This window comes from Lutjanus erythropterus, chromosome 8 (genome assembly GCF_056507025.1).
Source record: "Lutjanus erythropterus isolate fLutEry1 chromosome 8, fLutEry1.hap2, whole genome shotgun sequence".
Lineage (NCBI taxonomy): Eukaryota > Metazoa > Chordata > Actinopteri > Lutjaniformes > Lutjanidae > Lutjanus > Lutjanus erythropterus.
Window position 1 is genome coordinate 32,672,371 of NC_139324.1, and position 69,765 is coordinate 32,742,135.

Here is a 69,765-nt window from a genome sequence, read left to right on the forward strand (position 1 = left end):
AAACAATTACACGACATTGTTTAACAAACACCCATACCTTCATGAAAAATACTCTCCAATATTTAGTAAGTCTAGCTGGGGTTTTAGGTTTTAAATTGATAAAGTATCCATATAAACTGCCTGAAGCAGTATTTCCCTATCCTAGTCCTTGGGGCCCCCAGCTCTGCATGTTTTAGATGTTTTAGATCAGCTCATCATGAGGCCCCTGCAGAAGCCTGATAACAACCTGTTCATTTGAAAAAGGTGTGTTGCAGCAGTGAAACATCTAAAACATACAGAGCAGTGGGCCCTGAGGACCAGGATTGGGAAATGCTGGCTTGAGGTAAAGTAGTGCTATAGTGTCCTGTAGGAGCACGAAATAAAGGCTAGAATGCATCACACTGAAAGGTTCATTTATTTAAGGCAACTGGCAAAAAGCTATAAAAGCAACGAGTGCTGGGTGTTAACAGAATATCCACCTCCTGCAATGTTAATGTTTGCTATGCAAGTTAAATCGTATGTGCATAATGCTAGCTCCAACACGGATTGCTTACCTGTCAAAATATGCCAACTCTGCATCGGTGTTATTTACATTTTTAATAAGTCTAAAGCTCTCTCATCCTTTGAAATGCTGCACCGACGTTCATGCAAAATGATATGCACAGAGCACAGCGGGTAGCTCGCTGGGCCGGGGTGATTAGAGCAATCACAACAAAAACAGAACCGGACTGCCTTTGCCTGTTTAGGAATTCTCAGCAGTCACTGAGTAAATAGAGGATTGGCCGGCCATGATCAGCAACAATATCACTGGTTGCATCTTTAAGCACCGTCATAAAATATTGCGTGCGGGCAGCTTGAATAACCGCCCACCTTCCACCTACACACATATGCACACACACGCGCAAACGCTGCCCCCTCATCACGATCACCACCACACACTCCCACGCACTCCCACACACTGTATTTTGAAAGCGTCCCTTATGATCCTATCAGTGTTGATTCCTGTTTAATGATCTGATTTGTAGCAAAAGCACGCCGCAAACATGCTGAGTGCTTTCCCATCCAAAATGATCATCTATTGCTTTGAGATACAAGGCTTTGAACTAAAGTCACTTTTATGTTCCGTAAACCAGCATCAGATTTTGGCACATCATCCGTCTGAAAAAACATTCAGAACACGCTGCACTCGCGCTACAAGCCTAAATAAAGACACACTTAGCTTTCGGCGTTCCTTTGTATATTCCACAATCAAGCGAAGATGGTTAATGTGCTTGCATTACTGTTAGAGTGCTTTATATTACAGGTTCTTGAGTGTACTTTTGGATTGTTATTACAGCTGTCAGGACAAGATCTTTATAAGTTCTGCACAGTTCCACTGCCTTTTGTGTAGAATATTTGATGGACCACTAGTGCCCTCTGCCAGCCTCAACAAGGATATCACATTTCTGATGTTTTTCTTCTGTAGATTGTTTTGGCTTCATTGTGCTTTGGCAGAAATTCTACTCTAAAGTTTATTGAGTTTCAAGATATAGGTGAAACCTTGTAGTTCCTTTGTTTGTTTTGCTTTTTTATTTCTTGGCTATTTAAGTTTAAGTGTAATAAAATTAAAAATCAGATGTTATTTATTATCCAGTAAAATGACTGTTATGAACGGTGCCTCTTGTGCACTTGGTGTCTGGTTTTTGTTTCAGGAGGCTCCCAATCAGCCGACTCCTTCTTCTAATCAGCTGCACCTGATCTATGCACTACAAAAGGCCCTTCTTCCTCTGCCTCCCACACTCTCTCTCAGCCAGCAGACTCTGCAGGAGCAGAGTCCTTCCACACCACTTCATCTATCCTTATTCTGTTATTGACTTAATACACATGAAATCTGGTTAATACTGCTGAAACCACACATAACAGGATTCAGGAATTCAGTTAATATGTGTATTCAAATTATGTTGTTTAAAAGATAAATATTTCTTGCAGCAGAATTTGCAGTTGTAGATTCAAGGATATAAGAAGTTACCACAGAGCCATGTGAGAGCAAAACCTGTGGTTGTCTAGGCAATAGGCTCATTTTGAGGTGAGAGGGTCCTGAGGCAGCTATTAGTGTTTGTTCACGTGTGTGAAACTGAAAATTGATTGCGGGAAAGAAACCAAGCGCCCTGCTTCAGACTTGGTGATATCTTCATCTACTGTAGACCACACTAGACATTTTCCAGTCTGGTTCTGTCTGTTATTTTTTTTTTTATTCTTTCCAATACATGAAAAGAAAGAAAGAAAGATCAGCTTTGTAGTCTAGTGTGAGCTGTAGCACATTTCTAACTGCCACACCCACATTTTATACCAAGGAAAGTTTTTATCACTTGAAAAAGTGTCACCTCTATCTGTAAGTTTCGAATAAAAAAAGTACAAATGAAACCGACCGAGCTTTGTCTCAGGCCGTGGCTGCATCTTTCATTAAAGTATGAATGGGTATGAATAAGAATTTGTTCTTTCTTTGAGCTGTTCCACTATTTCTTAAAAAGAACTGAAAAATAAAACTTGATCAAATAATTATTCTGGTCTGAAACAGTAGTCTTTTGTATAAAAATGGAGTGGATGACTTGACAGAGATAATTGTCAGTTGTTTTATGGTATAATACTGCAACAAAAGCTTGTAAGTCACATGGGAAATGCTGGCGAAGCATTTAAAAACATGCACCGTCTGTTGCTGGTGAAATATTTAGATTACTCTGTCTTCAAATAGATCTTTTTCATGGTGGACATTTTGGCTGGTCAAACGTGTAACTCGTAACACTAGTGATGGCTGCATTTCACTCAGTTTTTCCAGTGCCAGCGGATTATCGCATTATGGAATAGAGCCATCATTAATGTCGCTAACGTGCTTTTCCTTCACTATTCCTATAAACTAGAAAAGTCCCTTTAATGGAATTTTAGGGTGAAGGGTGTTTTCTGCTTGATCACACCGAGGGACTGTGTGGATTAGTTCTGTCACTTGTGAATGCCATCCGATTCCTGAACGACTAACATCATCTCTCTCTCATCGCTGTGCTGTACATAAATGCTCAGACGAGTTTCCTGCGAAATGTAACATGCTGATAGCTATCAGAGCTCTGACAACTGATGTTAGAGAACCCAATTAAAGAACCGGGAGGAAAAAAACCTGCTGAAAAGTGCAAGAATTTTCACTACAAGGTGGCAGATCTGTTTTATAATTTAGGTTTTTCAAGCTGGGCTTAAGAAGTTAGAAATTTCATTTCCATTCAGCGTTGATCAAAGAAGGAATTTTGTGTGAATGTTAACTTATTATTTAATTTTGAAGTTGTGAGACGGTTTAAGAAAATGTGCGGGATGTAACAGCTGTTTGCAGTGTCGGTATCGGTGGCCTGTGTGGGCGTGTGTAGGTGGGTATGAGAGAGAAAAGGGAGCATAATTAGAGAACTTTTAGCTCTTGCTTTGCCTTAAATAAAAAGAAAAACTGAACTCGTCAAATCTCCAGTGCTGTGAATGTTTTAAACAGAGTAACGGAGTCACAGTTACTTCACGAGTCTCACACCGTCAAGGTGTTCTGTTCAAGATGGCAGAAAACCATCAGTGTCAGCATCCACAGATGAACTCTATAATGTGTTTACTTCATTTGCTCATGGTTGTGCACCCATGTATCTTTGAAGGAGAAACTGTCAGTCCACTTTATGCTTTGCAGTTACCAGAGATTCAACATGTTTGTCAGCACACTGACACCAGGGGGAGCCATCCAGCTACGTAATGGTATCTGATCAATGGCATTTGGTTGGGGTTACACAGAGGAGATGAAAAAAAAAAGTCAAAAAAAAAAAAAAAAAAAGTATGAACACATCTTAGAGGTGTCAGGGGCTCCTCACAGTCACAGACTCTCCACCACAATCATGACTGATTGGCACTACGTCAGAAAATTTAAACTTTAAAGGTTACATAAGATATGATTATAGGAAATGTCAATGCTTATAACAAGGTGCAACGCTTGACATGATGGAACACTGGAAAAATTATTCTTTTCATAAGAAAAGATGAACATGGTAGCTGTTGGAAACAATAATAGGTTGATTCTTACTGTTCAGGTGAATTAAAAAAAAATGCAGTGTTAACTGAATTGATAGTCTTCCATCCTTCAACCAGCACTTCTAATGATACTGCAGCTCTATACTGCTCTTAGTTAAAGTTCTGTGTCTGCTTCTACGAGTACTACTATCCTCTTTCTACAGGTTTACTGCTACAAATCAAGTATTTTAAATATGAAAGCTACTAATACAGTTCTCTAAATGTCACTTAAGTAAAAGTCTTGGAAAGAAAATGTACTTAAAGTAATTAAAGTAAAAGTATTCATTATGTAGACTGGCTCTCTGTTATATTTGTCAAAAGTCAAAATCAGCTTTAATAAGTTTTTTGCCAATTCTGCCATATGTACAGTACATATAGAGGATCGAAATGTTGTTTCTCTCAGACCCCCAGTGTAAACATGTAGTAGTCAAACAACAGTTAAACAACAGTTAAAAAAAATATACTGGGATAGAAACAACATACTTAGAAAGTAGAAAAGAGGAAAAATACTAGAAAAGTACAAAGAATTTGAATACTTACAAGTTAAGCAATAGCAAAGCACAGATAAAAAACTTTAAAAAAACAGACAAACTAAAGATAAAGCAGATATAAAGAATGAGAACTGTAATGCGCAAATAGAACAAGTAGTGCAAATACAGACGTAACAGATGTACATGTAATATTTCATCCACAGGAAGAGCAATTAACAGCGACTCGTACTGTTCTTTTATCATAGACTGTTCTATTATTCTTATCATTAACACCTCACTTAAGAGTTCATAAATGCTAAGTCCATTTTAACTTGTCATACCACTGCATCATATAATACATACCATATGTTGTTTTATGTAAATAAATGTAGTGGAGTACAATATTTTCCTCTGAATTGTAAAGGATTTGACATCAAAATTGTGTGATAGTACTTGAGTGAATGTACTCAGTGTAATGGTCATGACTTCTAAACACGCACTGGTCAAATGTAATCTCTGAAAGTATATATTGACAGGCGATAAACACACAATCTATGTAATACATTTGTGTATATTTGAGGGCAGAAATTATCCCAAAAGGACCAAGTTTGTTTTGACTTTGACTCTGACCGTCTGCCTACGGTTAATTGAAGCTATCCCCATTCCAAAATCCTCCGAGAATGGCCTGAATGTGCGGCAATAAACTATTCTGGAAATGTGTTTACTTACAATGTCCAGCTCACTAAGTGTGTTCACCCTTGTTGCAGCAGTAAGGGTAAGCAAGGTCATTGTAGCGGCGAGAAAACCTCAAAGTGACTAGTCACAGTCAGATAGCTGAAACCAGAGTAAGAGGAACCGATGAAAAAAGCTGATATTTTGCCTCTTGTTCTCTATGCAGCAAGATAAAACAATACAGATAAAAAAGAGGTAAGATATGGTGAAGTCTTCTGTCTATAAACTTCTATTCATTTGATTTGATTTTTTACTTCATCCATTTGTTTTTTAAAATATAAAATGTGACCTTTATAAATGTTTGTAGGTTCTGTGAGCAGGACTCTGGGGGGCTTTTGACAAAATTAAAAATACACTCAGAAGCTGTTGCCATAGTTAAAACAGTTCACAAAGATTTAAAACCTTTATTAAGTTTGGTGGAAATGAATGATGAGTATTTAGAAGAGAAAAACAAGAAAAAAAAAGGGTTTTTTTCTTTTTTTCAAACAACACTCTGGTGAAAATTAAATTTACTAAGTATATGTATAATATATATTGTATATTAACATATGATATGTTATTATTTTTGCATTCTTGAGTGAACTTCCAGTCTGACTAATCAGTATACTTCTAGTGTGTTAATTATTAATTAACTTGCGTTCTTGTACTTATACTTTTGTACAAAGTATATTTTCATTGTAATTAAATTGTAGAGAAGAAAAATATTTTGTGTTTTTTGTGTATTTTTATGTGCAAAAGTGACTTTTCAACTACACTGAGTACACTTCAAGTGTGTACTGTGTGTAATGTATACGCTTGACAAATTAAATTAACGTTTACCTTGTTTGTGCTACTTTTTCAAACTACACTCAAGTACAGCTTAAAAAATAAAAATAATTAAATACCTTTCTAAAGTGGTGAAATTAAAGTACACTTTAATAGTGTATTACAACGGACTTGAAAATAATTGTGCTTTTTAAAAGTAAATTAATTTACCACTATAAGTATTAGGAATTTTGTATATTTTTTAAAAGTACACTAATGTACAATCTACACTTCATTTACAATAAAGTGTATTCACCTAAGTAAACATAATACCACTTTAAGATTCACAGAATTAGTATATTTATTTTAGTACACTGAAGCTGAACTTAAAGATATCTGTTTTCAAGTACACTTATTAAAAAAATCTCTTAAAATTAAGCAAAAAAAAGTATGAATATTACTTGTATACTTTCTCTTAATACACTAAAGTACAGAGCTTGTTTTCACCTGAGCAGGCTGGCATATATTTTTGTTATTTTTTTGGTCAGTTAATGGGCAACAGAGATGCAGATCCATCTCAGCAAAGCATTCAAATAAACATGAGGTAGCCTCTGCCGTGTTAATTATAGCCCCCATAGCTCTGTCATACAGTACGCTTTTTCAGACTATATAGTGGGTGGTATTAACAAAGAGGAAATGCTGTCTGTACTGTGATGATGTGAAGAAGTTGTTCAGTTCTTCTTCTCCTATTTGTCCTCTGTATAGGAGGTTCTTACAGAGACAAACTGTGGTTATTTTGGGCTTACAGTGGGACTTTTCAAACCTGGCAGCGCCTCACAGTTTTCACTTTGCTCAGTGAGGTCTGGCGGGACCACGGATGAATTGGCTTGGCAAAGACATCATTTGAATATGATACTTGATACTCATTTGGTAGTAGTTATGTTTCAGATGAATATTTTATATTAAAAAAGGAGCTCATAAAATAGATTACATTAGTAAAGATTAAATTAGAGGCTTTAACCTTGATGAGCCTTTATTTAAAAAAAAAAAAATGCTGTGTATATTTTGGGCCTCTACAGGTAGTTTCTTTTAAATAACTGTCAGAGTCAAAGAAGTAAAAAGGATAAATTAACCTTACTTGTGTACCCACTGGGGTACCCACACACTCCTGGGGTATATTTTTCATATACATCATATTATTGTTTTCTATTTTTGTTTTAATTAGTGCTTTTTAAAAAACAAATACCAGCATATTTCAGACAGTCGCAAGCACCCAATTCCACAAACAGTTTGAATAGATGGAACCATTTATTTATCATTTTGCTGTGATGGTTGTTTCTTGCAGGAGCTTATTCTTGGGGTCCCCGGTCGGTAGTCCTTGTATATTAAATATGTTGTTAAGACGAGGATTACACAACCCTGTACATAAAGTAGTTAAAGCTAGGTCTCCTGCAGCCAGCGACATCAGTAAAACACTACGTATACATTGATGCATGATACAGTGAAGAAAATCTAATAAAGTAAAGCTTAATGTAGCATTACTAGTAGTAATTCTATTGCACAAAATCGATGAGGGATTTTAATGTGGCTGTCTGGCACTGGAGGAAGGTAAACAAATATGTTGAATTGAATTTGTGCAAAAAGGGATGTGATCTTATAAACGAAAAAATAAACAGAACAGAGGAGGGAAAACAACCAGGAAAATGAGCAGGGAGCAAATAAGCCATAAAAATAACTTAAATAAGCTGCGACCGACACTGACTCTTCCACAATCAACCCTGAGTCTGACTCTATGTACCGCTCCTGGACCCATCGCAAACCACTGCATAGGAGGGTAACAATCATGATCCCCCTATACTTGATCCTATCATCAGGAACATTGCATAGAACATAGAACATAGAACATTTGAATGCAATAATATCACACTGGTAAACCACAGAGAGAAAACATCCCCAAGGTTGATGACACACTGCACAAATAAGCACATAACCTGGTTAAGGAAAATATGTTTCATATCATACCTTATTGATTAAATTAGCAACAAACCAACTAATTGATGCTTCGCTCTGTGTCTAATTAGGTGCCCTGACTCCGCCTGACTGCTGTAGGAAATGTAGGGAATGTGGGAAGGATATGGAGGGAACCTTTTCACATTTAGAAATACTGTCTATTAATCACAGGGGGCATTTACTATGGAACTGAAATACCTTTGATTCTGTGAGTACATTTTGCTATTTATGTACTTTTACTAAGTAGGCCTTTAATAGAGGATCTATAAGTTGAAACCGAGTATTTCACATTGTTGTGTTGGTTTTACTTAAGGGACCAGTATGTAAGATTTAGTGGCATCTTGGAGACTTCAAACTTTTTTGAGATCCTATGTTGGCTGCAAAAGTCATGCAAAACATAAAAGGCCCTATTTAGGGATTATTAGGTTTGTTCTAGGTCACCGCAGAAACGTTGTGTCTTCCACAGAAGCAGATCCACGCCCACACTGGATCTTTAAGTGAAATGTATGAGGCCTTCTTCCACACCCCGGACGACTGATAATTTGTTTGTTTACACTGTTAATCTTTGGATGAACTCCCTGTTCCGTCATTTTCTTTGCTTCTGACCTCTAAAATTAAACAACATGGCGCTTGTTCTGACAAATATGTCTCCATATAGTCTAGGTATGTGAAAAGAAATAGGCCATGCAGCTGCAGAAACTTCTTTTTGCTGATTTGAGCGGTCTACAGGCTATCTGACTGGGCTGATTAAAATCTTGAGTGGTTATTTCCAGACACAAATTCTCATAGTGAAAACTGAGCTTGTGAGATATAGTCTGGCTGGGTGAAGCCACCACTTCCTTAAACCTGATGAGATTAAACTGTGTCCCTTTTCTCATTCTGTCATTTCAGCTGCATGACACTCCTGCCCCCCAACCCTCTGCTCTCTCAAGCTCCTATTGTCAATTTTACCTCTGTTCCTAGTGCTCATATCAGACACTACTCCCCTCAATCCAAATAAGCGTGTGCTGTAACTTTCTTTGACTTTTTACCAAACGGAACAAATTTGTTAGCATTTGTTAGCACATAACCTAACAAATAAGACATTAATTATTTCCTTATTTGGTAATTTCCATATTTCGTCACTTTCACCAAACTTTCAAATTCAGAATGTGGCAAGAGGAAGGGTTATTACCACAATACCACTCTAGATACTGGGTTTTATTATCAGAAGAAAGGGAAAAAAGAGGATTACTGCTATTTTTTTTTACATCAGTAGGGTCTTTGGGACCCCAAACACATTAAGCACAATTAAATTACATATTTTACTACATTGCAAACTGTCTGCTTGAAAGTTACAACTACCTGCTAATTACTCAGATTTTTGCTCATCATTATTTGTGGACAATGCTATCCCGTAATTTTATATTTTTAAAATCTTTATAAATCTTTGAATTTATTTTTGTGTAAATGAGGATCAAACTTGTGATATTACTTGTTATATGATTTTAATTTTGCAATCAAATCTATAAAGAGTGTATTAGAACAAAATGAATCAGGGGAATGGGTGTGTAAACTGTGTGTAAAGCGTTTTTTATACATTTATGCATGAAATTGGAAATTCTGTTACTATCATTTGTTGTCAGTCAAACTTTACTCAAAATATTGTGAGTTCATCATATCACACAGTAAACCCTGATTAGTATTTAACAAACTAACTGTCCTTGATACAGCGACTATCTTACTCAGACTCAACTGAACAAAATGGGGTATGGCACATTTGCTTCCTATTGTGAATGAATCCAATTTTGTTCATTTCTGAAAGAGTTCAGCTCATCTGAACTTCTCAGTCGGTGTGTCTCTCTGCCCTGGCATCACTGGTGGAATGAACTCCCCACCTCAGTCGGGACGGCACAACCTGTTTGCACTTATTCATCTGGAACACCTGGGTCCAGTGCTCCAGAGGACATACAGTATAAGCCCCAGTGGTCAGTGTCAAAGTTTCTCCATCGCCTGTGCCTGCAACCCATTTTTTGGCTTTGGTTCTTAGACTAAAATGCAAACATTATGTAGCAGTTTGATGATGTTTTGAGGAAGCTTGGGGACATGGAAGATATTAAGACACTCAAAAAACAGCACGCACATCCAAAGACGAAATGCAAATACAAACGTTTAAAACTGAGTCTGCACAACAATTTTAATGGCCAAGGGCTGAGGCCCGAAACGTCACATGTGGTGATGTACCATTTAAAATACTATAAGGAGCAGCTTATGGTGTGCAGACTCAATTTGCATTGTGGGAGATGTTAGAATCACAGATTTCTCTGCATTTGAACATTGATGGAAACACTTGAGATAATGTACACATCTCAACAAAAATATAACATGAGTCTGGTTGTTTTTAGACATTTTAATGTGGAACTGTTACATATTATACCTTTAAAAACATTTTATTTATTACTTTATTGACTAAAATAGAAAAAAAAAAGGTATAAAATAATTAGTACTGGTATCGCTTTTTTTACAGTTTACCCCAAAATCAAAAATACATATTTTTCTTCTGGCTTGTAGTGCTATTTATCCATTTATGCTGTTTTGGTGCGACTTGCCGAGTTTCAGAGATATCAGCCGTAGACATTTCTGCCTTCTCTCGCATATAATGAGACTAAATAGCTAAAAGTCCTGTGTTGCTTAAAGCACCAAAAATACAACTGAGAAACTCTAAACCAGTGTATCTTTCCAAAAATCATGACCCAGTTCCTTAAGATAACCCACAGACTTTGTTGTGAGCAGTTTCATGTAGGAACTACTTTCTTTCCGCAGCAGAATCTACCAGAACTACTTTCTGTCCAGTATTGGGCAGTAATGCATTACTCAGTAATATATCACAGGAATATTATTACTTTACCCTGTAATGAATAGTGTAAGGGATTACACATGCCAAAACAGTTATCATATTACAGTTACTAATCAAAGTAACTCTCAGTTACTAAGTTACTTTTTGACCTAGGCTGTTCTGATGACTTATACATGTGGCAGGTCAGAGCAGGTGATGTCAGCTGGAGGAGGATGGAAGATGAGGGATCAAAAGATACTACGTGGTGATGGAATCTAATTTGAAGGAAACGCTAAGAGAGCGACTCTTTGTTTCCACCACAGCCAACATCTGGGCAGTTAACAACAAAAGCTAACTGGGTCATGACAGTTGACTGGATCAGCAGTTCAACTTTGCATAACAAGGCCACCGACAAGGTTCAAAACTAATATAGTAATATGACAAGTAATGCAAATCATTACTTTTGATGCCAAGTAATAGGTAAAGTAACATTACTACTTTTTAAAGGAGTAATAAGTAAAAAGTAACTTATTACTTCCTGAGTATCTTGCCCAACACTGTTTCTGTCTCACAGAAAGAAAGTAGACCTCACATGAAACTGCTCAAAACAAGGTGATTGGATTATCTTGAATAACTGGGTCATGATTTTTTTTTGAAAAAAGACAGTTTTTTTTTAATTTTTCAAATGTATTTTTTGTGCTTGGAGCAACACAGGGCTTGTGCAATTACATTTGAGAGAAGGCAGACATTTCTACGGCTGATATCTCCAAAACTCAGGCCAGGGGAAGAATATGTATTTCTTTTTTTATTTTGGGGTAGACTGTCCCTTTAAAAAGCCCTACTGCCTATCATAATTTTCATTCTCTCAATTATTGATATTTGCCTCTGGAGTACAGTATCTGTAGGACTGTTATTATAACAATAGAGTGATAGTTTGAATTCTTCACAAGAATGATGGAATGTGCAATGATTAATTTATTAAAATGCTTTGTCACAAATTTACCAAATTACTGCAATGTAACATTACAAACATCTGCAGCCAGGATTATATAAAAAAAGGCACATGGTCACTTTATATGTCCTTGAGTACACCGTAATCCCTGTAGAAACACTTTGAGCGTGTGTCAGTTATGTCTTTGTCTCCACAGGGATGTAACCTGCTGCTGCCTCGGGAATAAGAGGCCCCTTTGAAACCTAATCGATTGCCGAGCAGAGAGGCAGACCGGGTCCACACTCTGATCGGTTTCTCTGTGTCAACTTCCCAGAATAGCAACTCGGCTGCTGCTCTGCTGGAGGAGATGGAGGAGGAAGTCAGTGGTGGATTTACCAACTGTTGCTTTTGCTGCTGCTGCTGCTGCTGCGGAACTAAACTACCTTTCAGTCCGCGCTGCATGGCGCATGTCGGGCTAGAATGAAGCTTAAGCCGAGACATTCAGCCGGGATCAATGTGCAAGTTCATGGGATTATATAAACTCCTACGTGTTTAAGGTAAATAAAACAGACAGCGAGAGAAACAGAAGTGCATGAATCGCTTTCCTGTGTTGACTGTCCATTCTGTCGCTGCTTTAATATTCAGCCATTCAGTATTATTCGAGTGTCAGGAGGCTACAGACGCTTCAGAGCTGCTGCTGGAGGCGCATGTCTGCGGCAAAGGCAGACAAGGAGCGTCTGTCTAATGAATGGAGAGCCAGACAGGCTCTGCTGCTGTAGACTGCGGTGATCGGATAACCTGTTGAATTGCAGCTGTCAGTCAGCTCAGAGACGTGCAGCCAGCAAAAATCACTAAACACGGCAAACACAGCGCGGTAGTTGCCACAATAAACTGGCTTTAAACTGGGTTCCTTTTTTTTTTTTTTTTTTTTTTTTTGCAGCTGATGCTTATTTCCAGAGATGCAGGTAAATGCTCCCTGTCCTCACTGCTTAACCTGTCTGTCTGTGCAGCTTAAAAATAGAGTTTTCCCACCTTTTTGTGTCGCAGGCATGAATTTTTAATTTGGCTACAGATAGTCACGCTGTAGACATACTAGGAAGTAGCCAAAAGTGGCGTAAAAATGTACAAAGGGGAAATAATACATTTCTGATCAAACATTTTATGTTTTTGGTCATACTGTTTGTTTTAACGTCTTCTGGAGGGGTTTTGGCGATCGAGCAGTTTACCCACCGTTTAATTTGCCACTACATCATTATTCCCATTCCCCAGCAGCAGCGGTTAAAACGTGCGTTGCCGGCGCTGTCCGACCTTGAGTCACATTTCCAAAGTAGACTTTCAACATACGGATTTCCAGCCTCTCAGTTGTTGAAAATAGCTTGGCTGCTCCCTGCCGCTATGGTTAATTCCTTAGGAACCGGTGGATCCAGTTTGATCCATCCCTCTCTTTCTTTCCTTTACCAACTTGTTGAGTCGTCCCCCCTCGTTGTTCCTACTGTAAAAAAAAAAAAAGAAAGAAAAAAAAAGAGGAGCACAGCGTGTGACTCGGATACTACTTGTGTGACTTCTGGTGAAATATCGCAAGTTTGAATCTAGTGTAGGTCGATGGGACGGCGTCGGTGTCGCCTTTAAAGTGGAAAACTCGACGGGACGCGCAGAAGAGGCTTTGACGCAGCACAGTCACCTGTAGGACACAGGATGCGCTCCTCCTAAACTTTTCTGAACTCTCTCTGATTATCTTTTTTTTTTTCCTCACCTTCCTTACATTGGATCGTTGCTGAAACATGCTAAAAAGATTTTCCTTTCATACATTTGTGAAAGATCACTGGACAAAATAGGTAATTTTGACTTTTTGTTTCTTTAAAGGGAGGTGGAGACAACTTACCGCCCCCCCCCCCCCCTCCCTCCGTCCTTGACTGAAATTACCAACTAATTTTGCACAGGGGAGACGCTTTAAGGTAATTATGAATCTATTTCTTATTCTCTCGTTTTGTTTCCGTGTTTCGCTTTTAATTTTAGCCACCAGAATCTAAATCTCTCCAACTTTCTGTGAGTGTAAAGTGGCCAGAGTTTCCTCCATGTAGCTACAGAGGGAGACTAAAATAAAAACTCAAGTCATTAAGAAAATTGCAGCTCGTTCTGAGTCAGATTACCATCATCTTTGGAAACTTCTGTCGGGCAGTAGTCTTAAGAAACTAAATAATGACGTGGGGTATCCTGCACTGAGTTTGTACATGTTTCAGAATGAAAAGAAAAAGTTTCTGCAGTGACATATCTGAGTTGGTTTTTCTTTTAAAGACAGGGTCAAGCCTTGTGTTCTTCTTGGAAGCCAGCAGTTATGCTGAGGCATAATACAAACTTATTATGTGATTTGACTCAGTATTTAAATAAATATGAATACATTTTCTCTGATGCAATGCTACTCTACATTTTAATAATCACAACAGACTTACTTTGTGTATGTTGACTTAAACAAATCTCCAACACAAGGATGGGCTGAGGGATAAAGATGGACCCAAACTTAAGTTAACAATTCATAACAAACAGAATCAACTTACACGGAATTTACAACTTCCTTAACGAAGCCTGTATTCACCATGTGGGCCTAATAACATGCCCATAAATGTTTAGAAAGCATTTGAAGAGAAAAATGAATCATGTGTTACGGTCAGTTGAATGCCTTGTGTTTCATTTTATCTTAATATTTATTGTGATGAAGTTGAATTGTAACCTAAATTTAGTGATTGAATTTCCTCCCTTTGAAGCAATATAGTGATTATTCTGTCACTGCAGAGAATTGGTTCATTTATGTCTTTTCTTTTGCCTGTTTTGAGTAGGAAGGCTATGGCTTAAATAATCAGTGGCATCATTTGTGCCTCAATAAAAGCTCAGTCTCTTGCACGATATGTAAACCATAATTATGCAGGTTCAGGAAGTAAAAATGCAGAAAACTGAGAGACCTTGCAAGCTATAATTTAACTTCTGTTTGGACAAGAGCATTTTATAGAGAACATGAAACTAAAACACGGCTGTTCACTCATTTAAAATAGCTCACAGGGTAGCTTGCTAAATATACGCGTCCACTTCTCATGATAAGAAAACTGCACAGACCAGAGTCTCTAACATAATGTACCTTTGCACACTGGAAACCATGCACGCTAAGGCTGCTTAATAGCCTTAAATTTGCAGTTGATTAATAGTTTATTACTCCATGGTGTTTTTATGAATACAGTTCAAGGTTAATTGTGAAGGTGCATATCATTGTTGCATGCTATTTATTATGACTCAGAGCTCAGGCTGAAAAGATTTTTTTAAAACTCCTGTATTGCAGCAATGTAATAGTTATAGTAATATGACTTTTTAATTCCCTGCAGCACTCCCAAAGCACTTGAAATGGAGGCTCCCGATGGCTACTGTGCTAGTAAGTTGCTTGCACGCTACATTTAATGCACACTTACACTCACTGACCCGTACTTTGCGCCCAAGGACAACTTATGTGTTATACCGGAGTGTGTGTCTGAGTATTGTTCCACCAATAATGGTGATAATGACCACAATGACTGCGTCTGTGTTATTATTTTATTGTGACTTTGGCGTTATTAATGTTTTTGACTTTCATGTCAACTTTTTGTTACGATGCTCATACTAAAACAACATTTTTGCAATTACAAAACGATAAACATTTCAAGGGATTTTCCCCTTGTGCAGCCCTTTTCCTGTTCACCCCTTAAAGGTAGAGAAAATGCTGCATTAGCGACATCCTGTCGAATGCAACAGATACTGGATATGCACTTTGTGGTGCTCCATTGCCCTTTGCTGGTTTCCTTTGGGCAGGTCTCTCAAAGAGCTTCCCTGCCTGCCTTGTATTTCACTTTGATATGCAGATCTAAAAACAGGTAGCATGTTGTTTATGACATCAGTGGGGATTTTAAGTCTCCATTGGGGGTTTGTACTTACAGGAACACTTGGCAGGCGGGGAAGGGCTGGTGGTGGAAGAAGAAATGGAGGCGCTTCCGCCCCTTGTCCGTCCGTGGGTCGCTGGTGAAATGATGATTCTGGAACAAATAATAATCAGTTCCGTTAGCATGAATCTGCGGAAAACACACACCTTCGTGGAATACAAGAGTTTGCATCCTCATTACTCCCATGTATTTTATCCCGTGATACGCTCAATACTTCGGCACGGCACTGCTGACAGTGAGAGAAAATTTAGGTCAGTCGTTGAAATTGTCACAGTCTTCATCATAATCTTGCACATACATCAACACCTACTATTCCTTCTTACATGTAAACATACTCTTATAGTATATGACAAACACAAAGTCTCTTATACATACAGTGTCTTACAGTCTGTCTGTCTAAGCGCTTATGTTCATATGTACTCACCCATGACAGTATAGAAAAGAAAGAAAAATAGTATATATGGTGTGTGTCAAAAAAGAATAATAGTATATGTGAAAAAAATATATGTGATGTAGAATGTAAAAGTTTGTTCAAACTGAATTTAAAGGAGACTTTAGATCTGGCATGAGTGCATAGACGCGACTGGGGTTTAAATTCACCCTTGGGGACACAAATCGAGGCAAAATCCCCGTTTACACAGAACTAGTATTACGTGGAGACCTCCGTTAATTTGTAATAATTGCAGAAGCTGTGTCGTCCTGATTCTGTGCCGATCTGCCGAGCAAAAGTTTCACCCCACGTTACCAACGTACTTCGCCAAACACAGAGGCCCTGAGTTAATGTTAATCCTGTGTGAATCATTACCTTGATGGTTTGGGGTCATTTTTTTTTTTTTTTTTTTTTTTTTTTTTTCAACATGGGGAGGTTCCTGCCCATTAAAAGGAAGTTTTTCCTCACCACAGTCACCTCAGTGCTTGCTCTGATATCTCTATGTGAAACGTGGCCGGAGATAACTTTGTTATGATTTGACACTAGAGTAATAAAACTGAACTGAACTGAACTGAATTGGACTGAACTGAACAAGTATGAAACTGGATCACGGCTCAATATGTTGAAAAGCAACAGGTGTGTTGCAAGATCGGCTATATTGACGTACAGAGTGAGTAATGATGACACAGAGTTTGCTGTAAATGTAAATGTATGCTTGTAACACGTGCAGAAAGTGGGCAAAACAACTATTATTAATGTAATGGCTGATATGTTGATGACAAGGAGCTGATATGATGTCACAGGTCCATGACGTAATATCAGCTGATAATGTCACTGAGGTTCAGTAAAATACAGACTTTGCTTAACGTGCAAATGCGCTACACAAAACACAGATGTGTACATTGCGACTAGATATAGTTTTAGATTGTGGTTATCGTTGATGTGGCATAAGTGGTGTCTCTCCCTGGTTTTAAAGGCGGCGTTGCATTAATGCATTTTCTGAACTTGCCAGACTGTTCTTTTACCCACATAGTCATTACATCCACATTACTGATGATTATTTATCGAAAATCTCATTGTTTTAATATGTTGTGAAAGCACCAATTGTCATCCCTACACTATTGTTCTAATATTGATATAGAGGTATTTGTAAAAAAAAAAAAAAATTGTCCTACATGAGGGGCTAGTTTCTTATCTCATGTGAGGTTTTCTGGTGACACTATTCCTGTTCAAATATGGCCAAAGATGTGTCTGCAAGCTAAAAACATTTTGAAATGAGCGAAACATTTGAACATTTTAAAAGCTCTGTGGTTGAGTACTGTTGCCAGGATGGTTTCCTTTTTTTAAAAAAAATGTTGAATGGGGTAGTAAAATTTGCTTTGTGTGGCTTGGGCTTCGGACTACCTTTTGAACCATTCGATTCCTCTCGACGGCAAGTCGTAGTAGTGAATCGTGCCCTTCACTTCTCCACCACTTTTGACTGAGACATAAAGTTCATCAGGTTTGACTTGCAACTCAAAACCGATGACCGACAAAACCAAAAGTTTTTTCAGTTCATTACAACCAGGTTGAAACTTCTGCTGAGGCTGAGCTGCCACACGCAACAGCCACACCAGCCACACTACAGACGCACAAAGACATCGGATTTGTATTTTTACTAACTAACAGTTAGGACAGTAGTTACATCGGGTGTTTGGGACAAATAAACACTGACTGCAAAATTTTTTTTAAAAAAGCCAGCCGTCAGACTTTCACAAGTAAAGCAGAGTGAATATGGTGGAATATATCTGAATTTAAATAGACGTTTGTACTATTCTGATTCACATATAGATACTATTATTGTCTATATGTAAGAGAGGTAAATAGAGTCTGTGACTCAGAACAGTAGTATGAGACATACCAAGGCCTGGCAGCATAATTGAATGTAATTGACACCTTTTGTGGTTTCAATTACTGATTGGCTTACAGCTTTGTATAGATCATGCACACAAAGGAAAAGGCAAGGTGAAAGTTCTGAAAAAAATAAGCAACCTTGCCATTGGATGGACAAAACGTGATGTCTGTAAATGCACTGTGGCTGGATTTGAATGCTCTGTGTAGCCCAAGGATAGCAGCAACAAGCTTTGTAGTTAAAAAAAAAAAAAAAAAAGTTTAATCAATCATCCTTCCTTTTTAAATGAGCGCTTCTCACACCGTCATCCTTAACCACATTCGCTGTCGTTCTCACTGTCGACCTCTCCCTCTTTCTCACACACGCACAGTTATTCCTTTTCTCTCACGACAAACTTCTTTTCTCTGTCTGATACATCATCTTAAGTCATTCTCTCATGCTCTTTATTCTCTTTCACATACATTATTATTCAGTCTCACATACCCTTTGTCTAATTGATACATCGTGATAACACTTCACACGCATTTCTGTTCTTTTTTGTGTCATTTCTCACTTAGAGATATCAGGTATTTTCAGTCTCACAAACGCTTCTCAGTTTAAAAAAAAAATAGATGTTTGTCATCTTCACTCCTGAATTGGTGACCAACAAAGTATTAAACGTCTACCACATATGATTCTAAATTTAGCTTTTTCCTACATCGAAGGATAGAGCTCTTTCATAGCAGCCATTTTGATGCTAATTAAGGTCTTGTTCCATTTAGTGTAGCAGGGCCTTTCCTGTAGCAGCACAATAACTCTATCTGACCTGAATGGAGTTGAACCTTAAATAGTATCATTGGTAACACCTGTGTTTACTCAACTAATTCATGCCAAAATGGCTGCTGTTAAAAAGGTCTTGTAGATAAAGTTGTACATTTTCTAGTTTCTAAATGACTTTAAAGGGACAGTTCACCCCCAGATCAAAAATAGATATTTTTCCTCTGGCCTGTAGTGCCGTTTATCCATCGATGCTGTTTTGATGTGAGCTGCAGAGATATCGACTGTAGAGATGTCTGCCTTCTCTCTGATGCAAAGGAACTAGATGGCAATAGTCCTGCGGAGCTCAAAGGGGCAAAAAATACGTCTGAAAATCTCAACAACCATGTCGCTTTCTAGAAGTCATGAGCTGGTTGCTCAAAATAATCCACAGACCTCGTTGTGAGTTTCATGAACTACTGTCTTTCTGCGGCAGAATGTAGTTGAACGACTTTCTTTCTACGAGAAAGAAAGTAGTTCCCACATGAAGCTGCTCATAACAAGGTCTGTGAATTATCTTGAGTGACCGGGTTATGATTTTTTGAAAGAGACAGTGGTTTAGAATTTTTCAAATTTATTTTTTTATTTTTATTTTATTCATGTATTTAATTTTTTTTTGGTGCTGTGAGCACAACAAGCCAAATGCTATTTAGTCCCATTATATCAGAGAGAGGGCAGACATCTCTATGGCTGATATCTCCGAAACTTTGCAACTCACACCAAAAACACATGTATGAATAAAATATGTATTAAACTATAACCTGTGCAAAGCAGCCACATTACAGGTACACATTGTACAAACTGCTGTTGTCTCAATGTCCCATGATGCTTTACTGTTGTGAACCATAATTAATCATAGTTTTGGGAACCTGAAGCAGTGTAATGAATTAGAAAGAAGGGCAATGCATGGTTTATGTTAAATTACTATTTGTACTATCCATCGTAAACTGTGATACACTATACCTCCATCACTATACTACATAATAGGGCAGGGCAATATGGACTAAAATTTATATCACCGTAAATTTGAAGCAAGGACGGTAACAATACATGTCATGTAAAATATTTTTCCCTGCTTCTGAAGGGTTAAAGCACTGGTATAACAGCTATTACTGTGCTTTTTGCTGTATTACTATTGCATATTTCAAAAGACATTACAGAAGTGTTTCATGTGCAAAGTTGGATTAATAAATAGAAATAAAATACAAAACCTTTTCTAAAGTGTATCAAGTGTTACATCCTTGTAACCACTGCAGTCTCACATGATTTGCAGATTACCTTTTTTCTGCAAGTTGTCTGAGGAACTGCAGACAGAGCAGATTCAAATATTTCTTTCGCTTTCTTTCTTCTATAAGTTCTGTTCACTTTGTTCACTATCTGCTCCGCGGCCTCCCTGCTGATTTTGTCCACGTCTGGGGGTATGGTAAAAGATACGATAAGATCGTTGCTTTGCCAAATTTTAACGTGTGTGGCTAATTAACATACGCAAGCATGGTCAAGTTAGTGCCTTGTGCTTGCATACGTTAGTTTGCCACATATCTTATCTGTACTTTCAGCCATTTCTTTGTGTCAAAACAAAGCAGCATGGGCTCTTACATTTTCCAGATGACTAGCTGGCGTGGGCTGATGATGGTAGTTTTCTTAGCTTAAGCAAAATGAGGACTCTCCTGGTCAGTTTATACCATCAATACTACATAAAACTTAGCAGTAAAGTTACATCTGTGAACATACAGTGCAGTGTGTGTACAGTTTAGGCTATTTGTCGGTGAATAAATGCTGCAACTAATAAAAGTGGTTAAAGTTAATAAAAGTGATGGGCGTTAGCGATGAAGTTAGAGACAGCTTCGGCCGGACTCACTTAAGGAGAATGACCTTTTGACAGTTTTACATTTTAGCTGTTCAAGCTAATGCAAATACAAGATAAACTTCACACTCTTGAATCCTGAAGGTCCCATTTCACTTCTCTTACGTTTATACCGTTAAACAATGTTTGATTGCTCAACTACTACCCTGCAAGCAGCTAATTACATGTCGCAAATAGGCTGTTTTCTAGGAGAAACACTTGCTCTTTTTAAACAGACAGGACACAAAATCCAGACTGATGTGTAGTGCCTTTGATTTAGTTAAATGGCATTAGTATGCAGTGTGTGTCACAGTAATGTGTACAAAGCCACTGGAAACTGACAGAAAAGGTGAGGCAAATTAAAAATAATGGACTGCATGACTTGTCCTCATATCAGACAAACTACTGTCATTTTCAAACTTATCACATCTTAACAAAGCACAGTTTTTGTCCCATGAAGATGCAGTCCATCAGCGAGATTCACTGAGGTCCTGCACAGTAATCTAAGGGGTTAACGCTGAGTCTCATTTCAAAAACAGCAAAACCATGCCTTTAAATTGCCTCGTTTACAATACTCACTTTCTAAGCTGGTTTATTTTAGAAATTCCATTCCTTCATGTTGTTAATTATCAGTTATCTGCAGAGGTGGACTGCACCAGGCTTCTCTGGGTCACCAGTCACCACATACATCAATGTAGATTACCACAAACGGAACAGCGTACGCTATGGCTCAGCAGGTGCTTCTGAAATAGACCTCTGAAATAGGGTATATACATGTAGCTGCAGAGTTCAACATAAACAATGACTTGTGGTTATTAAGTTTTATCCCCATTCTGCAAGCCAACACACCGGTACAGTTACACAAACATCCCGATTCCTTTGCACCTTTTAGTTACTACTCAAAATCAAAGTGCCAACTGGACCCTTACAGAAGGACCAGAAACACAAAAGGCGGACTATGAAAAAAAATGAAACGCTAATGAATATTTAGGGGTGAATGGAAGCAGGAGTTTAAGTGGCCGTATAACGCACTGTGGTGTGTGCCACAGGTTTCCTCAACTAGCCATGAAGCTCGTTTTTCATCTGACACGATGCATTCAGGAAACACCACATTACAGTTCAAGGGAAAAGTGGACAATACAAGTGTCACAGTCAAGGAAAGCTGTGTTAAGTTTCCTTTGCTCTGGTGTTTTTTTTTTTTTACATTTGGGCCGCAAAAAATGTACTTGGCCTGTGGGGCCATGTCTTGGAAATATTAGCGTGTTAACACATCCATGTTAACACATCTTAACACTTGTTTTATTATTCTATTGTATAAGTACAATAGAATCAGTAGCTTAGTATTTTTTTAAGTTGTTGAATGAATGCTTTCATTTGTCTCTGTATATTTTGCTTACTGGATCAGTGGTGTGTGTGCGTGTGCATATCTTGGTTATACGAGTCTGTGGTTTAAGGAAGGTTCAGGGTTTGACAGGAAAAACCAGCTCCTATACTGTGTGTATCCAGCAAGCCAGAAAGGAGGGCCTCGTCACTCCGGAAAAGAATCTTATTCAGTTCTTCACATAGCTAGATAAGTGCTGTCTCTCAAGACGCAACCATTTTGTGCATCATTTCTATATTCACTAGCAGGCAGAAGGAGCTTGACCCTATTTTAATGTAGTTTTATTCTCATTGCCTACTGTTCCTGAACCTAGATACCATTTATAATTACTTGTGCTCTCTTTTGAATTAAGTTGTAAGACCAGAAATTGTACTGACCCCTGAGAGATTCCTGAGAGGATGACTGTACTTCCGAAGCTATGCATTCATTTGGCGTCACTAATGAAGTCAGAATTACACCTACTACTTTCATGTATACACATTTGTTCCTTTCCATTTGTCAGCATGTTAAATTATCCCAATTTGGTTCATTACTCAAAATACCTTTTCTACGGCAAGTCTCGACTGTGTGACATCCTGATATTACTGTTCATACAAAATTGACTCAGCAAATGCGGGGCACCAACACAACACCTTCATTTCAGTCCAATGCGAATCATGTGGGTGCTTTCGTACATTTTACGATACTCTGTTCAAGTTCATAACATGTCTTCCTCAGTAGCTCTGTGGTTTTACTTGACCATCACAAGCAGCAACCAGAGATACGTTTGACTTCTTTCTTTTGATTGCCAATGATTGACTAAAGACCAGCAGACCTCAACTTTAATAACAAAGGTCTTTATTTCATGCAGTTCTTTATTGACACCATATTGACAGCAATATTTATAAATCAAGGAATCAGTCAATCAAACAATTGGTTATTATCATTACACAACACAGGGTCATATAACAAAAAGTGAGAGTTTAAGTGCTTTCTGACTACAGACAAAATACAAATAATAATATTATATTATATTATATTATATTATATTATATTATATTATATTATATATGAGTATACACCCAGGAAATTATTCTGTAGTGCATTTTTTTAATTTGCATGTAGGTTGCATGTAAACAGCAGCAATAATATGTTGATGATCATGGTAAGGAGCAGTTTTAAGTCCGAGTTGTAGCATGGATCTTATTCACTCACCTCCTTCCCTCCAGAGGTGGTCAGAGGTGGTGCATCCAGCTGATCTTGCATGTTTAAAAGATGCCGTCCGCACATTGTTGTTTGTCTCAGGGTCCACTACTCTTTAATCCAAACACCACGCTTCCTTTTCCAATGCCTCTAAGTCATAAGTGATTAATGTTTCAGCAAAAAGGCAGAAAATATAGCACTTACAAAAGAGAAAAGTTTAGTGAAGTTTGAAGGAGTGTGGCTGTTGCTATAGCAACACCAGCAGACATATCATCATTCACATGTTTTTGAATAAATGGCGAATGAGGAAGTTTATTTTGACCCTTTTCATTCCTTCTAACAATAATGCTTTGTTAAAATCTTAAATTGAGGGTCCTTATTTTAGACAGCCCAAAACCATTACTTTATGCTTGAGACAACTTAGCCAAAGTGCTGCTAGGCAGCTGTCAGCGTCTGCTACAGTAATGGAAAATCCTTCATGACAAATCTGGGCCACTCCTGTCTCCAGGACAGCATTGCCAAGGGATAGCCAGCGTCGGTCACCTGAGATTTCCTCCAACCCCAACCTGTGCAACCCGAGCCCAGGCCCAGGGATTGTGTCATGGACAACGTCTCCCAGTATGCCTCACTCAGCTGGGCTGCCGCTACAATGGAACAATACCACAGAAGAGGTTGTCAGACTAAGAGGAGCTGTCACAGCAAGGGGAGATCTGACACAGATTTCTCTTTCATGTATGAGGGATCATTGCAGACATTCAGCAACGACAAATTGTAACAAGGCCTTCCTTGTAGCGGTTTCAGATGTAGCACGTTGCACGTTCCTTTGATTCTTACCGGAACGTTCACAGTTACAGCTGCTGCTATATCAATTTTAAAAGCAGAAGGTAGTCTGGTCTCGTTTTAATAGATACTTACTAGTTTGATCGCAGTTGTCTGGTGCTTGAGGAAAACCTGGTGGTGACTGACGGCTCACTGTGGTTCCTAAGGGATCTGACACCTGGGTCAGCAGGGGTGTTTGCCTGTTGCCACTGTATTGTTCTAGTGACCCTGATGGGGCCAGGGTGTAAGGGGATAAGGGATTGGTTTGCTCTCCCTCTGAGTGGACACAGGGCTATCCATAGCCTGGGTTCTGTACAGACTGCTGAGAGGATGCAATCTGATCCGCATTTGCTGGACATTAGGATCCCATACGTGCATAAAGAGAGTTTAGTTAGTTGCTTTCTGCATTCTGTAGGGTGACCTTCATAATGACCATTCAGCTTAGGCTCAGAACATCACAGAGGGATGAAATGAATCATTTTTAATGTAACAAGAGAGGACCTTACACAAGGCTGTTTATTGTGTTTGCCTAACTAGAAATGTGTTTCTACTGTGCAGTTTCTTTGTGCTATCTTTGTCTGTATGACGGTGAATAGACCAGGAGTATTTCTCATGCTGGATATGGAGTGTATTAACACAGAACATCCAAAAAACCCAAACTGGACATTTTTCACATAAGAGCACCACATTGTATCTGTTGTAAAACTACAGTATTGTACAGCACAATGAAGATTGCTGTGTTTCTGTTTGTCTCCCAGGTAACGGCCAATGCTCTCCCGGTGAGGAGAACTCGAGAATGTTGGCGGATATGTCAACACCTAATGGACAGACAGTTCCTCAGGGTCCTAATTCTCCCAGTGGTGAGTGCTCAATCAAGAGATACACATTTCTGCAGTCTGCCAAGAACAGCTACAGTTCATTCTTCTTAACACAAATATGCTGTTCTAACTCAGTGGATTGGTTCATTCTGATCATTCGTATTTGGCTTTGCTTTAATTAAACTCAACACGTTCACAATGAAAGCTTTCTGGAAGGTGAGATAGATAGATGATGTGCTAAGGTTGGATTTGATGCATCAGCAAAATGTTAGTAGATCAGGAAACAGGTGCTTCTGATGGTTTGGCTTGTGTCTTGCATGCAAACTGACAATCACACTACAGTCAAAAATCAAAGGACCAGTGTGTACCTAGCTTGCAGATGACAACCAGTATATCTCTCCCTGCCCTTTCGAATATGACAAGTGCACAAAACGCAAAAGCCCATATGTAAAGCCAGTGTCTGAGTTGTATGTATTCAGGGTCGTATTTCTTTACTTTATGCTTTGGAGCGTTCATCAGCGTAGGACTGTTTCCCACGTCACCTTTTCATTAGTCTCACAAAACCAGACCTCCACAGCGTTCTGCACTGGAGAAAGATCTGGCTCCAGCCATGATCATTCTGCTATAAGAAAAAAAAACAAAAAAACGCTCTGCCTGGTTTGCATTTCTTTAAACTGATCGCAGTTTTTTTGGGTGCCGCCAAGTCCATGCTGCAGTGACCGTGCCCCTGCAGAATTGATCGAAGATTTGCCATCCGGGGGCGAGCCCTGGCATTAAATGGCTAAATTGCAGTAGAGGTTGTTGTTGTAGCGACAGAAGACTTTGAAAACACAGATAGCAAATATAGTGTGTGACCACTAAAGCAGGTGGCCAATGGCAGGTTTATACCCACAGAGTACATGCAGTGAGTCAAGCTACTTTTTAGTTTAAAAATAAGATGTATTATGTGTCACTGCACCCAGGGAACTTTAGCTACCTAACAGAGACAAAACACGCTTGCTTCTACCTGATGATGTGTCATGATTGACATGGTCATTTTCAAACGCAGCTGGTTATTGAAATTATCCATCTGACTTATTGTGGGCTCTGATTCCCACCAGTGGACCGTGGCATACTAGCTGAGAATGGCAGTTTTAAGGCAATCGCATTGGTGGTCATACACTACTTCCTAACATACTAACCTCCCGCATATTTTATACGCCGGACCTTTATGTAAAGAATTTGAGAATTTTGTGCGGAAATGCCACATTGCAGCTTGTACCATAACACATTTTTTTAAACTATGTCACACTTATCCAGAAGTGTTGCGTTCAGTCGATTGCCCGGATGCTTCAGATTAGCTTTAGCGATGTCACTGTGAGGCAGCAAAGCAAGAAAAGGGGAAACTGAGTGAGATGAGGCAGCTAAGTGAGAAAAAGGGAAGCTTGTTTCCCACAAGTTTAGAGATGCAGGGAGGCGGGCTGGCCGATGGTTTTCACAGGGAGATACTCTTCACCAATAAGTGCTGTTGTCATTCTGGAAGTTGCCCAACATGATTTTGCTATTTGAGGTTTGGTTACAAAAGATGGGCTGCATCACATAATCCGTTGAAAATGAGCATGAAGCGCTGTCAGATTTCAGTCAGACTCCAACTTGCAGGCTTGAACACAAACAGTTGTGTATCGTGCACTCTATCGGGCAATAAAGGGAGAGTAGAATTACACCCTTTGGGCTTGGTGACAGTTTAGGCTGTAAGAGTGAGAGCATGTCTTTTTCATAATGATGAGCAGCTTTCAGTCAACCTTTCAATCTGTTGTGATCTTTCCGCTTGAATTTATATGGATTTTGATAAACTCATATAAATTGCAGCCTCCGCTACAGGGGTGGAAATATACAAAAACTGCATCTCGACCATTTTCATAGCTGCTTTTGTTGCTGCAGCCGTTGATCAAAAGTGTATCCTCATCTGACCACTCTGTGCATTCCACTCTGGCACACTGGAGAGACAGATGTAAAGATGCAAGGAGCTGAATAGCAAGGACGTTCAGGTCTGCTCCGTGTTGCCAGGATACAGCTGTCTTGCTCAATCGCAACGCGGATACTGGGATAAGGGTTTCTCCTGTACAAAACTGTGACATTGGAAACATACAGAATCAGTTTAAAGAAGGCAGCTGCTTCTCTCGTAGTTTAAACATTGCCTTGGTTTTTAAATGTGTTTTACTAGCCTATGAGAGTTAAGTGGATGCAGTTCCAAAAGCCTGAGGGGACAGTTCATGTATGCAGTCAGATGGGAGGCCCAGGTAAAACAACCACATATGCTCACCCTGTGATTACTGCCCTGGTAAATCCCAAAACAGGATCATCAGGATCAGTAAGTTGTGTTTGGAGAGTGTCCAGACGTCTGAAGCCAGTGTATCAATTTTAACCCATTAACAACACAAAGAGTTGATTTTTTTTAGGGTGCAATGCTACTATTTACAGGCCCAGTACTCACGGTGTTGAGGAAAACTGTCATATACCAAACTGCTAGTTACTTAACAGTGAAAAGTGGTTAAACTACATTGTGACTTCTCTCAGAAAAATAAGCTTTTCAAACTAATACTACTCTCAAAAAGTAGTTCAACTACATCCAAAGACAATTACAGGAAATGATCACAATCTGAGTGAAGAATCTCATATTGTTACACGGATGTATAACTGAACTGACACTGATAGTGTATCGATTCTCAAAAACACTGTATCGTGACATCGTAAGACATGCAAATATTCGTGGCTGTGGTTCATTTTGTGTTGTCTTTAAACCTCAGACTGCCAGATAGCAGTTTTGTTATCTATCTTAGCTGTTCTGATGCATATAAAGTAAACTTTTTAAACTTGGATTCAGTGCATATGGTGGTGTGTTTTTTACACTATGACAGTTTCTCTAAAATTGGATTTGCCGATACACAGCACTACTACCACCCAACTACTGCAAATTTTAATCAAACTACTAATTGATCCACATGTAGTTAAACAGACCCCGATACTGATTACCAAGTATGACCCTTGGAAATTGTAGGGGGAACAAAGTCAGGTCCACTATGGGGATCTTGTCACGTTTATATCACCTAGAATCACAAGTTTGTCTCAGAGTGCAGTATGAAAGAGCATAATTCAAATATTCCCTATGTGAAGCATGCAAATGGCTTTGATATTGTCGCTGAATACGACAGATGTACAAATACTAAACAAACCAAGCACAAGAAGCTGTGAATATGTCTACATTTTGCTTGATCACAGCATGCTTTTGTAAAATGATACATTTGGTTGTATATATTGCATTTGCATGTAAATGGCTGGAAATGGGGACAACTTCCAACAAGATATGGAACTGTTTCCTCTCTCTCAGAAGACAAAATGAAGCTGCCTTGTGGCAGAATTAGAAGTGGTAGACAGAGGATAGTCAAATCTTGCTCAAGCGTATTCTCATCTATCCTAAACTGTTATTCAAGGATTCAAGGACATTTATTATCATCATACATTGGGTTTATACACAGAGCTGTACATCTTGTGTTTTGTACAGTATAAAATAATATATAATAATAATAAGATTATTGGCTGAATATTTTCTGTTTTTCTGATGGATTTAACTATATACAGCATGTACAATCAAAGTGATTGTTGAGACACAACTGCAGGTGAAGTAAAGGTGAAGTTCTGATATCATTTTTTCCACCCCTTGATACGTATTCCAATATCTGAACTTTGTGATATGATTGCTATCGCTGACTGTGTTTGCACGCACATTAATTTTCCACTGTTATTCAGAATACGACAGCAATCTGAATATGATACAGGACATAGAAACAGCATATTGGCCCTTATTCTGAATTTAGCACTTTGATGACTCAGGTTTTGGGAGCATTTTTTTTTTTTAAAACACATACAGCTCATGCAGAATATGCATCTCAAAGCTGGAGTAGAGATGCATGAACAAAAGAGCATTTTCTTTTCTTTCATGACAGAAGAAGAAACAAAACTGCTTTTAAATATTATGAAAGGCTGAGATATTAACAGGTTTTTGGTAGAGGGAGGCTGTGTTTGCACAGGTAGACCAAATCAGCCAGCCGAGGAAAACCTTGAAAATATACTAATTTCCATAGTTCTTCATGTAAACAGAATTATTAGTGGAATATATTAATTTTAACTTGCCAGCTTTGTAGGAATATTGCGGGGAACGCGGCAAAAACTTGAATGTTTTGTACGAGTAACCAGTCATTGTTGCCATTGCTCAGGTTAAAAAAAAACGGTGTGCAGGAGGCTGGCTGGAAGTAGTAGGGTCATGTCTCAGGGCTAATGAATAATGTGATATGAGATCAGTGCATAGAATCTCATGCTTCCCAATACCCTACCCAGCATTTTACTCTGTATTGGAGGCATTTCCGATACTGGTATCTGTATCGGAAACAACCCTAAATGAAACTAGGTGTAGCTGTGACTGATTATTATCTCCTGGATCATTAATCTGTGTATAAGTATTACTAATTGTTGGTGACTGATAACTAAAGACTGCAGGTGGTGAATAGTTTCCCGCCACAACCACCCACACACGCTCACACGCCGACACACATACACACACAATTATACAATCTTTTGTCCTTGTCATCCAGCCAATCTCCCATTGCTTGTCAGGTGTAAGCTACAGGGCCTCAGACACTCCCTTTCTCCTCAGGGACAGCCAGGAACCAGACCAGCCTGTTTCTTCTTCTCTCTTTATCTTCTCGATGTATCAGTCCATCCTAATACTGTCGACAACCTGAGTTGCTAAGTTACTTGGATGTCACTTATACATGGCCCATTTAATTATGTATTGTTTGTCTATGGTAGACATTAAGATGCCAGCTGGCAAAATATTTTTTGTATTTTTTTTTTGTCATACAATATTCCAAGGAAACTTAAATTAAATACATTTTCAATAAATATTTTTAGGGTAAACTTTAGGGTGCATTACCTCAAAGCAACACAATACCATGATGGTAAGGAATGAAAAAAAGAGAGTTGTTGTTTAAAAATTGAATAAGATTTATTACAGTACTTAATGGGAATGTCCAATTGGCTCAACGGTTTCAAATTTATGGCATTTGAAACTGACAAAAAAAAAAATTATGGCATTTGCCTAAAAGCCTAAAGGAATCAGTGCGTTAAAGAGTGTCAGCAAACTTTACATCAACAATCTATCAAATCAAACTATCATATCAGTGTTTGATCATTTGTGTTACATTTAAATGCTTGTTTTCTGGTGCGCGTCTTTTCCGACTTACCGTACTCCGTGTTGCAGTCATTTGTTGCGTTGCTGCCATCTTTGGATTACAGGTTGTGAATTAAAATAAAATAGTTTTCAATGAATTTTACACCCTGTCTTATATTGGCTGATCAGTATATAAACCTAAATACACAATTTCAACGGTGTTACTTCAAGGCAACATTTACATTTTACGAGTTTTCCATTACTTAAAGGAGAAAGCTGTAACATATTTACTGTCATAAACCATAAAATGACCATGATGTCTCATCAGACATCATGAAAGTATGTTAATTTGAAATACTCGCTTCTCTGACATCAACGCTGCAGCCCTGCTGTCCTTCTTTGAAATTTCTCTTCCAGGCCAGAATAAGTGTTTTTGTATGCGTGTTTCATGTTAATTAGAAGTAACGCAGAATGCTCTCTGAAGGGGTTAGAATCTATAATAAGTGTGTGTAAGAAATAAGAAATGTGTCTTCAAGAAATCATTAATAATCTTGTTGAAGCTGCAGATGTTTATAACGGTTAAATTGATCAATATGTTAATCTCTGGCTCCAACTCACTATTTGGACTTTTTGCATGTGCACTTGCTAGATATTGCTCCTATAATTATCAAACAAAGTACATTGAACAATTAAAAAATAAACCCATCTAATAATGTGAATCCTTGCTGTCCAGTTTGTATAATGACAGAAAAAGACATGTTCAGACCATTTTTGTGGAGTGAGATGATGGAGCTGAGCTGAGGCCACAAAAAAGGGATCCAACATGGCCTCCAGAGAGTTATGTGAGAAATGAAAACACTGTTGTTAGTTTCGTTAGGGTCCTGCCTCTTTTTTAAGAACTACCCCTAATTCGAGGAAGTATTGCGTCAGTGTAAAAGCCAACACAGGTCCGTAGAGGGTTAAGTCAGTCTGTGTCCACTGCAGATCAACCCATTATGCCTCAGACCAGCACAGTTTGTCTCAGATCTTTACATTTTAGTGTCATATGTTCAGGTTTGGTCAAGTCATGTCTTCCAGAGCCAACCTGGGCTGCATAGTTTGTGTAGAGAGCATTTTTATGGTGGAGGTACCTTTAGGGCGTTTCCATAAAACCTGCATTATCTGAATGTGGCATTGTAAAGATGCGCATCTCAGGATGGCCGTTGCTTTTGTTTTACAGAACTGACAATTAAGCAAGAGGAAGAAACAGCGGAGGAGGCTGACAACAGAAGCCCGGCACTCGAAGAAACAGGCCAAACAGGGGAGGAGGAAGTGGGACTGGAGGAATCCATGACTGGCAGCCCAAACAATGTACAGGATGGATTATCGGGACCAAATGTGACGGCTGATGCAGGAAGTCGACAACCAAACGGTACCAATAATGAGTATAAAAGTGTGTAAAGCTTTAAAGAAGCTGTTTGGTATTAACTGTCACAATTATTTCACGAACATCTTTGTACATTAACAGTCCAAACAGGATCTTTCTTCTTCTAATGATTAAAATCAGGGCGGTGTGTACATTTCCCATTCTTTAGAGTGAGTCAGAAATCATTTGTTTTCCTCGACAGTGGGTGTGGAGTTCTTTCTGAGTTTTTTTTTTTTTCTGTTTTGTTGAAAGACAATAGCTTAGACTTGGAATTATTATCACGGAAAAAATATCCTTGGAATCCCCCGCAACCTGTTCCAACTGACGCCACGACTGCCTGGGCTGTCACAGCATTAGGATCATATTTCTCTTTTCCAACTGGCTGCAGATCAAAAGATTTTCCATTAGAACAGAAGACAGTAGTTGTGAGTCGCTGTAAAATCAGAAGTGTACATAACAGCATCTTTTTTCTTATGTAAGAGAGGTAGGTGTGCACACTCCCATTCATTACTTTGGGAAATATTGCATTTACTGTAAAAAAAACTTTCTAAACAGGATCATTAAAAAGAATGGTAAACTGATAGTTAATTAAATGTTAATAGTTGTTTTGTATGTGCGAGGGTCTTCAGTCAACTCAGAAATAAGAAAAATGCAGGTAGACTTTCAAAATAAAGGTGTAAAAGCTAATTGGGGAAGTTTAGGCAACAAAACTACTCATATAGGTTTAAGAAAAGATCATGTTTTAGGTTAAAATGTGTTACTTGTGTCAGTTCATGACTAGACGTGACGTGACGTGACGTGACGTGACGTGACGTGACGTGACGTGACGTGACGTGACGTGACGTGATGTGACATATTATAACATTAGTTGCAACTATCCAAATAATGTTTATAGACTGTTTACAAACCAATTATTAACCTTTAACAAGATGATATAAATACCTGGTCTATCTCTTTATATATTGATTACTTTAAGGTTCATAAATGTTCATTTGGTAATCATTAACAAATAAGTAATATTGTTTCTTAACATTGAAATAACTATTAAATAAAGTTAATCAACTATCAATTTACCATTTATTAATAATGGGTATTATAAAGTGTTATTAATTATTCAGTACTATTCATTTATGAGTGCTGTTATATACGACTGCTGCACCGAAGCTGATACAAAAATATTTCTATTGCAATTAGAGAGAAAATGGTTCATTATTATAATGAGAGACTGAACAGATGTTTTGTTTCTTGATTGACGTTTGTAATCATAGAAACAGTTCAACTTAGGGCTGAAGAATTAATAAATTTTTTCTCAAAACTGCAATATGGTCTACGGCAATTTTCAAAGTACAGCAGGTACAATATTTGTTAAAAGCAAACGGTGTGTCAAAATACCATTTTTAATTAAATGTTTCCATGCTACAGAGATGTCCAGGCCCACACCTCATGTTCAACAGACATCTGTGTTTGGTACAGACGCCTGCAAAAATCACACCGTAATCATTAAATGTTTTTCAACGAAAATGAGAATAATGATGTAAAAATTACTATTCCTTGTAATATCACGAAACATATCACAACTGCAAAATTAGTCAAAATAATCACAAAATGTAAAACTATATAAACTATATATATATATATATATATATATGTAACTATATATTAAAAAGCATTCATGCCCCAGCTCGAGGATCATATGTCATGTGAGGACAGTTTGACAGATGTGATACTCAGCTTTGTGTGCTTAGTGGTTCCTGCACACGGTGAGACAAAGTCAGCGGTCAGTTATGAAAAAGAAAAGGTAAATTCAGTTCAGTTAGTGACAAAAAAAAAAAAAAATGATGTTCGGTGTTGATACTTTCTAAAAACACCTTCCACAATGAGTGCAGTGTTGACTTCCTGTGCTTGCCTCTATTAGGTGACAGGCCGTTCCAGTGCAACCAGTGTGGCGTCTCGTTCACTCAGAAGGGAAACCTGCTGCGACACATCAAGCTGCACACAGGCGAAAAACCTTTCAAATGCCCCTTCTGCAGCTACGCCTGCCGGCGGCGCGATGCCCTCACCGGTCATTTGCGCACTCATGCTGGTAAGACTCCCACCCTCTTCTCTTCTCTTTTTACTCACCCACCTCTGTTACCCAGAAGAGACTTCATTTCTTTCATCAGACGAGCTTCAGAGATCTAGAAAAAACAGCCCACAGTGCTTTTAATGCGGGGTTTGACTATACTTATTTTAAGATGGTTCAATATTGGAGAACAAAGCCCTGCTAAAATATTTTTTCTTACTTGTGTTACAAGCCCACAGTCTCACCCACTGCTATGTGAATGTACTTAATCATCCCAGTCTGCCTCAATCATAATGTATGAACCTTGAAAACTACTTTTCCCTTGAGGAAAACAATCATCTGAGGACTAAGCGTACCTACAGAAAGCCAAAACAAATGCAACAAATGGTCAAACAAATGCCTGTTACTTTCCATTTTTAACTATCGATAGGCTTTATGCATACCTTTCAAATGTTCTCCTGAGATACTTTTTCTTCTTAAGATTTCTTTGACTAATGGAAGATCTTGCAGAAATATGGTAGCCACAGTAACCACACATGCTGCTGGTTGGTGACTCAATGTCTCGTTGTGTTGTTGGATAGAAATAATGGTATTCTTTTCTTTTTTTTTCATGTGAGTTTATGTGAGTGCTTTGTGGTTAGGTACCAAGGACAAACTGTTCCTTGGTTGCTTGACTAGGAGGAAACTATCTGTCTGTTGAGAAACACATGGGGAGTGCTGCCTGTGTCTCTCAACTGTAACCCACTTTCCTATCAGAGAGGATGTGCTCGCCCCTCTTTTGCGCCTTTGAAATCAAGGTCAGACAATACCGTCATTTCTGCCTGTGATGCCCGCACAGGGGGTTACTTAACACACTTCTCTTTTCAGATAGAGGTGTGCGCTTGGGTGTGCATCCCTGTGTTTGTGTACAATTTTTGAGTGCAATCGCTGTCTCAGTTCTCACTTCTTTCATGCGCTTCTTGCTTTTTCTCCACATCTGTCTTCCACCGTCAGTCACTTCCTTTATTGTTCAGCTGAATTTGTTTGTTACATTCCCCCATCGTAATTAGAAAGTTACACCTGCCTTCCTCTGGTCATTCACTGGGAAATTTGATGTTGCCAAGTTGTGCTGTCATGACGGTCTTTTACGAACAGGGACTCACTACTCCCTGCTGCAGACCTGGCAGCTCTGGCCTGGTGCCCTGCCAGGAAGAACAGGTGTAGCCAAAAGAGGGAAATAAAGCACTGAAAGAGAGGTCAGGCGAGGAAAAATATACAACAAGAGTGAGAAATAGTGAGAGCAGTAGAAGAAAAAGTGTGTTGAACTGGGTTGCTATCCCTAAGGACTCTATGTATGTGTTAGAAGCAGTCTGAGGGAAAGCCTGCTGCTTGAAACGCAGCTGTAGGGCTGGATATCGTTCAGAAATCTTCAATACTGGTTCCTGAACTTTTTTAACTACCAATTTTACAAAATCCATTTTAACAAAAATAAAATTACATTACTGTAAGTTACTCATTTTAAAGGAAGCAAACACCTGGGAGCTGCTGGGGAAACTGTTTTTACTCTGAGCACTTTACTCGACCGTGAATAACTGGGCTTAAATTTTTGGGCAATATAAAAAATATTATAAATAATCACTCACATAGCCAGACCTATCTTCTGCAGCGCTCACAGCTGGAGAAGAGCATTCTGCTATAAAAGGGGAAAAAACCCTGGCTTGTTTGCATTTCTTTAAACCAATCAAATTCATCATGGACAGCGCTCGGCCCAGGATGGGTGCCGCTGCAAAATAGTGTCAAGGGAGGCTTGTTCCGGTGAAATATTTGTATGTAGGGAGGCGAGCCCTGGCATTAAAATGCCTAAACCGCACCGAAAGAAAACGTAACAGTTGATACCTACTTGTTTATGTTCTTACCTTTAGCAACCCAGGTGTTAGTTTGCCATTTTCAGCACACAGGTTGAACATGAAGCCGCTTGTAACAAGCGTCCAATGGCAGGCTGAGTCACGCTGCCGTCAAAACTCCATGTGTTGAAATTTGTTATCGAATGACAAGGCAGTTTTTAACGATTGATAGTATTGAGTATCGATAGTATTAGTACCATGAAAGTATTGAAGTTTGGTTCTCAGCCCTACACAGCGGTAAACTGTGTAAACTAATAACTGAAAAACAAACACATCATTAAAGTCCTGTGTAATAAAACCTTGTTTACTACTCCACAAGGTTAGCCAACATGTAGTAATGACATAACAACTAAGATGATTTAAGCTAACTAGCTAGCCAACTTGAGCCAATGTTAATGATTTTTAGAGACGATGGGATTTCTCAAAGTTAATAAATATCACACATACAAACACAAAATTGCTCTGCTAGTTCAATCTTGTGGTTACTGAAGTATCTCCTGCAAACAATACATTTTACATAGACAGATTTAGCTACTACATCCGCTTCTTCACATGTATTTTTAAGCCAGTAGTGCTGCGTCACAGACTCGTCAGCACAGCTGACAGATCATGCGGACCAGAATTTCCATTTCACGCAAACATTTCCAGTAACCCTGGAGCATTGTAAAATCCAAAGGTCAAAAGGTATTAAAAAAAAATTGTTGGCATTTAGCTTTTCAAAAACAACATTTTCACCACAGTTACAAAACTGTTTGCTCTCAGCTTGTCCCACACAAGGGGGACACACCTGTAACCAGGTGGTGGTGTAACAAGTGTGTAACACCTGCAAGAAATAGTTTAACAGGAGGTCAGAGTCTATGCCCACTGTGGTTTGTGATTTATTTTCACTAATAAAAACATTTCAAAATGAACTACAAAATGAGACATTTTTAATTCTTATTGTAGCAAACTCATTTTTGCTCCAGCTCTGGCAGTTACAGTGTAGGCAATGCTGGAGAGGCAAAGGATTTCACATTTTGTAAGACAGAAGACTTCAATTCAAACAAGTTCCCGTTTATTAGCCAAATGCAATCAGTCAAGTGAGTCTGAGTGCACAGTGTGTATCATTTGCATGGATAAGAATAGCGGCTGAAAGGTGGATTCTTCAGGTTCATCCAACATCTGCACAAGGTCGTGTGTGGGTGGTTTTATAAATATGAAAAAGTAATGAAGTCTATGTTGTGTGTGTGTGTGTATGTCTGTGTGTGTGTGAGAGAGAGAGTGTCGATTTGAACTACTCAGAACAAGGGAACGATACTTGATTGAATACGGCCTGCCTTCTCCACTATTTTGCTTTCATGGCTGGAATGCAGTAAAGAAAATCATTTCCATGATGACATTTGATTTAGAAGTGACTCTTTCACTACCCAGAATGAATATTACTGCAATCCTGCAGGCGACCCACACTTAAATAATACCGAAACCTTTTGTCATTAGCCAAGAAAAAGATTATAATGAACCCTAGTTTCGAGTTCTGCCAATACAATGTCAGTCATAGACCACAAGAGCACTGAATGACAGATAAAGCACAAAACCTGTTATCATTCCACATGATTCACTTAAAAAAGTGTCTACTGATGCAAGATTTGCCATGTCATTCTGTAACAAGTGGGTTTTATTTCACTCACACAAACCATAGAAGTATTCTAGAGAAGAAAATGTAACGTTTGCAGATGAAGAAATATCCAAATGTGAGTAGTGTGTCGTCTTGAAGAACAAGAAAAAGAAACTCAACATCCCTTTCTGTGGGAGAAAGAGTGCTTGTGTTCACGTGTGAACTATCACCTACCTCTCTATGTGTGTGTGCGTGTGTGTATGTGTGTTACAACCTCCCTGCCTCAGACTGAAACACGTTGGTTTCTCACAGTGACAAGACCGTCTTCTTCTAGTAATAGCTGTCACCATTAGGCCAGTGAATGTCTTACTACATCACATTGCTAATGAAGGTGTCTGGGTCACACTGGTGCGTGCTTGTGTGTCCTCCAGTTAACTCACAGACCACCTTTATGACTCATTTCATTAGTTATGAGCACACGGACCTATTTCCTCAGCAGTGTCAGCCTGCGTAGGATTTTCACTTTAATACAGTATGCTGCAACTGCATTTTTAGCTAGCAAGCAGGTTTATTTTTATAGCACCTTTCACAGACACAAAGTGACTCAAATAAATAAATCTAAGATGAAGGTTTGTAGCTGCTTTGTAGAAGAGGCCCCCAGACTCCAGAGGTTTCAAGCTTATTAGGAGACTATTCCAAAGCTTATGGGCTGCAATTTGGAAAGAACAAGCTCCCCGAGGCTTAAAGCAGTGTTTTGCGGACTAACAAAATAAACTCGACTCTCAATCAACACGAGGGGGAGTAGATAATGACTGAATTTTCATTCTTTGGTGAACTATCCCTTTAGCAACTATTGGCCTACATGCCTTCCTGGTAGTTAATATTGTCTTTCAGTCATTGCAGTCACACTTGGACGCTGCTGGATGGGATTAGTCTTGCGATACCAGACAATCGGAGATCTCGCCGCCTACTGATCGTCCAAATGCTAGCAAACCTACACGCCCCTTACATATCATTCAGGACACGGCTTACCGGAAACAATGCTCTTTCCCTGACTCTCCTCAGTAGAAAGCACACAGTGTCACTGCCCCGATATGTAGGCCGCCCTAAAGACTTTGCATCGGTTCAGCAATGGAGGTTTTTTTTTTTAAATCTCTGTTTCCACCCTGTCTTAGCAACGAAAGCTGGGAGATTGTCCTCAGCTTCTGTTGAGCGAAACCTTCAGAGACAGACTTGAGACGCCAGGCTGAGACAGATGTAAAGGATATGTCTTCATCTTTCCACTTGTCTAGGTAGGAAGGAATTGAATAAAATAGAAATGGCACAATGAATCACACTCCACCTCCATAGCAGTTTAACTTTGGAGTTAGTTTCCTACCGCCACCATGGGATGCATTATCAACTTTGCTGTTCACTCATGCTGTGCCACAGCAGTGGGAGTTTGCTGTATGTTTCACAGACCAAAGTGTTTTGAAATGCAGACTTCATAGTGCAACTATCTGTGTCGCCCACAGCCTCGTCTGGCAACAGTTGTGTGGAATCCTCACACTAGTAGTGGAACATCCATGATCTCAGAGGCTGGTTTGTTTGTACTACTGACTGCTGTACTACGCACTGCCTGAACACTGCAGCAGGTTGCATTATCTCATTGGACGCTGCCCACTCTCTGTCTGTACAGTAGTGAATGAAGTTTAATATTCTCTCCCTTGAATATCTTCACTTTTAGTTGGCAAACCACACAAGTGTAACTACTGTGGGCGGAGCTACAAACAGCGCACTTCTTTAGAGGAACACAAAGAGCGGTGCCATAGTTACCTGCAGGGCATCGGCTTGGATCCGACCACCAACACTGGCCCCTACACAGGTAAATAGTTTGACTAAAACTGAAATCAGAAAAATGACGGTGGCTTGATGTGTGAGGGAAACAGAAGTACAAGACAATGGAATGCAGTAGAGTTAAGTTGGATCTCACGGGAGAAATTCAGCTTTAGCATTTACACTGTGAAGTTTACTTATGAATTATTTATAAATTGGAATTAATGCAATTGGTACAGTAAGGAATTCATAATTGTAAGTAAGGAGTGAAATAAAAAAGGCTTATATGACACATATCATTACATTAATTCTGTGCAGAAAGTTTTCTTGCTATTTATTGATTATTTATCATATATTAGGGATGTTAAGATAGATATATGGAAAATTCTGATGTTACAGCAGCAAGTCATCAGAAATAGCATGTGGACAGTAAGTATACAGTAAATATACATGTAAGAACTAAAAAAAATAAATAGAAAAATAAACCCAACAATTAACAAAATGAAAATAGCTGAATTCACAGTATAAGAAAATCAAAATCAGTTTTGCTTACTGATTAATCATTAATCAATTAATCACTGTTAAGAACTTAATGTCTTTCTTCTTTTGTCTTCTTTTGTCTTTCTAACCAACAATACATGTTTTGCGTAACAATTCTCCAGGGCTCCCAGGTTTTTGTTTTCCTGACTTAATATTTCATATAACTAATATGCTGCTATAATTGTTCAAATAAAACTTAAAAACTTAAACTGAGAAAAATACGTGTTTCGTTAATTATTAATGATTAATAGATTATTGATTGTTACGTTCAATTATGGGTGAAGTTAAATGCACAGAATTTGCAGCCCTAATAATAATAATAAAACAGATGTTCTTTGCATACTTTTTGCAGTTGATAAAAGACAGTCAATTACAATATATTGCAATATATGTCACTGCATCACTAAATGTTTAATACTGCAATAATTCTGTATCAATGTCTACATTTTTAAAAATATTTTTATTCTCTCTTATTTTCATAAATTTGCAATGTATGTATAATTACTTAAAAGCTACTTTGCAGCATGCAGTAGTCCCTCTAACGTATTCTTGCCCTTTCTAACACCCTCCCTTTCTCAAACTTTCAAGGTGAGGTTCCCGCAGATCCGAGGCCCATGGCAGAGCCCAACACCATGGCTACATTTGATCGGCCGCCTGTTATTGAAAGGCTACACAACAACGTGGGCAAGAGGAAGAGCACCACGCCCCAGAAATTTGTGGGTGGGTGTTTCAAACATAGCCAGGCAGTCAACGGTTTTCTCCACTTCAGTCAGTGTGGGATGTCCATGTGCAATATTAGTATTCATCTGATTTCAACTGCTCCATGGTCAAGTAGGGGTTGAAAGTGACTTGTGATCTGCACCGATGACCTTCTGTGCAAATCAAATTATGATGAATTTGATTTTTACCTTAGTGAGTCCAACTCATGCAGATTTTTAGAGGATTTCAGTATGAAAGAAATGTAATTTAGACTTCCCAATTACTTGCTTTGCAAAGCCATAGAATGCATGACTTTGCTACTGACATCACTTTTATTCTAAATGAATGGCAATATGTTATCAATTTACCTGATTCTTTGTTTTTGCGCTTACTTAGTTTGAGTTTTCTCCTTCCCTTTCAGTGTTGCATCATGCAGTATTATATAATATCACACAATGGCCCTGCCCTACTTTTGAGCACACTTTTTTTTTTTTTCAGAAATTTGTTTTATTTGCCACACTATTAGAAAAAGAGATTGAGCACGCTAGAGCAAGCGGTTGACAGAGAAGCAAGGAAGTGTTTTTCACTCTGTGGTTAGGTACACCTGTAACTTTGCCATTTCTCTTATCGAGAGAAAACAACTCACCGCATCCCTGTTCAAGAGGGGTTAAACAGTGCAGTAGTAGATGGATGGGGCTTTCCACCCCATTAGACACGTACACACAGAACAGCAAGTACAAAATATGAAAAACAAGCCCTGAAATATCAGCAAGATTTTGTCAAGTCAAGCCATGCATGTATTTGTGCAGATCCTTGTTCTTCTGTCTTGAATAGCTTAAAGCAAGCATTTTTCCCTCCACTTCAGCTATCACATTCATATTCATTGTGTTTTGTGTCTTTTGCATCTGTCATCATCTTGTTAAATCAGTTAATTCCACACAGTTATAGTGCTACTCTGTTTCATGCAGGTGAAAAGATGTTACGCTACAGCTACCCTGACGTAGGCTATGAGATGGGCCTGAAGTATGAGAAGCAGGCAGAAATGTTGCCGCCCCACATGATGGACCAGGCCATCAGCAATGCCATCTCGTACCTGGGATCGGAGGCCCTTCGGCCCATGCTTCACCATCCAGGACCCCCTCTCTCTATGGCCGAGGTGGTGCCCATGGTCAACCCCCTCTTCCACCATGTCCTGCCTTTGGGCCAACGAACAGAGCGTCCCGGAAACTGTGATGCGCTGCCACCTCAGCCCCATGACATCCACAGCCATCCCACCTCAAACGGCCCCGCTGCTTTACCCAGGCAGGGCAAGCCGCCCCAGAAAGGGCAAGAGGAATCTCCCAATAACAGCGGACTTGACTCTGCTGACTCAGCCCGGAGCAGCCCTCAAGAGAGGCATGGCTACCCCGGGAGCAACCCCCCTCCCGGCCTCAGGTCTCGAGCCAGTCCGGCTGTCATCTATTCAGGAGAGCGGGCGACGGAAGCGTCGCCCAGAGGCGGGGCGGGAATGGTGACGGGGATGATGCGAGTGGCCCCAGAGAGGCCCGTGAGCCAGGAGGGGGTGCGGGTGTTTGGACGGGAGGGCCAGGAGTTGCGGGCCTTCCAGTGCGAGCACTGTCGGGTGCTCTTCCTGGACCATGTCATGTACACCATCCATATGGGTTGCCATGGATACAGAGATCCACTGGAGTGCAACATATGTGGTCACCGCAGCAAAGACCGCTATGAGTTCTCCTCCCACATAGTCCGCGGTGAACACACCTTCCAGTGAGAGGACGGGTGGGAAATGCAACGAAGGGAAAGGAGCAATAGCCCGATGTCCGTCCTTATCCCCAGACCTCTGAGACTGCACAGTTGAATGGCACTGTAGACAAGTGTAGCACAATCATAGCATAGACTTCTTTTTAAGCTACTTATTGTGAATCTGAACAGTTGAACAATCATATGAAGGTATTGGCCAAAGACACATTTTCTACATATTAAATTAAGATTAATGTAGAGGAAGGAAGGTAAGTTTTTTTTTTTTCTCATAATGTTCATGAATTGTATAACAGAGCAGCTGTCAGACGACTTTGACTAGTTTTTCATTTTAGACTTACTTGGCAACGTCTCTTTTTGTGCTTGTCCTGTCATCAAGCTTTTGTTACAGAAAAATATTTTCACTCTTAGTGAAATATTAGAACATGTTCCTGTTTTGTGGGCTCAATGCACTGGATAAAATAAAAAAAAAAAGTTTGAGTTCAACCAGATCGAAGTCACAGTGAACACGGATGATAGTGATCAAGACTTCAGGCAGACTCTCATTCTAAAAAAAAATATCCCATGATGCTCACCGTTTTTCCTATAAACAATGGTGTAATACGCATCATGCCATCTGGTGCTGTGTATTCTAGCTGCAAGCAACTGGGTGTCAATTTGGGCCAGTGGTGTGGTTGTCTCTGATAGTATCTATCTGCAGCTGTAGACAGATGAACAGTCCCATCAGTATTGCTGTATATAACTGCACAATTTTTAATGAATGACCAAACATTCTGTAGAATACTATCAAGATTGTACTATTAAAAATAAACCATTTGAAATCACATCAGATTTAACAATAGACCCCAAAACCACAACAAATGCACTGATTATTATTATTATTATTATTATTATTATTATTATTATTATTATTATTATTATTATTAATCCTGTAGTCCCTGGAGAGGAGGCTTTAAATGTATAAATTGTGGTAAATAACAAGTCCATTATCCTATCCAAAAAAGAAATAAATAATAATAATAATAATAATAATAATAATAATAATAATAATAATAATGATAATAATAATAATAATAATATAGCCTTGCATTTGAAATCATTCTTGTTGATATCAATACCTCACTTTTTAAGTTGCTGAAGTTTAAGCTAATGCTTACTCTCTAAAAAGGCTAAACAGCTGCCTGAGAGCAGAAAGCTACCTCTTAACAACCACTTTGTAGGATTCAGCTGATGTGATAGCCTTCATTTAATAAACATAGACTGATTATAATCTATAACAGGGCTGGTTTTTCACTGTTTTTGCTACAGTGCAGTGATGGACCAGCTATCCTAGCAGTTAAAACTAGCATTACTAGCTGGCAAAATAAGGTTATATTTCCTGTTATCATGAAGTTTTTAGACTATCAATCGCTTAGTTTTTACTTTCACCACACGTGTTTTTCCAGTTATCACTGGCAGGTAAAGCACTTGTGTACTATTACTTGCACAGAGACGTAAGACCACCAACTTCCTGTTGCTCGCTTTTATATTTTGTCTTTTTTAAAACCGATCCTGTCAAAAAAAAAAAAAAAAAAGCCAGCTCAAACAAATGTGAAAACACCTAACCCTAAGCCATTAGTTTACACAAACTTTTAAAGACACTGACTAATATTCTGTGTATTAGAACATTTAGAAAAGTAATCAAAGAGGAAATACTAAAATCCACATGCAGATTTAATACTTTGAAAATTAATGGAAAATCAACAAATTGCACATTTTATGACCTTCATATCAAACATCACTTCTCTTCAAAATCTTCTTACATAATTAATTACCTCCAAGTTTGAATTTTATGTCTGGAGACATTAAATCTAATTACAAAATAAATTATATTATAATATACACTTAAAGGTCTCATATACAATCCTACATCTTTTTATTTCTATCTCATGAAACTGCATTTGTTGCTTGTATTTGGGACTTATTTCTCTCTCCTCAGTTTGCATTCACAAGGTAGACCTATTGATCGTGAGGCAAAATCACAATGAAAGAAGAAAAAAAAACGAGGAAGTACACAATGCCTCACGGTTTTTTTGTCAGCTGTGTGACCTTAAAGAAATCATCTCTTGGCCGTCTTTTTTATAATGTTCTTCTTTCTATCTCCACACAAATAACTGGCTATTTGTTTGTGTTGCTTTGCTGTGTAAAAAAAAAAAAAGATTAGATCCTGGTGGCTCCTGAGTTGCATTGCTTGCAGTTCGAGCGCGCAGCTAGATGCCTGAACATTGAGTATCATAGTTTGTCATTCAGCTACCTGGCTGGAGTATGATGCTTTATTGCAATGGATCCCAAGGGGATAAAGAAGGCTAAAAATATGGCATGATGTACCTCACTTTATTCTTTAGCCCTGTCTTTTTGATTGTGATTTAGGCTGGATGGCTGTGTGTGTATATAGTATTAGTGTACCTTTTTCAGTGCTTTTGGTATGGGGTATGTGGTCAGGTTGGGTCTAAATTATTGGTGCTGTTTTCTAGCTTGGTTACCTGCTTATATGTTTGGTTTCAATGCCACCTTTAATCCTGCTTGAATGTCATGACAAATACAGGAAAACATCACAGATTCTCCACAAAAAGCTCTTTGTGACGTGCTTTGTCCTTGGCATCTTGAAATATTGCATACTGCAGCTTTAATTGCAGCTGAACGCTCACAGTTAACTGCATTATGGGAATAGATGGGATTATTGATGTGCGTGATGGGCATTCATCCTACTGTAGTATTATCAACACAATCTTGTCTGAATCAGTCTGCTCATTCTCTGCTACTCAGCAACACCATCTCGAACGCACACATTCACACACACACACACACACACACACACACACACACACACACACACACTAATGTCTTTCATGCTTCCTCTCTCTGAATCTCGTTCTTTGCCTTCCCATAATGTCACCACATTCATGTACGACCTTGTACGGCGGGGATGGAGAACGAGACAGCCTGAGCAAGAAGAAAAGTGAGAGAAGGATTGTGGTTAACACATAGTACTACACTGAAGGCACTCCCAAAACGGTAGCATTCCACCAAGTCACCTCTGTAAACCTGCTTGAACATTAAAAACTCATGTATGCAATGGCAAGTAGGAGATAAGCCACTATCCAAACATCTACAATTGAGCCCTTTTCTGCTGGTTAACATTATTATGGTTTTTTTTTGTTCATTTGTTTTTTGTTTTTTTTGTGGGAGTAACTTAGGTGGAGGCAAAACAGTTCCCTGAAGATACTGGCTAACACTAGCTAGCAAGTTTTGTTGGCTTGTTTCTTAACAATGGTTTAAGAAAATATGAGCTCTTCTGATTATTTACGATCACTCACTCTTCAGGATCACGAGCATTACTTGAAAAAGTTCACATTAACCGGTTGGACCAAACTGGCCGACCTATTCGCACTCAGTCAATGGTAGGACAAGCTTTTTACAAATGCCATACAGTTGGGCGACTGGACAAATATACCGGCTATTGGCGACCGGCTAAGACCATCTGCCGTTGTTCTTTTGGATGGTTTTTGTCATTTTAATTTGCAATTTTAATAGGCTACGCCTTTGGGCTCCAACAGGGGGTCCAAGACCCCTAGGGGATCCTCAGAGTTACTTCAGGGGGGCACCCTAAATTTTCCGTTTAAATATATACATTAACTTGAATCCAACACAGCAAAGATCAATTTGCCTTTTTGTTAAAGAAAAGAAAAAGAAAACATTTAATTTGCACAACTTTGACAAAAGAATGACTGTTCAGCAGCTATCCATAATCACAAAATTTGTTGTAGTTAGCTATGTATTATTGAAACATATTGGCCAGTTAGCTGTATTATTATCCAAAGTGTACAGATACTCTGAGCCAAAACGGATAACTTTTAAAGTTTACGAACTAGACACTTTGACATACCCTCAACCTCGAAAACCACTGGAGAAAGTATAGCGGTGAGGCTAACACAGCTAACGTTAGCCATAACTTAACAGCCACTGCGCGCAAATGAGAGAAGACCTGAAAACAGCTGGCAGTGATGATAGGTCTTAGCCAGTCGCCAGTGGCCAGTGATAGAACTTCGATTTTGAGCATACTTCTGTTCTGTCGCCCAGCAACACAGCAAGATGATATTGTCGCTTGGTTATGTGGTCTACTATTATGAGGTGATTCACACTTGCCTCCAGTTATTCCTTTGTTTTGCCTCCAGCTAACACTGTGACACAGTCATGACTTCGGCGTTAAAAGGGTCTATGTGTTGAAGGACAACAGATTTCGAACAATAAAACTAGTTGCAGCTCTTTCATAGTTACTATCTCTCCTTGTGAAAGGAATCAGATCAGACTGTGATTTGTACAGTTGGTCATGCACTTTATGTCCCTACTCTGACTATAGGCAACATTTTTTTTTTGGGGGGGTTTTAGTTGTTATATCAAATTGTCGGTAGAGTCGAAAACAATCATTGACAGAACAAAGGTTCATGTTTTCTCTGAAAGAACAAAGCTGGAGATGCACATCTCGATGTAGGTTTTGCTATGCTGTCTGATGAACATGTTCTTTTTATTGTAATAGTACTTACAAAAAGTTTGGCATTACTAGTTTCACACTGGTCAACATCTTACACAGTTGATTATTCTCTAAAGTTTAACTCAGTGATTTACTCCTCTATGTTCAATGTCTACTTGTTATCAAAAGGCAGCTTTTTCTCTGTTTACATGTTGCTTTTCTTATGCGCCACTGGTGCCCAGCTAGCATAAAAACTTACTGTCTGTAAAGTATTGGCACTGGAAATTGTTTACACCTCGGAGCTGTGATATTGACTCTATACATTCCTCTATTACATTATTCATGTATATATTCATGATCTGAAGCCTTATCTGTTGAGACAGGGGTTCTCCTAAAACAAATATCTTTTTAACGATCAAATGTAAGTTCATGCATCCTGATTTTTCTTTCACAATCCCCTGCAGAAGGAATTCAAACAGACAGACCAGAATTAAATTCAATTGAGCTGTATATGACATATAATTTGTGACAGGATGTTGAGATTAAATGTCATTTTCACAGTTTTCATCAGTTCTCCAGGTTATATTCGGTACTTTGGGGACACAGACATATTTTTTTTCTTGTTGTCATAGTAATGTTGTAAAAAGGACAGCCTTACCTGTGCACAAATTCTTTAAATGAAGCAGCCATATGAACTAAAAAAAAGTTAAAATAAAAAAAAAGGTCTTCTGTCAGCCCTCCTTGTGAGCAAGGAGTTTACTTGAAAATCAAAATTGTTTCAGATTGAGGGGATGTTTTTGTAAATTTTGAAAATACGTGTGCTAAATGTCTATTTTTCTGCTGAAATGTTAATGCAACTAGTTTTGTGAACTTTTTTGTGTGTTTTTAGTTTAAAATGTTTACAAAAATGTAAAAGATTGGGTTCAGGTGAATTGTATTTTTTAAGAAATAATATATGAAAGGTGTATATTTTGGCACTGAATATTGAAATTATCCAGAAATGTGTGCCGATTGATCATCTCTGACATTGATAACAACTTTCTGATGTGAGGGCTCTCAGGTATTTGCATAGGTTGTGTATTTTTATGTCCTAAAATATGTGATTTATTTATCAAAAAGATGCACAGTAACTGAATTTCTTTGGTACTTTTCTCATGACTTAAAGCAGTCCAACACTGAATGTGGTGAAGGAAGTTGGAGGATTGTTCAGCCCTGTTTTCGACATCAGTGACATTACATGAAGACACACTGCTGTGAAGAATACAATGTATATTTTTAAAGGCATGGGTTTCTCTCTATTAAAGAAATGATGTTACTGCCTTGGCTGTTTTGTGAACTTTGAAACAGGAAGTCAGACATATTGTCATATAGTTTTCTTGAAAACATGCAAACTGTATCTTAAATGCAATTAAAAGATTTTATTGTGAGAAAAAAAACCAGTGCTTGAATCTTGTGAAAAACATGAAACTGAAAAATGTTTGAAAAAAATGTTTGTGGAGGGATGACTTGACCACTTATGTGTGGTTTGACTTCTCTGCTACTTAATTTTCTTCTTTTGTTATAACTGTGACTTTGATCATCAACACAAAGGGGAAATCCAGCCCCAGCAGAATTTAAATGATGTTATTCCAGTGGTTTTTGCACAGTAAAGTCAAAATCCACAAACACAGACAAGGATCACGTACTGAACTAGACTTTGTGGACTCACAGACAATTTATGTGAACACTCCCAGTGCAGCCACAAAAACACACTCTGTCCATCAATAAATACACAACTTATTGCAACATTAAAGTCATGTTTTGGTTTTTAAAATTAATTAAACTGAACATAGCACCAATGGTTTTATCCTGGCAAGCGGGCTAGAAAGTAATTAATGTCTTATTAATTTTAACTGAACTTTTTTTTTATCATTAGAACAAGCTGCCAGGGAAGCAAGTCCATTAAATAAAACAATTATTTAAATCCACGGAAATAATAAATATAACTTGCTCTTGTTATTTTTTTAAAGTTTCTCAAAATAATGAGGTAATATCTCAAAATAAGGACTTATTGTCTCAAATGATTGCATTAGTATCTTCAATGAGACCCTTAGAGTCTCAAAATAATGGGAAACTTGCTAAAAATAATGAGTTAGAATCTTCAAATAATGACAAATAAAGTTTCTCGTCCACACGAGCATTTTGTCTTGCCCTCTGTCTCTCTGCTGCGAGTCTGCATCACACTTAAATAGCCTGGTTTTCCAGCAGTTCATAGGAGTGAGCAACACAGACACTGATCATGAGGCTCCCCCTGCGACAGTTATGGTCCCAAACAACCACAAAGAGTGTTTTTTTTGCCAGCAGCCGGCTCTGCATCACAGTCTGTCTGCCTGCTGTTCAGCTTAATGAAAGACTGATTCAAATTCACCAGCTGGTCTGTGCAATGTAAAAATAACATACAGTATGCAAAGTCTATTTTAGGGTGAATCTTCCAGTTAAACCTTAATAGGCCAATTTCCTGGACGTGAATTATTACAAGAAAAAGATAATTAGAGTGAGACAATTAAGTCCTGGTTGTGAAGCACTGAGGTTAACGCCGACAGTGTAACTGTTAGCTGACAGAGTGAACTGGTGTTAAATTTATTTAAGGCCAGATAAAAGCCACACATGGTCCACTGTGGTCCTGAAGCAGAGTTTTTTTCATTAATGTATCACAGGGATCAGAATATGATTTTTTTGCCTCAGAGAAAACTTCACAACTTTAACTTTTAAATATAACTTTCATGTGATTCATCGCCACGAAATGCAAATACAGCCCCAATTCTGAAAAAAGCTGGAATGAAACACAAATAACGACAAAATGTAACAATTTGCAAATCTTTTCCCATTTGTATTTGGTTGAATACAATACAAAGACAAGACATTTAGTGTTAAAATGAGAAAGTTAATTGTTTTGGGGGTTTTTTAGTAAACACACACTCATCATTTCTGAATTTATTGCCTGCAAAATGTTTCAAAAAAGTTGGGACGGGCAACAAAAGACTGGGAAAGGCTGTGGAGTCAAAAAAACCCTGTTTGGATCATTCCACAGGTAACGAGATTAATTGGTAGCAGGTGATATTGTCATGATTGGGTATTAAATGGGCGTCTTCAAAAGGCTCAGTCGTTCACAAGCATGGATGGGGTGAGGTTCACCACTGTGTGTGAAAACAGCAGTTGTTGAACAGTGTTTCTCAGCACAAAAGTGCAAGGAATTTAGGGATTTTATCATCTATAATTCATAACATCATTAAAAGATTCAGAGAATGACAACTGTGAAGGACCCACTGATGCTGAAAGGTGCAGGTTTTGGAGCGACATATGCTGCCATCCAGACGACGTCTGTTTTAGAGACGTCCCTGCTCATTTTAGAGACAGTGCCAGGCACGCTCTGCATGTGTTTACAGCAGGGTGGCTTTGTGGTAAGAGTTTGGGTGCTAGACGGCCTGCCTGGAGTCAAGACATGTCTCCTATTGAAAATGTGTGGTGCATTATGTGCAAGTGCATGCGATTAAGTGCAAAATACTGTTTTACTGTTACTTAAGCAAGAAAAGAATTTCACTTTCAAAGTTTCAATAAAAGGTGTCACCAGTTCCCGAACACTAAAAGAAACTACAACTAAAAGAGAAGATCAAAGCGGTAAAAGTGCCTCTGTCTCAACTTTTTTGGAACATGAAGATATCAAATTCAGAATGAGTGTATATCTACAAAAGCAATTAAGTTTGCCAGTTTGAACAGTAGATATCTTGTCTTCATACTGTATTCAACTGAATATATATTTTAAGATTTTGCATATGATTAATTGCTTATTTTTCACAACAACCTGACTTTTTGAAATTGATTTTGTGAATAAATACATAACACAGAATATCTGAAAGTGGCCGCTTCAGTTTTGGTGCTCTGGCAAGTGGGTCTTTGATATTTGCAAACCCTCTATGCAAAGAATAATTTCTATTAATGTAATGTGCAGCCAGACCTGCCACACCATACTGTACAGCCTTAGTGCCTTAGTATGCAGTGTAATGACTGGTGTTTGTTCCTCTCCAGTCTTTGTCTATGAACAGGTGGGCGCTGGAGCCTGTTGAAGCCTCTAAATGTCAGAGCAGCCTTCTTCACCCCCTTACTTCTTTAATCTGTGCATTGCGCACACACACACACAAACACAAAACACACACACACACAAAACACACACACAGTCAGACAGCAAACACACGCAAAATCAAAGCCGACTGAGGGCGGTAGCAAAACTGAGAAGGGTAAAGCCTGAACAGACCCCAAACTGTATCTTTTCATCTTCAGATTCTTCTGTTTACCTGTGTGTCAGTTGATTGTTTGTTCCCATCTAGATCATATCTCTGTTTGACTTTAAACACACTCATACACCTGCCCTCCCTTTATGGGGCTCTTCTGGCAGAAAGCCTTTTCTCAGATATCCCCTGTGTTACAGGAAAAAAAAAATCATTAGACAACTAAATGACCAAAGAAACAAAGATTATTTTATTCATTTATCAACTTAAATCTAACTTCTCTCTTGTGAAGAGGAAAATGAACGCTGTCATTGAGAATGCAAATGAATCGAGAGCTGTGCAGCAGTGTCATCACACTGAAGAAAATCTCAAATTGTTAATAATCAATGTTTCATTGTACAGAAACCAGATGTTGCTCTTTGGGCATAAGTCAGCTGTTACAGTATTTTATTTTTTTTTTCTTTTCCTCTTGCTGAGGGCTGAACATGTCTAATGTCAACTGCAGCTTGTGGTTCAGGTGAGGATGTGATGCACCATATACAGTCTTCAATATATGCCATAGTAAAGAAGGGCAAACGACAGTCTGTTAGACATTGTTAAAGAAATTATTGAATGAAATAATCATCCACTGTGCACTCAACACCTCAGAGTAAAAAGCTCTCGAAGCTTTTTGAAAGATATTTGTGGTTGGTCAGCCAGATATAAGGAACTCACTGGCTAAAAGTTAATATGTGAAGTAAAGGGTGATCTGTTATTCCATATAATAATAATTTCCTGACTGTTTTGAATTGCTCTGTGTCTGGGGTCTGAAATCTGTCTGAGTCAGTGTTTTTGAACCCTCAGTGAACCTGCTGAAACCATGCAACAGTGTAGACAGTGGACACAATGGGATGAACACGGTCAGTATGAAAGGTTCAAAGTAGTGAACAGTTTGAAGATGTTCTCCTCTGACCTCTCTGGTCAATAAGCCTGTCTGAGCTTCAAGGGACTGAGTGAGCTTGTATATCACATCCTACTTGACACTGGAGTCTGAAAATTCCAGCAGTGTTGGGCTTTTTGGATGCTTGATGGACTAATTATTATAGACTGTAAAGTATCTCACATGTCTAACATTCTTTCAAACAGTACAGAACACTCCTCCTTCACATTTTCAACACACTTTGTTCTTCTGAATTATATATGAGAATCACTGTGTGCTGAGTTTTTATCGGAAACAAAGTAAACCGGTACACAGATATAATCAGCCTGAGTCGAGATTAATTCAATCTAAGATTAGTTTTAAACAGAGTTTGGCAAAACTAGGTTTAAATGAGAAAATACGGATTTAAAATTAAGAAAAAATGCTGTTGTACAATTAAAAACTGATCTCACTTGAGTAAAGTTTACTGATGTAAACAGAAATTTAGTTTAAGTTTAATCAATATGGAGATGCTTGCTTACCCAAATTAAACTAAATAAATAGCTAAAAAAAAAAAAATAAATGTGAGTGCTTTCTGGACCTAGTAAATAAAATGAGTAGATCATTATATTGTTTGTTTAGCTAATTAAAAAAGTTAATAAAACCTTAGATTGTTTACTAGCTGACTAAAAAGATAACAAAATATACTGTTTGCTAGCTAGTTAGAAAGTTAACAAAATGATACATTTTTTGCCATCAATCTAACAGGTAATAAAGGGTTTCATTGTCTGCAAGCTAGTTAAAAAGTTAACAAAATTTTACATTGTTTGTTAGCTAGTTAGAAATTTAACAAAACAGTATATTATTGGTTAATTGAAAAAGTTAACAAAACCTTAGATTGTTTGCTAGCTGGCTAAAAAGTAAAAAAATAAATAAACTGTTTGCTAGCTAGTTAGAAAGTTAACAAAATGTTACATTCTTTGTTAGCTAGTTAAAAAGTTAACAGAACAGTACATTGTTGGCTAATTAAAAAACCTTAGATTGTATGCTCGCTAGCTAAAAGGTAAATAAAACATTAGTGTTTGCTAGCTTTTTAAAAAGTTAGCTTAGTTAGCCTACTCATGATGGCTTCACAGAGAAGTTCTCACTTCTCCTCTTTTTAGGAAAACCAAATTAATGGAACAATATGGCGAAGTATTGGAAGATTTTTTAGAGAAGACAGCACAGTAAAGAAAAAAGAGACCTGTTCGACAGCAACTGCCAGACTGTTTTAAAGGATCGACTGGAGTGAAAAAAAAGAAGATACATCATAAAACTCAATTGGATTGAGTCTGTTGTGTAACTTTCTTTGAGGAACTTACTTAAATTGTTTTTTGTGCAACAGAAGTAAGTTTAATCTAGGTTTACAGTAAAAGCTAAACTGGGGTGTAAAGAGGTTTAAATTCAATCTTTTTTAATTTGAAGCCAGTTCTAAAGTTTGGTGAAACAACTTAAAATTAAGCCATGATTTAATTGGGATTTAAAATGAATCTTTGTTGGTGCAGCCCTTGTTTTTTCCTCCTCAGTACAGAAGGCTGAGACAGCTTTGTGCTTCTTATTCTCTGTCGGGTTCCACTGCCCATGCTTCTTCCTCTGCAGCTCCTGTTAGACAATAAGAGCTGTCTGGAGGTGTCAAAAGCATTAGAAACTACTGCCATCCACACCTACACACACACACACACTTTGCGCACTCCGATTAACACCAAAACACACCTCATAGTGCCACTGGAGTCTAATGAACATTCAGTCAGTAGACACAGCATGCCAAGAGTGAATCAGGCTGAGACAAATAGTGAACAAATATATTAGTATAATCTTTGGCTCAGCTGAATCAAAGCAATATTTTTCTAAATTAATTTCCATAGATTCTCTCTGTAATTTTGGAGCATATGAGAATCAATGTGTCTTTTGTCTAAGTGGTGAAGCCTGTCCGCTTGGTTTCATGTTACTGTGAAGGGAGCAGTTCCAGATCTTTTTCAGCCAAGTGTGAATCCACAGCAAGGTTGTGCAATCACCCGGTGACAAGTCCTATTCCTGTTTTTCCTGCCAGGTAGTGGTGGTGATGTTTGGACTGGCCCTTAAAACTTCACACACACACACACACACACACACACACACACACACACACACACACACACACACACACACACACACACGCACACCAGCAAAGACATGCATGCACACACATACACACAACAACAAGCCACACACACCCAGTCTGTTTCTGTTACACGCCCATATTTTAGAAGTTAGTTAGGCTAGTTGAAACACTGTAGAAATGTGAGCTTATGCAGTAGTGTTGTGTGTTTGTGTTGTTTGTTTTTGATGTAACGAGAACCTGAGAAAAAGTAAAATTTAACAGTAACACTTTCTTTAAAGGGGTGTGCATAAGACTGTCATCACACTGTCATAATCATGTCACAACACCTGCTATGAACATGAAGGAGTCTTTATGAGTGTTTATTGTCGTAATTAAGTGTCAAATATGTCATTTTTAATGTAAAGATGACATCATTTGAGATGTCTTTGTTTAACAACTTGACATGAATCACAACAAAAATGTCCTTGACATTAAAAAAAATTTAAGAAACATTTGGTTAAACATCAAATTGTACTCTTATATGTGGTTGGTTTTGACACTGGCTGTCATGAGAACATTATAAATGTGTCATGAATATTTTCCCTCACCTCGAGTGCAGTGATACATTTTGGTCCTGTCACAGAGATGTCATGAAGTTTTACTGCACTGTACATTTGGTGTCATTATAAATTTCCCTGACTTCAACCGGGTGGTACCATTTGGACTTGACATAAGGATGTCATTAAATGTTAAAGCCAGTTTGATGACAGAGTACCACAGTGATTTTGCTGAAAGAGATACCTGAATGTAGGTATGGAAGTAGGCTAACCGTTGTCTGCTGTTATCAGTAGCTGCTGTTAGCAGGTTAGCTTGTCTCCTCCTGGACCGACGGTGGCCACTTTGACAGAGAGTACAGCACCGATGTGGTTTTATTGCTGGGTTTGGTTCCTGGCATCCCGAGGCTGAGTCAGCTAATTAGGCTGCTAGCTCCATGGCCAAAAATAACCTCGGTACTGTGCTGTGTTATAACATTTAATGATATCATTATGAGTCCAAATGGTACCACTTTGGTTGTAATAAGTCATGGCACTGTTACAAAAGCATTTAGCAGTGATAAAAACTTATTAACACTTAGTTCTAACCAAGTAATTTGATTGGACGAGATACACTCCATGACTGCTGATATAGAGTACAACATCACTGGGACTTTTAACCACACGTATCACTCCGCTTTACAAAAGTTCACACAGTTGTTAGCATAAATTAATGTTACAGTGACTGACAGAGACTGTAGGGATGGGATGAGGCAGGAGGTGTTGTGTACATGATCCTGCACACTTTTCAGTCTGACAAGGTGCATGGAGTGTTATACAAACACAGCAGTTTAAGCTTAGCTATGCTCAGCTTTTGATCTGTTAATCAGGGAAAATACTTGCGCTTACGTGCGTATATGTTAGCATTGTTATGAAATGATTTGCGTAATTCACTTCCTGAAAAGATTTCATGATCAGTAGATTTATTAGTAATTTAGTTTTTTTTTAAATAGGCTTAAGTCACATACCTTTGCTTTCAGACCACAAACTGCACCAGAGTTTGCTTTGAAGCAGACTGAGTCCTACCTTTTTGAGCGGTCTTGGTCTGGTCATTGGCTGCATCTCAAAAATATAAGCATGCATTCAGCTGATGAAGAAGACCGAGCTAGACACAGTCTTGAGGCAGTTTTATGAATCCATGCAGACAAATGAAGGAGAACTCTACTGTAATAACGTGTCAACCTACACAAAGACGCTAGCAAGCTAGTTAGTGTGCAGGAAAATGTTTTTGTTGCTTGGCAACAGTCCAGTTTTGATCCAGTTGTGGATTTGTTTCTGTAAATAAATGAGTAAATGAAGAAAGAAGTTATAATCTGTTCTCAATTAGTACAATCATCATTAAACCATCGAAGCAATACCACATGATATTACTTTGATGGTTTCATGATGGCCAACATCAAACCCAGCCAACATGGTACATATAATGCAACATACTGTAATGTTGAAATATAAGGCCAAACAATTTGATAATGTCAAGTTTTCAGAGCAAAGACATCTCAAAAAATATCAACTTTGCAATAAAAATGACTCAAGTGACCAAATGACATTTAATGACAGTCATAAAAACTCACTATTATGCAAATACCTTTAAGTTAAGTGGTACCAATGAATGCAACTCATCTGCTGACTGGTGTAATGTCTGTGTTGAAACACTGGAGGTGAGGTAGTGGAAGGGTTGGTGTTGAGAGTCTGTGGGGAATACTGTGCTGTCATGGGTGGTTTTCTTTGCCTCTGTGGCTCTTACTACTATGTCAACCCACTTAACTGACGCAAGCTAATGTGTTGAGTGGCAGGGCTGTTGTAATGCTAGTAATGGAAAGAAAGGTCATCAAAATCTTTTTCGTCTGCGCAAATAAGCAGAGGAACTCAGTAAGCAAATTAAATCAATGTTTGCAGCAGGGTGGAAATGAAGCTGTTAGTTTAGATTTTTGAGGCCAAGGTTTTGACAACCCATGCACAGACACGATAACGTCGGTGAGGAAGACTGCTGTTGCAAAGGCTACCCGCCCGAAGGTAATATTGGGCGGGTTTGTGGTCAGAGCGCTTCGAGGTCGAAATTTTCATGTGGGGAGGAAGTAGGACTGGGGGAACTTCCACTTTCCTTCCTTCCTGCTTACCCGCGTTATACAGCCATGTCTGGTGGTGGTGGTGGGGGGGGGGGGGTGACTGTGGGGTAAACAACCTGCACAAAGAGACAGACAAGTGAAGAGAAGCATGTAAAACAGAAACAGTAATGTGCAGCTGCATCTGACCCTAGAAAAGACAGCGGTGAAGTCAGACGAAGAGCAAAACACTTAAAGGCAGCAAGGGCAAGTTGTGAACCAAGAAAAGACATCAGCAGACACATCTTGGTAAGTCAGACTGAAAGAGTGGGAAAGGGAAAGAGAGACGCAACGACAGAGAAACTGAGAGAGAAAGACAGAGAGTGAGGGAGAGGGATGACTGCATCACAGGAAGATAGAGAACGTGACATAAAGAGAGAAAGTGGGGTTTGTAGAGCAGCGTGCACCTGCGGATCAGCTCGAACTGTGAAAATATACTGGGAAGCGAGACACAGTTTAAAGGCCGCTACTGGTTCACTGTGGGAACCTGGCATTGGGATGTGGGGATACATGCACCGGTGGTTTGACATAAATGGATACACAGCTGCAATGAGCCGAACTGAAAACAGGAAACAAATGTGAACACAAAACCTTTTTTTTTCCCACACAGACAAATAAAGAGAAGGAAGTTTCATCAATTCAGTGCCAGAATCGGCCTAATCTCAATGTCAGATGTAGACTGAGAAGCATATATGATCGCTGACATATCCAAAAATAGATGTGCTTGGATTGTAACTTTTTTTTTGGTCATTTTCAGTATGACAAAGCTGCTGATTCCTCTGCAGAGTATATTATCAGTTTTTCGGGGGTGGGACCTAAAAGGGGTCAACAGAGGGAGTCATGCTCAAAATGATCACAAGTGATTTAAAGGGCAGCTACGCATACTGTAAACCAAAGTGCAAAAGTAAATGTCAGCCCTTTATGTTATTCCATTTGCATCACATTCACTGAATGTAGGCTGGGGAGACACACTGTGTTGGCCCCTCCCTGCATCTGTATTTTTCATAATCACATCAAACTACTTTCACTGTCACATCATAACACCTCATCTGTCTTGATACTGCATTACCTTTTGTGATGACAGGTGTTTGACTTGACACTCAAACTGAAATCCGTTTTTGAATGATGGCACCTTTGTGTGTCACTTTGTAGTCACCGTGTGTTTTACTGTCTGTGAGGTATGAACACAGTGGGTCACACTCACAGTTGTTTCTGCGCAGCGGTGCTCACTGTAAGTCTGAAAGGTCTGGCATTACTGTACTTCTCAGAAAAAGGCTGGGACAGAGCTGTTACTCAAACTGAAGTTTTGTCACTGCTGGTAATCCTGCAATCATGATGTAAATGATTTCACAAATGAAAGACAGGACTGAGAAAAAAAACAACTACCAAAACTTCTAAGAAAAAAAAAAACAAAGTTTTGTCAACACTTCATTTTTACAGGGTGTGCATAAGACTGTCATGACACTGTCATAACCATGACATGGCACCTGTTATAAACATAAAAATAAATGACTGTTGTCAGTAAGTGTCATTCGGTCAGCTATGTCATTCTTAACACAAAGTTGACACTATTAGAGATGTCTTTGTTATGCCACCTTGACATTAATCAAGTCAATAATGCCTTCATGACAACTTACATTAAATAAGACTACATAAGCTGTCATTGTCTTTGTCATGTATCACATACAGTAACGTTATGTATTTGTGTTCTTACACAAACGCATTGTGTGTTTGTACACTTTCATGACCATGTCATGACCCCTGTCATGAACATGGTAGTCTTTTTGAACATGTGATTATTGTTATGAAGTGTCATTCAGTCATTTACGTCCTTTTTAATACAAAGTTGACATTGTTTGACATGTCTTTGTCATGACAACTTGACATCAACCCAGCCAAAAATGTCTTTGTTGTGAGAACTTGACATTACCCAAGACAAAAATGTCTTTGTTGTGACAACTTGACATTAACCAAGACAAAAATGTCTTTGTTGTGACAACTTGACATTATCAAAAATGTATTCAACTTGACATTATCAAACTAGGACCTAAAGATAATACTGTCATATGTAGTTGGTTTTGACGTCAGTAATATAATGAGATAGATACATCATCATGAATATTTCCCTTGACCTCATGTAAAGGGGTATATGTTTGACTTGTCATAAAGATGTCATTAAGTTTAATTACACTGTCAAATGGTTCCTGGACTTCAAATAAAATGGCAACATCAGATTTGTCATAAAGATGTTATTAAATGTTCAAGTCAGAACCATCATGATTTAGCTTACAGGGTTACCTGATACCATAGCGGTTAGCGAGTAAACTTGTTGCCACTGACTGCTGTCACCTGAAGCTAGCATTAGCGAGGTACAGATAATAGCAGACAGAGGTTAGCCCTGTCATTTTTAATGCAAAGTTGATGTTGTTCGAGATGTCTTTGTTATGAAAACTGGACTTGAATCAAGCCAGTAATGTCTTTCTTATGACAGCCAACTTCACATCAACAAAGACAACATAACCTGTATAAGTATATACAGTATAATGTTATCTTAACATACATTTTTGATAATGTCAAGTTGTCATGACAAATATGTTGTCTTAGTTAATGTCAAGTTGTCATAATGACAACATCTCAGACAATGTCAACCTTGCATTGACAATGACATAACTCTTTACGTCTGTGACATTGTTGCACAGTCAGACTCATGCACATCCCTTCAAATAAAGTGTTACCGAAATTTCCGCGTGGTTTTCTTTCTGTTTACTTTAGTTTGTATAGTTCACTAAGTAAAAATTACCACCTTACTGAGGTAAAATTGGCTGCAGTTGAGGTTAGAGGAGAGCTGTAGAAGTTTGCAAAAATAACAGCATGAATCAAAATAGCCCAGCACTAATTAGAGTATTTCTCACTGTTGATTTATAACTACTGTGGAGAAACTGTTTTCTAGACTCTGACAATCAGTATTTCACACGTTCAGCTGATCATGCAAAGGGATAGAAAATCGAGATTAAAACAGTTCTTCTGGCACGCTTCTCACCTTTTCTTTTTCAAATGTCAGCACATTTCCTTGTGGTTGCAGGCTCTTGGGTCAAGAGAACTGAACAGTGGAGAAGACTCACGATGGAAAGACTGACACACTTTTAACCCGTGCAGAGGCCTCCCTGACTAGGCCTCTTCCAGAACGAATAGTGCACTGTATGAAGTTTTTTTTTTTCTGTGAAGATTTTCCAAATTAGAAGTCTACTGCAATAGACTAAGTTCCTATAATGTTTGAGTAATTATGACACCCCAAGAGAGATTTGAAAGAGAGTTTCAGTGCAGAGAACTCTCCTTAACTGTTTTAATTTAGCATTATTACTTTTCTTTATACACTGGAAGTTTAAATTTGGAACATCAATGGAAAAAAAATCTACATACTTTTCATTGTCACTGTGTTAAGTCCACCATTTTACTGTCATCCTTCACTGAGGTTAAGCAAGGTCACCTCGACGCTAATGCACGGCTTTCGTTACCACCGTTTTTTGAGAATAATTATCCTAATAATAGTAAGTAAGTAGTAATCACTGTGATGGAACATTTAACGCCCATCATGTCAAGTCACAAGCGTTAATGATGTTTTAGCCTCATACTGGCTTCATGAAAAAGAGCGACTTTATGGCCACATCTGATTCATAACAGAAGTGTTTCGTCAGTCCTGATACTCAAAGCAGTGTGGCTGTGAGAATATGCCTGGAAATCAAGCTGAGAGAAATTTACGACAATGATGATGATGATGATGATGATGTCATATATGGCCATGCTTGTGGGTGTCGCTTGCAGCATTGGAAAAATTACTTTTGATATCTAATTGGTCACAGATTATTAGTTACCCTAGTAAAAAACACAAGTACTGTGAAAATTTTATAATTATGTCATCAAAGTGATGTAACTTATTACTTTTTTGATTACTTTAAATTGTGCAATAAAGTAAAAAGAGATAAAGCCTAAAGGCAGTATAAAAATTGTTATTTATATGACTGATTAAAGCTACTACAAGGAGTTTTTAACTGGTTATGAAACAGTCTTACTTAAACACAGTTGTCTTTATATGATCTACAAAAGCAAACTAGACCATCAGCAAGATGATTGATTATTTCTATATAGTTATTCTTAATGGCTGCCTTCAGGTCTCCGTAATGTCAGATGAAACAAGCCTATGTTTACGTTTGCTCAGGTGAAAGTTACAGCGAGTGGTACGTTAGCCAGTTTAAAAGAAGCAGAAGATTTTTATTCTAAGTTTAATTTTGATATTACATATTGTGGGTATGGCTTTGGAAACACAATCACTTTTGTCCACGTGGGCCTCCAAAGTCAATAAAATAGAAAAGTTCCTTGCAGTAGCTTTAACTCAGATGTGTCCTGAGGTTTGACATCGAGCATTTCAGACTTGACAGTGTGCAGTCATGTTACAGCCCTTTTCTGATTTCATAAGGAAAATATTGTTAAATTTCCAGTACTGAGCTGTCTCAGGTTACCACTGTGCATTGACTTGATTGGCTGACAAATTCAAACAAGAACACGGATCAAAAACAACACTCAAAACTTGAGCACATGCTGCCCAAAGAATGGAGCTTATTTAGACGTAGAGGAAGCTCCTTCTTATGGCAATCAGTAAAATAAAGGTTAGTATGACAGCATCAGCAAACTTTTGTTTATTCTGTCTATATAAATCATACTAGTGTGACTCAGTTTCACTCTATACTCTCTGTACAGCTGCCCGTAATGGTTCAACGCCCCACAGCTTGGGAGCCATTGTTCTAAGTCATTCTACCCATGATTGTGTTGCGCTCAAATTGGTCTCAACGGTTTTAGTGAGACTCGATGTCTGGAAATATGGCAACAGAAGGTTCTCCTGCACAGCAAACAGATGCAAAGCAACAGGATGAATGTTACATTATATCTTTAAGTTTTTACTGAGAGGAATATATTCAAATGTAACCCCTTTGAAATCACCAACATTTTCATCATTTATTGTAAGTTATTTGAAAATGTTTAAGATGTTTCAAGAGAAATGTTTGTTTTTGAAGTTATCCAAAAATAATCACATTAGGTTATGCTTTTTTTAATCCAGTGGATTACATCAGTGGTTACCAACCTTTTTTTCCTTGTAGGCCCCCCTACTTGTATCTAAAGAAAGCTGAACCCCCCCCCCCCAAGCCCAAAGACACGCTCACATATATACACAGAAAGTTAATGATTAGTCATTAATCAATTAATTGGCAAAAAATAATTTAACCAATTAAACATATAATAATTGATAATTAATCGATAAAAACGTGTTTTAGAACTTATCAATAATTGCTGATTTATCAATTATTTAAATGTTAGCATTTCAACTATCCATTAAGGAAAATGCACAAAATTTTGCAACCCTGACTGGAAACCAAGTCTCCTTACAGACAAGTGACACATTTTGAAACATGAAACTTAGTTTTCTTTTGATTTGTCATCTGTCTGTAGAATTCTCTTGCAAAACATAATTTTGGTTGATAACAGCACAATAACATCTGATTTAATGCGATGAAGAGGTGAAATAATCATTTTGTGTTTACATGTCAGTTCCCACAGTTGGAAGATGCTGAAAAAGCTTGAGAAGTGCTTGAAATTGACTTTGGAAAAAGTTTACGAACGCTGACATTGTGATTTTAGTGGACATGCGCAAATCTGATTTTGAGGACTTCAGAGCAGAAACAGTCTTGGGGACCCCCTGTGATTTTCTGGCACCCTCCTACGGAGGGCACAGACCCCAGATCAGAAACCAACTGATTAAATAAACAATTACAAAATTTGACATTTTTAGTTTTTTCACTGTAACCAGTGGTGGTTTATTTATATAAATTCAAAAGTTGTGACTTGTATCTGCTGCTCAGTTGTTCTAAAATGCATGTTGGGGCTTTAAAACAGGACAAAATAGCCCAAATGTGAATGTTCACATCCCGGTATACTCTGACCACTCATCCTTTCTGCTCATAGTTCTCAGAATGAATGCCTGGGCTCTTACATTTCATGCTGAATGATTTCATAAGAAGATAAGATACTCTAGAGCCTGTTTATTTCTGGAACTACTTCACATGAGCAGCCATGTATTCATCCACTGTACATTATCTCCTAACAGCTTTACTTGGAAACAGGAAAATGAAGGCCTATTTGTTTAAGCAGTGACTCTTCATTATGTCTGAACTCCACGTGTCATTTTAAGCTAAAAAAAAAAGCACTTTTAAAGATATTAGTGGTCAACCAATTGCGTTTACTAAAGTCAGAAACATTATGTACCGTCTTTTTGAATGATCATTGATTTTTAACCAGAGCTCTCCTCTCGATAGGAAGAGTTGACTACTGTAAAACTTTGCAAGACAGTGGGATTTCTTATCTGGCCGTTATGTCACTAGCGTTGTGCATGAACACGCTCAAGTCTTGTTTGTGAACGTGCTCATGTTTATGGTGAACTGAAAGAATTGCTCTGCAACTAATGAATGCGAAAGTGAGCAACATTCACTCCTGAGGGAGCTGTCGATGCTCAGGTCGTCAACTGGTTAAAAAAAAAAAACTGTGATGCAGAGTTGCTGCAGAAAGAGAAAGTGTGAAATGAAAATGGACTTAAGTGTCAATGTGACAAAAAAACACTTTCTCTCATCATGCAGCATGACAGATAGTTATGTAGATCGGCGTTACATTCACTTCATGTCTTCTTCTCATCTCCCGCTTCATCGCCTTGCACTTCTCATGCGTGCGTTCCATTTGAACTGGAAAGTCTGAAGTTCCAAGTTCCTCATTGAAAGTTTCACCAGTATGTTGGTGTTCAAATTAGCTAATTCCTGTAGCGTAAAGCATTCTCAAATTGTTGATAATAGTTGTGTATATAAATTATCCCAGCCTTTCAAATTAATTAAAAAAAAAACCCTTTAATGTTTCACGATCTAGCATGATGTGTTCATGAAGACTGCAACGTCCCTGGTAGGAGAAGGAGGACTGTAAACGAATGTCAGACTTTAAAATTGTGAAACGTGAACGTGAACTAGTTCGCTGTAATGTCATCAACTGAACTTTGAGCTTGCTCCTGTGAAAGCGTGAACTCGCACAAGACTGTATGTCACACCATTTGTCTCTTTTTCTGTCTCTGTCAGCCCACCAATGTAAGAAACGCACACATGCACACGTTCAAGACATGATAACAAATTTCCCCCTTCTTTTTTTTTTTTTCTTTCTGCTGTAACTGTGCCATTGGACAAACGCTTGTATTAAATTTCACACCCTGTCTCTTACTGCCATCCAGTGGTGACGTGGTGCAATCAAATACGAGGACAAAGCAGCGTGCTATCTTTCTCCTTGTTGAATGCAAACAAGATCGTATCTACAATAGTTTGTTCTTTGTCATTTCAAGTGAGATAGATTGTGATGAGCAGTTTAAGTTTTGGTTCTCATAATCAAGGAGTTTTTGCAGATATTCTGACAGATTTATACGCATTACTTGTCTGAATTGGCCAATTTTATTTCTGTCTTTTCTATTCTATTAGAACTGTCTGTCTCTCTGTTGGTCGAAGGAAACTAAAAAAAAAGAGGGAAGGAACATTACATCACTATTAAACATTTTATGCCCTTCGTGGTGCCAGACTTTGGTTCCAGATCTACTGAAGCCTATGGAGGAAGCACATTAAAACCTGACATATATAACCTATATGACTTATGCCTCTAAAATTATTTTTTTTGTTTTGTTTTTTTTTTGTTTTTGTTTTTGTTGTTGTTGTTTTTTGCTGTTGGTTTCCAAATAGTATGATTGACATTGCATCTCCCATAAGATCGATATCAGCAGAAATTATACTAATCTGCAGTGTAGAAAGCTCTATTGTGATGTAATGTCTTTTTTAGTTTCCTTGTGTCTCTGTCTGTCTGTCTGTCTGTCTGCAGAGGTGGGAAGTAATAAATTACAAATACTTTGATACTTTACTTGATTTTTTTTAGGCATTTGTATTTATGTGCATATCGACCTGCAAACCTTGTGCAACAGGGCACTGTGCAATATTCACCAACACCTTAACACCTGGTACTTAACACTCTACGCACTTTACCTCACATGGTTTCCTTTTCTCCTGTTTCGTCTTGAGCAGCATCTCATAGTCACTTATTGTACAGTTGTTCATGTTTCTTTGTCTAATACAGAACAGTTTTTATTACTAATTTTCTATTTCTTGTTTTACTTATTTTCTGTTGTTGTGAAGTTTATGTACAATTCTTAATTGGGAAGTTTGTTTATGGAACATCAACCTGCAAAGGGACTACAGATGGAAATAAGCCTCTGGCTGTAATCTTGCATATTTACATGTAAATGTTCATTAATATGCACTGTCTCTATCTTAAATAAATATATATAAATAAATAAATTTTTGTGACACTTTTTTTTTATTTTACCCCCTACATCTTAACACAAATCTGCACTTTCTCCTCCTGCATTTTTAAAACAGACTTGTTACTTTAGTTTTAATGCATTTGAGGGGAATTCTTAATTGTTTTTTGTGTTGCATTATTGTGTGGCGCCTTCCAAACAACATGGTGATTTGAACCTAAATGGATATGACAATACTAGATAAAAAAGAGAAGTCCTTGGTGTATCCAGATGTAGACGTGAAAGATGTAACAGGATGAAACAGACAAGAGTGGGAGACTGACTGCAGAGAAAAAGTGAGCTTCAGAAAGCTTTGCATACAAACAAAGTTTCATACTGAGTACATCTCAGAGCCTGTAATTCTTCACTTTTATTTGATTAAATTGTTGATTTTGATTAAATCTTTGTAAATCTCTGAGTTGAATCTGAACTTTTTTAAAAACGTGTACCTCTGTCTGATTCCTCTGTCAAACCTCCCCAGCAGTGATAATAACACTTCCACCTGCATCCTGTAGATGGCAGCAGTGTAAAGGAAACCAGACTGTTCCTCTCATGCCCGTCAACCTAACAGTGCAAAGTCCATTACAGGCAGCCATTAATAACTTGAGAAAAGTCCTCTCTCTGCCTCATTGTCAAGTCACACTTGACATGATTGGCCTCATTTGAACTTTTGACTCGCCTGTAATTTGCAGTGTAAGCTATGCAATTTACAACACCGGCACATGCTAACGATTATTCATCACCGCAGTGCAGGCCTCACAGTGGAAAGATGTGTGTTAGTGCATGTGTGTTAGTGTGTGATGCTGCAGACGATATTGTAACACTGCAGAGAGACTACGAGCTTATAAAGGGGCAGGATTGTCAAAGCAAGAATATATTAAATATGTGCACATAACACCTTTAAGTTGAGTCATACGCACAAGAGTACACTAGATTTTTATTTTTGCCATAATTCCCAACTTCAATCATTTAAAAAGCAAAAGCAGCATATAAAAATAAATGAATAAAAACAGAAAAAAAAAAAATGGCCCACACAGTCACACGCTGCTGCGTCAAGAGCACTGACTGCATCTGAGCCACAGAGGCATTAGTGCTGCAGGCATTTATATGACTGATAATAATGTTTAAAGTCTGGTGTCACTTCAGTGAATCAACACACACATGAACTCTTGCCCTGCAGTTCCTTTCTCACAAAAAAAAAAAAAAAAAGAAAGAAACATGATGCATCTCCCTCGCCCTAAAACCGATCTGCCGGTTTTGGGGTTTTGAGCAATTCCATCACAACCCACGGCAAAATTAGCTGGCTCCACTCAGCGGACAGCGAGCATTCGTCAGCAAACTCTGCAGTGAGATGCGACTCAATGGCAGTCAACGTTTCCCCTAATGGGAAACAATTACACACTCAGTGGCTTCTTCAGTGACTTCTGATGAGACTCATTCACTGAGGAAATGGCCACGTAATCATGTGTGTGTAATGCGCTAACGCTGCTTATTGCTCACTGAGTCAGGCTCATGCAGCGCTAGTCAGAGTTTCAGTCGACTCTTTAGCCACCACATGAGTTCGCTGAGAGGAAAAATGTGATGGGAAATAGCTATAAGTGTACAACACACTCACTCACTGAAATGCCTGTATTGTCATAGACTTGTCACTTTAAATGTGTCCACACAAACAAGTCTCCCACAAAGCCAAATAATTCCTGTTGCTTCCTCTTTCTCAGGAGAGTGCCTATGTGAATAGATTACACTGGGAAATAGGCACTTTTTATGATTCATTCCCAGCTGGACTACTACACTGATGTAAACATACCCAAATTTCTCCTCCATGGAGGCATTCATGTTGTTGTTTTCATCTTTAGTGATATATTCTGCCATTTTCACACAAACTGGTGCAGCTGTCTTAAAACTAGGACTTGCGTAGATGGAAGGTATGCTCTTAACTTTCAGTCAACCCTTTAGTAACCCTGCAGTAATTCAAATGAATATAGATCTTCGGTGTTGCCGTCTGTGCAATGTGCAAGATTTATTTGTATTTTTTCAAAACATTTTTATAGTATACTGAATAGTTTTTGGAACACATGAAGCGTTAAAACTGCAGCAATACTGGTGAAAAATAAATATGCTTAATATATTGAATTTGAGCATACTTCAGTGTACTTGCAATCAAATTAATCATCAGTTTACTTCAAATGTGTTCATTTAAAGTTTGCTATTATGGAACAACTTATTTTAAGTATATTTTAGTTTCAATTAAATTCTAAAGGAGCACAATTTGAAGTGTATTTAGTGTGCTTTTATGCACTAAAGGGGAACAACTTCAACAGTGGCTCACTCAGGCTGTCTGAGGGGCAGGGGCAAAGAATACAAACAGCACCAGCTGTATGTGGTGGGGGGCAACCTCACATTCAGCGACAATAACACATCACATTTTTTCTACTGGAAGGGCATCACAGGGGGCACTTCATCATTGTTTGGGGGTATATGGGCATCCAAGAGGGCCGTTTTGCTGCATTTTTTTTTAACATAGTGGCACCGGAGGGGCGATCGGCTCCCTGCCCCCCTTGAACCCACCAGTCAACTTCAAGTATACTTAGTACACTTAAGGAGTAATATACATCAGTCCAATTAAAGTTGCTTGTGCCGCTTTTTCAAACTACTCTGAAGTACAGTTGAAAATAAACTTATAATATTGAAGTGCACCTTTTGTAACAATAATTAAACACACTTATATTGAAGTGAAATTAAAGTTCACTTTAAATAAAGAATACAAATGGTCTATTACAAATGACTTGAAAATAATTATACTTTTCAAATGTAAAAACTTACCACTATAAGTATTTGTAATTTAGTATACTTTTTAAAAGTGCACTAATATACAATTTACAATGCACTTCTTGTAAGTACCACTTGAAGTATTGCAGAATTAGTACATTTATTTGTAGTATATTGAAGATGAACTTACTGACATCTACTTTGAAGTACAGTTTTTAAAGTGCATTTTAATATACTTTAAGTTATGCCAAAAAAGTACAAGTACACCTGTAACGATTCTTAAATTAATTTTCTAATACACTAAAGTATTTTTTGCCCAAGAAAAAGAAGAATTTTCTTATAACGAGCAGTTTATGGAGAAATTGTGCATACGATAATGATGACGGTAGGATAATCATTATGAGCCAAGCAAAATGTCTGTGACCTGTTATCTTAATGAACATCAAAAATTGATATTGACATGCGTGTGTGATGATTGATTCCTCATGAGGATTTCATGCCTGAACACATGCAACAAGTCTAATGCCATGTAATCCTGAGGCCAATTAATCACCTCATTGTGGCGGCTGATAACAAAGTTATCTCCCATCAGCAGCCACAATTATTTTTGAGATAATTAAAACTACTGTGTATAAAAAAACACACTATCCATCTCTGTGCCACCATCTCCACTGATCTGCATTTTGAATCCTTCCACGATAAACTAATCTTCTGATGTGGATCACAAAGCTTCCGGCTTCGTGATCCACCCATGAGAATTCACACTGGTTTGTTGTACAAATATTCTCATTTAGGCTCTGTTACGCAACATTTCTTGGTTTGCATGATGATTACCGATCCCGCATATATCATGTTAGTTATGCATACAAAGCTGATGCAAATAGTAAGCAACAGTGTCACTTTTTATGGCTTGGATTCAAGCCAAAGCCAAGTTCCAAAGCAGCGGTCTCAAGTATCTGATGGTAAGTTATTCACAAGCTGGTAAATTCTTCTGTTTTAATGAACCACCCATCCATTACCTAACATTTGTTATTAGTAATTATGTTGTTCGTCACGAATAAGCATATCGGACAATCATATACGATTAGGTAAACCCAGTGCATCAAATTAAAACTAAAAAAAAAAAAGAAAATAACAGAAAATTACAAATGGGACTTCATGAAAACAAAAGAGAACTATTTGTCAGATATATTTATATATATTTTGTGCATGCAGGCGTACTGATATTGATTTAACACTCCCTCACTGTGTAAAAAAGACTGAAAGACTCTGAGGTGATGTGATAGTCTTTTAGCTCTTTGGTTATCTATTCAACAAACCATTTTGTTTTGACAATAACAAATGCCTCGAACTTTTTGCAGCCCTGGCATCTAAGAAATGATTTTTTTTTTCTTTTTTGAAAGAAGTATTCATCTTCTTTCTCCCATATAGTTTTGGAAAGATAGGAGCACTCAGAGATATGAAAGAGGACCTGTGGTGCTTTCTGCCTTCAGATGATCTTTTGTTTAAATGCATATGACTTAAGTGTTGCCTTTGTCCCGCTCAGAGAGAGGCGAGGGCTGTCTTAAATGTGTGAGACATTTTATCAATTGGAAGTCAGTCACACTCTCAACCGGTGGTGGACTGTCTGAAGGGCAGGGGCGACAAAAAAAAAGGGGACACCAGCTGTATGAAAGTCATGATGCACCTTTTCACATTTTCTCCACTGAAAGAGCACCCTAGATAGAAATTTATCACATTTTTCTTACTGGAAGGGCACCCTAGAGGGCATTTTATCAAGTTTTGTCCACCGGAAGGCCACCTTACAGGGGACTTTATAATATTTTTTCCACTGGAAGACCATCATAGAGGGCATTTTATCACATGTTGTCAAGTGGAAGGCCACCTGGTGGCACTTTATAATATTTTGTCCACTGGAAGGCTACCATATAGGGCAATTTAGCATGTTGTCTTGGACACTGGACCACTCTAGAGGGCATTTATCATGTTTTATCCAGCATAGGGGCATTCAAGTGAGCACTTTGGGGCGTTCTGGAGAATTTAACATACCACTTGATAAACATAGTAGGACCCTGTACATGCAGAAGCAGGCAGAGATCTGTGGCAGCTATTTTATGAGTACATATTTTTCATTTTCTCCAGAGCCATGGAACATCTCCGAGGACCAGCATTTATTTGGTTTTCAGCAGTTAACAAAATGATATGAAATGTCTGCTCCTGTTTGAGTAGTAGTATTCAAACATGTTCAATTATTTCAGAGGAAT

General features: G+C 38.3%; 1 protein-coding gene across 1 annotated transcript; it reads left to right on the forward strand.

Moving 5' to 3' along the window:
* The first annotated feature begins 11,832 nt into the window (after positions 1–11,832).
* ikzf2 (IKAROS family zinc finger 2) lies at positions 11,833–42,626 on the forward strand. Its single transcript, XM_084725335.1, has 9 exons — positions 11,833–13,426; positions 13,607–13,698; positions 15,115–15,161; positions 24,802–24,903; positions 31,287–31,478; positions 33,388–33,555; positions 38,738–38,875; positions 39,955–40,086; positions 41,034–42,626. The coding sequence occupies exons 3-9, from the start codon at positions 15,134–15,136 to the stop codon at positions 41,834–41,836; spliced, it is 1,563 nt and encodes a 520-aa protein (XP_084581461.1). The 5' UTR covers positions 11,833–13,426; positions 13,607–13,698; positions 15,115–15,133; the 3' UTR covers positions 41,837–42,626.
* The last annotated feature ends 27,139 nt before the right edge of the window (positions 42,627–69,765 follow it).

Coding starts and splice junctions, on each gene's coding strand:
- ikzf2 (XM_084725335.1), top strand. CDS start 15,134: ATGGAGGCTCCCGATGGCTACTGTGCTA. Junction 15,162..24,801: donor TCCCGATGGCTACTGTGCTA/GTAAGTTGCTTG, acceptor TTTGTCTCCCAG/GTAACGGCCAATGCTCTCCC. Junction 33,556..38,737: donor TCATTTGCGCACTCATGCTG/GTAAGACTCCCA, acceptor CTTCACTTTTAG/TTGGCAAACCACACAAGTGT.